Raw genomic sequence first — 72,089 nt, forward strand, 5'->3', positions numbered from 1 at the left:
ACTAGGCTGCAGAACTTTGTTGAACACAAACTCCTTCATGAAACCATGAATTACATCTTCTAACACAACTCATAATTCATGTTTTAAGACTTCTCATCCTGGTGCTTCTCTTCAACCCATCAAACCTGACTTTCTTTAGGGGTTTGGTGAGTATATCGGCTAGCTGCCGTTCGAACTTGCAATGCTCATGTTCAAGCTTTCTTTTATTTACTTGATCCTTGAGAAAATGATATCTCCTCTCTATATGTTTACCTTGACCATGACACATAGGATGATTGGGTAAGTCGATAGTTGACTTGTTATCTATAAACAACTTCATTTTCTTAGATTTCGTGATTTTGAGCTTTTCTAACAACATCTTTGTCCATATTTTTTGACATGTTGCATATGATGCAACCACGTACTCAGCATCACATGATAGCAAAGCTACGATGTTATGCTTCCTTGAACTCCAAGAGATTGGAACACCTCATATCATGAATATGTAGCCTGCAGTACTATTTTTCTCGTCTTGATCTTTACTGAAATTTGAATTGGTGTAACCATGTACCTCTGCATTTGTGTTGGTATTATTCTGTATAGGCATCAGCACACCATGATCAATTGTACCTTTAATGTATCTCAGCACTCTCTTGATTGCAATAAGCTGACATTCTTGGGGTTTCTCCATGAATCTGCTCAATAATTCGATGCTTCGGCAAATGTATGGCCCTGTATTGCATAGATACCTCAAGGATCCAATGATTTGTTTCTATAATGTTGCACTTACGAACTCATAATTTGTGTCCTTCAACTTTGCTCTACTTTCTAATGGCATGGCAGTTGCATTACAAATGCTCAACTTGAACCTTTTCAAGATATCTTGAGCATACTTCTTCTAATGAAAGAACACTCTTTCATTTGTGTCTTTGAACTTCATCCCTAATAAATATGACAAATTTCCTAGGTTGGACATTTCAAACTCCAACATCAGCTTTAACTTTTCTTATTTTTGTTTCATCTGCACGTGTGATCAAGAAATCATCTATATACAAGCATAAAATGATTTGGCTGACCCTGTCTACATCATTAACATATACTCCATGTTCTGAGGCATATTTTATAAAACTTTCTTCGATCAAGAAGTTATCTATTCTCTTATTCCAAGCCCTTTGAGCTAGCTTCAAGCCATATAGAGTCTTCCTCAATTTGTGCTCCTTCTGCTTTTGCCTTTTGATTTTGATTCTTGGTGGTTGAGTGACATAGATCTCTTCTTCCAATGGTCTATTCAGAAATTCTAATTTACATCTAATTAATGCATATTCCATCCTCTATATACAACAATTGACACAACAATTTTGATCATCTCCAGCCTTGCAACAGATGCATAGACTTTTTCAAAATCAATACCAAGATTTTGCATAAAACCTCTTGCTACTAGTATTGCCTTATGTTGGGCAAGTTCATAGTTTGACCTTTATTTCAACTTGTAGACCCACCTCACATCACTAGGCTTCTTGCTAGCTCTTTCGACAAGTTCCCAGGTCTTATTCTTCTTTATTGCCCTAAGTTCTTCTTGCATGGCTTCTAACCAATTTGAATCACTCATGGCTTGATATAAATCTATTGGTTCTAATTCAACCATCACCATCAGTTCTTCTATTAAGTCATCATCTGCGTTGATTACTTGATCTGGAAATCTCTCATATCCAGCTAGCCTTGTCGACTTAAATATCGTTCTAATCGATCTTATGACATTCTGCTCAGGTGGTTCTACATTTCAATTGACTGTCACTTTAGTTTGTTGGTCTTCTTATTCAAGCACGTTTGGGACTGTCTCTTCCATGTATCAATCTGACTCCTGAGTCCAATTCCACCATTTGCTTTCATCCACCAGAACTACTGATCACTATCTTATCATCATTTGATGAATACAACTTGTATGCACCAGTCGAATGATAACTTATGAGCACCATGGTCTGACTTCGATCATCTGGCTTCTTCCTCATTTGTTTAGGTACATGCCTAAAACACATTGATCCAAAAACAATAAGATGACTGACATTTGGCCTATGTCCTTTCCAAGCCTTATAAGGTATTTTCTCGGCTATCTTCTTTGTCAGACATCTATTTAGAATGTATATTATTGTCGAAGTTGCTTAATTCACCCCCAAACTCTTTTTGACATATCTTTAACTTTCAACATTCTCTTATTCATGTTCAATATACTTTTATTTCTCCTCTCAACTATATCATTATACTAAGGTCTATAGGGAACAATGACATCGTGCTATATACCTTCATCGTTGCAAAATTTTGCAAATACTCTAGAGCTGTATTCACCACCACCACCAGCTCTATGTTTCTTTAACTTGCATCCACTTTATATCTCAACGTGAAATTTAAACTTCTTGAACTGTGTGAATACCTCACTCTTTCTTTTAATAAGGTAAATCCACATATATCTAGTGAATTCATCTATGAAAGTTAGGAAATAACAGTTACCTCCATTCAACATTACTTCAAAAGGTCCACACACATTAAAGTGAACAAGCTTAAGCTTTTCTCTCGATTTAATGGATGAGTGATGTTTGAATGTTCTCTTATCCTTCTTTGCTTTACGACATTCCTCACACACCTGACTTGGTTTTTTTACCTGTTGTAAGTCATACACCATCTTTTTCTGGTTGAGCATACTTAGACCTCTGAAGTTTAGGTGTCCATATTTGGGATGCCATATCCAGTTCTTATCTTCGACAATGGTCGAAGCAAGACACTTATGATCTGTCGTGTTGATCTCTACTTTGAAGGTCTTGTTGTCTGCCAATGGTGCTTTCAGAATCAAACTTTCATCACCATCATCTAATTTTTTATAGGTTCATGTTGTACCCTTTAGCAAGTGATTGACATATGCTTATCAAATTACTTTTCATCGAAGGTACATACAACACATCATTTATGTTGGCTTTTCGACCATCCTTTCTAACCATAAATATGTTTCATTTTCCATCTTATCTGACATTCCTGTCATCTGAAAACTTGATCACTTTCTTGACTGATTCATCTAACTTGGTGAACTGGGCTTTATTTTCAGTCATGTGGTTTTTGCATCCTGAATCTAGGTACCACATGTTAGTTTGCTCATTGTTCAACTGGGTATTTTCCATTAGTAACACATCAAAATCATTATCTCCAGCATGTGCATAATGTGCTTCATCATTATCTTTGCTCTTGCTTGTTTCTTTCTTCAATTGTCTCGAACATGATGATAAAATCCTTGATAGTTGTAACGCTGAACCTCTTTCATGTCAACTTTCTTCCTTGAATACTTGTTGCCCATGTCTTACTTGGTTGAATCAAAGTTATTATCTGAACTCTCGCTTGACTTTTCATCATTGAAATAATTATTTTTCTGCTTCGCCTTCTCTTTTCCAGACTCCTTGGTGAATCTTGCTTGGAAATTATGTGCAGACACCTTTTCCCTTTCTGAGTTCCTATGCTTCATCTGCATCTCATGAGCTTCTCTTGAAGCTTGAAATTCTTCCAACTTCATCTCAACTAAGTTCTTGGACTCTTCAATTGACACTACATTGTAATCAAAATTTGCATTCAAAGATCTTAACACTTTCTCAATCTTCTAAAAATCATTGATTGGTTCACCACGCGCCTTCATCTGGTTTGTGAGTAACATTAATCTTGAGAGAAATCAACAATTGATTCACCTTCTTTCATTTGTATTATCTCAAACTATTTCTCAGCGTCTGAAATTTTAGCCTTTTTAGTTTTACATCTTCGTTGTACAAGTTCTTTAACTTATCCCACGCTCATTTGGATGTTTCCTCTTCAATGATATTCTCGAAATACATTAGGATCCACATATTGATGAATCAAGAACAACGATTTTTCAGAATTGTCATATATGAAATACATAAAGATTATACTTATAATCTTCAAAAATATAATATTGTGAAATACATAAATTTAATATAAAATGAGGAAGTATAGAAAAAACGGAAACAAATGATACAAATGAAAATTAAACAATTTGTCTTGACGACTATTAGTTAATAATAATAATCCATGAGATAGAGAGTAGAAAATAAAAAAGCATAAATATATCCTAGCATTAAGAACATCTGGACAGTTTGAAATCTGCTACTTCAAGCTTTCCACTCACCATTTTGCAGCTTTGTTGGTAGAAATGTTTCTACAAACCAACTTTCCTCTGTGGCCAATATGTAAACTTTTTTGTTGGTGGTCAACATAATACCTAACTCCTTCCCCCAAGACGTTTGTTTCGTTACGTAAGTTTTATCCAGCAAATTTTGCACAACTGTCTTTTTGTGTTTGGTCAAGAATTTTGTATATTTGTGGAGGTTGTATGTCTCAATATCTGATGGTCTAACTCTCAACCAATAAAGGTTGAGAGTGGTCATGTTTTCACTGTCGTAAGCACTATTGTCGGCCCCATATTTGTAACAAAGCATTATACCAAAACCAGAAATGTCTCCATCCATTAACGCAAGTACTGGTAATTCAAATGTAAACTTATTTTCTTTACGAATTTTCTTGAGGCCACATCTGGCATACCTGATCCACTTATAATGATACGTTTATATTTTTCATGAAACTTGGCTGAATGAAGAATGGTAAGTATCGCATGACTTTCTATAACAAAATGAAAAGTGCTCCCTTACTATTAATCTTTGTAACTTTATCCATGATCATCTGTATATAGCCCCCGACATATCCGCCTTTTCTCAATCTATGACATACGCCTTTTTGTATTCTAAATTTTTTTCTAAGATAAAAGCATGATATGTAAATTCCAAATCACCAAGAACTTTTCCATAGGTTTCGGAATACACATGTAAGTAATCAAGAGTGCAGTCGAGACACATCGCAATAGTGAGAAGCACCCCATCCGATTTATGATGATAAAAAAAACAAATTATAATTTGCAAAATAAAACATAAAGGTATTATCAATAATAACAAAAAATAATTAAATCACTATTTCATTTCAACCTTTTTACACTTGCTTTTGAGAACCATTAAGCATCATGCAAATCTTTTGGTAATTTAAGATCAAAGTTTGCATCAAATACTGTTGCATGTAAGTCATTTATTTCAGGTAAATATGGAAATAGATGTTTCAAATGCCCAGATTCCCACCATTGTTTTCATCCTTGACTACTTTCATATCCTCGGTAACCGCCTTTGTTTCAGTAGTCATAGGTAAATCTTAATATGTAATTTATTCAACCCGAAAATATGAATTTCTAAGAAGAGTGAAGAAAAATAAAAACTAATAAAAGAGAAATAAGGTGTGCCAATAAATTAACAATATTTTTCATAGACGTAATACTGGAAAACATAAATATATCACCGATTTAATATTGTAAGTTTAAGAGTAAAAACAATGTCAAACACGATACGAATCATGATGCAAATATCAGTAAAATGATTTGAAAAGATCCAACCAGCATAATGATTTAGAAAAATCCAGAAATCATGTGATTGATGAAAAACGGAAAAATGGAAGATGAAAGAAGAAGTATATCCTACGAAGGAAGAAGCAAGAATGAAAAGTGCAGTGTAGAGGAATGAGATGAATAGAGCATAACTTTTATAAATGGCCGTAAAGGAATCTAAAGGGCTGTAAAGGTTTCCAAGATTAAATTCAAATTTTGTAGGGTTTCCCAATCACGTGAATGTTTCCAAAGAATGCAATAAATAGCAAGTATTTAAAAATGGTATAATTGTTAAATAATGATTTGTAATGACATTTAGGTGTATGAAAAACCATATATAAATTGATTTTGTTAGGGCATTTAGGTAATTTTGGTAGTATATTATTTTATTATATTAATAATAGACTTTCCAAACAGGCGGTGACCAAAGTGTCGCCACTGTCGTTCTTCTCAAAGAATTATGGAGGAAACAACAACCATCAAGAACAAGCAATTAACAATCAATTGGTGATTAACATCGAGTGTCATCGTCGCTGTCCACTCTCTCATTTGATCTTGTTGAAGAGATTTTGTGTAGGCTTCCTATGAAATCCCTTGTACAACTATCATTTATCTCCAAAATTACAAATTAGCCAAAGAACTGATGTAGATATAATAATTAAGAGTGGAAATGCATGAATTATGTAATAGATTGATTGATAAATATAGGTTTCTTAGTGTTGCTATCATAATGCCAAACAAAGAAGCATTTCCTTAGAAAATACTAACTACCTTGAAAAAATATTTATTTGTAGAATGAGAATATGAATGATCTAGAACTTTTCAGAAAAAAGAAGCCTTTCTTTAGAAAATACTAACCACCTTTTTCAGAATTGTCATATATGAAATACATAAAGATTATACTTATAATCTTCAAAAATATAATATTGTGAAATACATAAATTTAATATAAAATGAGGAAGTATAGAAAAAACGGAAACAAATGATACAAATGAAAATTAAACTTGACGACTATTAGTTAATAATAATCCATGAGATAGAGAGTAGAAAATAAAAAAGCATAAATATATCCTAGCATTAAGAACATCTAGGACAGTTTGAAATCTACTACATCAAGCTTTCCACTCACCATTTTGCAGCTTTGTTTGTAGAAATGTTTCTACAAACCAATTTCCCTCTGTGGCCAATATGTACACTTTTTGTTGGTGGTCAACTTAACACCTAACTCCTTCCCCCAAGACGTTTGTTTCGTTCATAAGTTTTATCCAGCAAATTCTGCACACCTGTCTTCTTGTGTTCGGTCAAGAATTTTGTATATTTGTGGAGGTTGTATGTCTCAATATCTGATGGTCTAACTCTCAACCGATAAAGGTTGGGAGTGGTCATGTTTTCACTATCGTAATCACTATTGTCGGCCCCATATTTGTAACAAAGCATTATACCAAAACCTGAAATGTCTCCATCCATTAACGCAAGTACTGGTAATTCAAATGTAAACTTATTTTCTTTACGAATTTTCTTGAGGCCACATCCGGCATACCTGATCTAATTATAATGATACGTTTATATTTTTCATGAAACTTGGCTGAATGAAGAATGGTAAGTATCGCATGACTTTCTATAACAAAATGAAAAGTGCTCCCTTACTGTTAATCTTTGTAACTTTATCTACGACCATCTGTATATAGCCCCCGACATATCCGCCTTTTCACAATCTATGACATACGCCTTTTTGTATTCTAAATTTTTTTCTAAGATAGAAGCATGATATGTAAATTTCAAATCACCAAGAACTTTTCCATAGGTTTCGGAATACACGTGTAAGTAATCAAGAGTGCAGTCGAGACACATCGCAATATTGAGAAGCACCCATCCGATTTATGATGTTAAAAAAATAAATTATAATTTGCAAAATAAAACATAAAGGTATTATCAATAATAACAAAAAATAATTAAATCGCTATTTCATTTCAACCTTTTCACACTTGCTTTTGAGAACCATTAAGCATCATGCAGATCTTTTGGTAATTTAAGATCAAAGTTTGCATCAAATACTTTAGCATGTAAGTCATTTATTTCAGGTAAATATGGAAATAGATGTTTCAAATGCCCAGCTACCCACCATTGTTTTCATCCTTGACTACCTTCATATCCTCGGTGACCGCCTTTGTTTCAGTAGTCATAGGTAAATCTTAATCTGTAATTTATTCAACCCGAAAATATGAATTTCTAAAAAGAGTGAAGAAAAAGAAAAACTAATAAAAGGGAAATAAGGTGTGCCGATAAATTAACAATATTTTTCATAGAAGTAGTACTGGAAAACATATATATATCACAGATCGAATATTGTATGTTGAAGAGTAAAAACAATGTCAAACACGATACGAATCATAATGCAAATATCAGTAAAATGATTTGAAAAGATCCAATAAGCAGAATGATATAAAAAATCCAGAAATCATGTGATTGATCAAAAACGGAAAAGTGAAAGATGAAAGAAGAAGTATACCCTACGAAGGAAGAAGCAAGAATGAAAAGTGCAGTGTAGAGGAATTTTAAGGGTTGTAAAGGTTTCCTAGATTAAATTCAAATTTTGTAGGGTTTCGCAATCACGTGAATGTTTCCAAAGAATGCAATAAATAGCAAGTATTTAAAAATGGTATAATTGTTAAATAATAATTATGCATTTGTAATGACATTTAGGTGTATGAAAAACAATATATAAATTGATTTTGTTAGGGCATTTAGGTAATTTTGGTAGTATATTATTTTATTATATTAATAATAGACTTTCCAAACAGACGGTGACCAAAATGCCGCCACTGTCGTTCTTCTAAAAGACTTGCGGAAGAAACAACAACCATCAAGAACAAGCAATTAACAATCAATTGGTGATTAACATCTAGTGTCATCGTCGCTGTCCACTCTCTCATTTTGTCTTGTTGAAGAGATTTTGTGTAGGCTTCCTATGAAATCCATTGTACAACTATCATTAATATCCAAAATTACAAATTTGTCAAAGAACTGATGTAGATATAATAATTAAGAGTGGAAATGCATGCATTATGTAATAGACTTAACTTTCATTGATCGATAAATATAAGTTTCTTGGTGTTGCTATCAAAATGCCAAACAAAGAAGTCTTTCTATTGAAAATACTAACTACCTTGAAAAAATAATTATTTATAGAATGAGAATATGAATGATCTAGAACTTTTCAGAAAAAAGAAGTCTTTCTTTAGAAAATACTAACCATCTTTTTCAGAATTGTCATATATGAAATACATATAAAGTATACTTATAATCTTCAAAAATATAATATTGTGAAATACATAAATTTTATATAAAATGAGGAAGTATAGAAAAATCGGAAACTAATGATACAAATGAAAATTAAACAATTTGTCTTGATGACTATTAGTTAATAATAATCCATGAGATAGAGAGTAGAAAATAAAAAAGCATAAATATGTCCTAGCATTAAGAACATTTAGGATAATTTGAAATTTACTACTTCAAGATTTCCACTCACCATTTTGCAACTTTGTTGGTAGAAATGTTTCTACAAACCAATTTCCCTCTGTGGCCAATATGTAAACTTTTTTGTTGGTGGTCAACATAATACCTAACTCCTTCCCCAAGACGTTTGTTTCGTTACGTAAGGTTTATCCAGCAAATTCTGCACAGCTGTCTTTTCGTGTTCGATCAAGAATTTTGTATATTTGTGGAGGTTGTAGGTGTCAATATATGATGGTCTAACTCCCAACCAATAAAGGTTTAGAGTGGTCATGTTTTCACTGTCGTAAGCACTATTGTCGGCCCCGTATTTGTAACAAAGCATTATACCAAAACCAGAAATGTCTCCATCCATTAGCGCAAGTACTAGTAATTTCAAATGTAAACTTATTTTCTTCACGAAAATTCTTGAGGCCACATCCGGCATAACAAATCCACTTATAATGATACGTTTATATTTTTCATGAAACTTGGCCGAATGAAGAATCGTTAGTATCGCACGACTTTCTATAACAAAATGAAAAATGCTCCCTTACTGTTAATCTCTGTAACTTTATCCACGACCTTCGGTATATAGCCCCCGACATATCCGCCTTTTCACAATCTATGACATACGCCTTTTTGTATTCTAAATCATTTTCTAAGATAGAAGCATGATATGTAAATTTCAAATCACCAAGAACTTTTCCATAGGTTTCAGAATACACGTGTAAGTAATCAAGAGTGCAGTCGAGACACATCGCAATATTGAAAAGCACCCCATCCGATTTATGATGTTAAAATAAATAAATTATAATTTGCAAATTAAAACATAAAGGTATTATCAACAATAACAAAAAATAATTAAATCGCTATTTCATTTAAACCTTTTTACACTTGCTTTTGAAAACCATTAAGCATCATGCAGATCTATTGGTAATTTAAGGTCAAAGTTTGCATCAAATACTTTAGCATGTAAGTCATTTATTTCAGGTAAATATGGAAATAGATGTTTTAAATGTCCAGCTGCCCACCATTGTTTTCATCCTTGACTACCTTCATATCCTCGGTGACCGCCTTTGTTTCAGTAGTCATAGGTAAATCTTAATTTGTAATTAATTCAACCCGAAAATATGAATTTCTAAGAAGAGTGAAGAAAAAGAAAAACTAATGAAAGGGAAATAAGGTGTGCCGATAAATTAACAATATTTTTCATAGAAGTAGTACTGGAAAACATAAATATATCACAGATGGAATATTGTAAGTTGAAGAGTAAAAACAATGTCAAACACGATACGAATCATAATGCAAATATCAGTAAGATGATTCGAAAAGATCCAATCGGCAGAATGATTTAAAAAAATCCAGAAATCATGTGATTGGTGAAAAACGTAAAAATGGAAAACGAAATAAGAAGTATATCGTACAAAGGAAGAAGCAAGAATGAAAAGTGCAGTGTAAGGAATGAGATGAATAGAGTATAACTTTTATAAATGGCCGTAAAGGAATTTGAAGGGTTGTAAAGGTTTCCAAGATTAAATTCAAATTTTGTAGGGTTTCCCGATCACGTGAATGTTTCCAAAGAATGCAATAAATAGCGAGTATTTAAAAAATTTATAATTGTTAAATAATGATTATGCGTTTGTAATGACATTTAGGTGTATGGAAAACCATATATAAATCGATTTTGTTAGGGCATTGAGGTAAGTTTGGTAGTATATTATTATATTATATTAATAATAGACTTTCCAAACAGGCAATGACCAAAATGCCGCCACTGTCGTTCTTCTCAAAGACTTGTGGAGGAAACAACAACCATCAAGAACGAGCAATTAACAATCAATCGGTGATTAACATCGAGCGTCATCGTCGCTGTCCACTCTCTCATTTGATCTTGTTGAAGAGATTTTGTGTAAGCTTCCTATGAAATCACTTGTACAACTATCATAAATCTCCAAAATTACAAATTTGCCAAAGAACTGATGTAGATATAATAATTAAGAGTGGAAATGCATGCATTATGTAATAGACTTAACTTTCATTGATTGATAAATATAAGTTTCTTGGTGTTGCTATCATAATGCCAAACAAAGAAGCCTTTCTTTAGAAAATACTAACTACCTTGAAAAATTATTTATTTGTAGAATGAGAATATGAATCATCTAGAACTTTTCAGAATAAAGAAGACTTTCTTTAGAAAATACTAATCACCTTTTTCAGAATTGTCATATATGAAATACATATAAATTATACTTATAATCTTTAAAAATATCATATTTTGAAATACCTAAATTTATTGGTGGAAATGTTTCTACAAACCAAATTCCCTCTCTGGCCAATATGTAAACTTTTTTATTGGTGGTCAACATAATACCTAACTCCTTCCCCCAAGTCGTTTGTTTCGTCACGTAAGGTTTATCCAGAAAATTCTGCACATCTGTCTTTTCGTGTTCGGTCAAAAACTTTGTATATTTCTGGAGGTTGTATGTCTCAATATCTGATGGTCTAACTCCCAACCAATAAAGGTTGGGAGTGGTCATGTTTTCACTGTCGTAAGCACTATTTCGGCCCCGTTTTTGTAACAAAGCATTATACCAAAACCAGAAATGTCTCCGTCCATTAGCGCAAGTACCGGTAATTTCAAATATAAACTTATTTTCTTCACGAATTTTCTTGAGGCTACATACGGCATAACAGGTCCACTTATAATGATACGTTTATATTTATCATGAAACTTGGCCGAGTGAAGAATGGTAAGTATTGCACGACTTTCTATAACAAAATGAAAAGTGCTCCCTTACTGTTAATCTCGGTAACTTTATCCACGACCATCGGTATATAGCCCCCGAAATATCTGCCTTTTCACAATCTATGACATACGCCTTTTTGTATTCTAAATCATTTTCTAAGATAGAAGCATGATATGTAAATTTCAAATCACCAAGATATTTTTCATAGGTTTCGGAATACACATGTAAGTAATCAAGAGTGCAGTCGAGACACATCGCAATATTGAGAAGCACCCCATCCGATTTATGATGTTAAAAAAAACAAATTATAATTTTCATTATAAAACATAAAGATATTATCAATAATAACAAAAAATAATTAAATCGCTATTTCATTTAAACCTTTTTACACTTGCTTTTGAAAACCATTAAGCATCATGCAGATCTTTTGGTAATTTAAGATCAAAGTTTGCATTAAATACTTTAGCACGTAAATCAACTAAATATGACAATAGATGTTTCAAATTAGGGATGGCAAGCAAACCCAAACCCATGGGGCCCACCCGAACCCGAGTTAATTAGGTTTGGGTGCCACCCGATATTTCGGGTGTGGATTTGGTAGTGTGGAACCCGCACCCAAAACCCGAAATCACATCCGCTTATATATATATATATATATATATATATATATATATATATTGAAAATTTGTAAGAAAATTGTTGTAAATTTTTTTTAATATTTTGCGGCGGGTTTGGGTGAAAAACCCCGAACCCAACAGGTGTAGGCGTGGGTGTTATTTTTCCACCCGAAAAGCTTTTGGGTTTGGGTTCGGGTGCCAATTTCGGGTGCGGGTTTGGGTAGTGTGAAACCCGCACCTGACCCAACCCGTTGGCATCCCTATTTCAAATGCCCAGCTGCCCACCATTGTTTTCATCCTTGACTACCTTCATATCCTCGGTAACCGCCTTTGTTTCAGTAGTCATAGGTATATCTTAATCTGTAATTTATTCAACCCGAAAATATGAATTTCTAAGAAGAGTGAAGAAAAAGAAAAACTAATAAAACGGAAATAAGGTGTGCCGACAAATTAACAATATTTTTCATAGAAGTAGTACTGGAAAACAAAGTTGAAAAGTAAAAACAATGTCAAACACGATACGAATCATAATGCAAATATCAGTAAAATGATTTGAAAAAATCCAATCAGCATAATGGTTTAAAAAAATCCAGAAATCATGTGATTGATGAAAAACGGAAAAGTGGAAGATGAAAGAAGAAGTATACCCTACGAAGGAACAAGCAAGAATGAAAAGTGCAGTGTAGAGGAATGAAATGAATAGAGCATAACTTTTATAAATGGTCGTAGAGGAATTTGAAGGGTTGTAAAGGTTTCCAAAATTAAATTCAAATTTTGTAGGCTTTCCCGATCACGTGAATGTTTCCAAAGAATGCAATAAATAGCGAGTATTTAAGAATGGTATAATTGTTAAATAATGATTATGCATTTATAATGACATTTAGGTGTATGAAAAACCATATATAAATCGATTTTGTTAAGGCATTTAGGTAATTTTGCTAGTATATTATTTTATTATATTAATAATAGACTTTCCAAACAGGTAGTGACCAAAATGCCGCCACTGTCGTTCTTCTCAAAGACTTGCGGAGTAAACAACAACCATCAAGAACAAGCAATTAACAATCAATTGGTGATTAACATCGAGTGTCATCGTCGTTGTCCACTCTCATTTGATCTTGTTGAAGAGATTTTGTGTAGGCTACCTATGAAACCCCTTGTACAACTATCATTAATCTCCAAAATTACAAATTTGCCAAAGAACTGATGTAGATATAATAATTAAGAGTGGAAATGCATGCATTATGTAATAGACTTAACTTTCATTTATTGATAAATATAAGTTTCTTGGTGTTGCTATCAAACTGCCAAACAAAGAAGCCTTTCTTTATAAAATACTAACTACCTTGAAAAAAATAATTATTTGTAGAATGAGAATATGAATGATCTAGAACTTTTCAGAAAAAAGAAGGCTTTATTTAGAAAATACTAACCATTTTTTTCAGAATTGTCATATATGAAATACATATAAAGTATACTTATAATCTTCAAAAATATAATATTGTGAAATACATAAATTTTATATAAAATGAGGAAGTATAGAAAAATCGAAAACTAATGATACAAATGAAAATTAAACAATTTGTCTTGACGACTATTAATTAATAATAATCCATGAGATAGAGAGTAGAAAATAAAAAAGCATAAATATATCCTAGCATTAAGAACATTTAGGATAATTTGAAATCTACTACTTCAAGCTTTCCACTCACCATTTTGCAACTTTGTTGGTAGAAATGTTTCTACAAACCAATTTCTCTCTGTGGCCAATATGTAAACTTTTTTGTTGGTGGTCAACATAATACCTAACCCCTTCCCCTAAGACGTTTGTTTCGTTACGTAAGGTTTATCCAGCAAATTTTGCACAGCTGTCTTTTCGTGTTCGATCAAGAATTTTGTATATTTCTGGAGGTTGTAGGTCTCAATATCTGATGGTCTAACTCCCAACCAATAAAGGTTTGGAGTGGTCATGTTTTCACTGTCGTAAGCACTATTGTCGGCCCCGTATTTGTAAGAAAGCATCATACCAAAACTAGAAATGTCTCCATCCATTAGCGCGAGTACTGGTAATTTCAAATGTAAACTTATTTTCTTTACGAATTTTCTTGAGGCCACATCCGGCATAACAGATCCACTTATAATGATACGTTTATATTTTTCATGAAACTTGGCCGAATGAAGAATGGTAAGTATCGCATGACTTTCTATAACAAAATGAAAAGTGCTCCCTTACTATTAATCTTTGTAACTTTATACACGATCATCGGTATATAGCCCCCCGAGATATCCATCTTTTCACAATCTATGACATACGCCTTTTTGTATTTTAAATCATTTTCTAAGATAGAAGCATGATATGTAAATTTCAAATCACCAAGAATTTTACCATAGATTTCGGAATACACGTGTAAGCAATCAAGAGTTCAATTGAGCCACATCGCAATAGTGAGAAGCACCCCATCCGATTTATGCTGTTAAAATAAATAAATTACAATTTGCAAAATAAAACATAAAGGTATCATCAATAATAACAAAAAATAATTAAATCGCTATTTCATTTCAACCTTTTTACAATTGCTTTTGAAAACCATTAAGCATCATGCAGATCTATTGGTAATTTAAGATCAAAGTTTGCATCAAATACTTTAGCATGTAAGTCATTTATTTCAGGTAAATACGACAATAGATGTTTCAAATACCCAACTGATCACTATTGTTTTCATCCTTGACTACCTTCATATCATCGGTGATCGCCTTTGTTTCAGTAGTCATAGGTAAATCTGAATCTGTAATTAATTCAAACCAGAAATTATGAATTTCTAAGGAGAGTGAAGAAAAAGAAAAATTAATAAAAGGGAAATAAGGTGTGTCGTTAAATTAAAAATATTTTTCATAGAAGTAGTATTGGAAAACAGAAATATATCACAGATGGAATATTGTAAGTTGAAGAGTAAAAACAATATCAAAGTCCATACGAATCATAATGCAAATATCAGTAAAATGATTTTAAAAGATCCAATCAGCAGAATGATTTTTAAAAAAAATCCATAAATCATGTTATTGATGAAAAACGGAAAAGTGGAAGATGAAAGAAGAAGTATACCCGACGAAGGAGGAAGCAAGAATGAAAAGTGCCGTGTAGAGGAATGAGATGAATAAAGCATAACTTTTATAAATGACCGTAGAATATTTTTTTTAAAAAAATCCATAAATCATGTTATTGATGAAAAACGGAAAAGTGGAAGATGAAAGAAGAAGTTTACCCGACGAAGGAGGAAGCAAGAATGAAAAGTGCAGTGTAGAGGAATGAGATGAATAAAGCATAACTTTTATAAATGACCGTAGAATGATTTTTTTTTTAAAAAAATCCATAAATCATGTTATTGATGAAAAACGGAAAAGTGGAAGATGAAAGAAAAAGTATACCCGACGAAGGAGGAAGCAAGAATGAAAAGTGCAGAGGAATGAGATGAATAAAGCATATTTTTTATAAATGAGCGTAGAGGAATTTGAAGGGTTTTACAGGTTTCCAAGATTAAATTCAAATTTTGTAGGGTTTCTCAATCACGTGTTTACCAATGAATGCAATAAATAGTGAATATTTAAAAATGATATAATTGTTAGGTAATGATTATGTATTTGTAATGATATTTAGGTGTATGAAAAACCAATATAAATTGTTTTTTCTTATAAATGATAATCACTTTATTAACAATAGAAATTGATTTATCTAGTTGTAAATGATAGTCACTTTACTATCAATAGAAATTGATTTGTCTAGTTGTAAATTATAGCCATTTTATTCACAATAGAAATTGAGTTGTCTTGTTGTAAATAGTAGTCACTTTACTAACAATAGAAATTAATTTTTCTAATTGTAAATGATAAGTCACTTTATTAACAATAAAAATTGATTTGTTTAATTGTAAAGTGGTTATCATTTAATCTGAAAGGACTTAGGTTTGAGTCCTCATAGGCAAAAACTTGTATACAAAAATTGTTAATATTAATATAAATGATAGAAATTATTTGTCATGAATGTACATTGGCCTAGCAGTTAAGACACAAAGATGTCTTTTAAAGACACTGGATTCAAATCTTTATAAGAAAAAATGAAAAATAAAAAATAAAATCTAATGTGGCAGTACAATCACGGTTTACAAGTATGAAAAAAATTGGTTTAAAAATAGGAACGACCGTATAAGTCTTTTTTATACATCTCAAATATAGAATAAATAAAGAAAGTTTCTCATCCAACCCCGTAGATCTCTTATACACCATGCAAAATTCCAATTTTGTCCCCTTGCTTCCGTAGATGCACATCCGGAAGCACCCCATATTTTGAAATTTTTTGATTCCTTGACGCATCTACGAAAGCATATAAAACAAAAGAAAACACAATTAATTTCACCTTATTTTCAGTTTAGCAAAACTTCTGTATATGCATCTACGAAATATGGTGAAAATAGAGTGTTCCGTAGGTGCATCTACGGAACAGTCTGTTATTTTTTGAATTCATGTCATTTTCATTCAGAAACTCCATTTTTAAAGACATACATTTTCAGATCCAGTAATGCATTTTAAAGAAAACAGTAGGTAGACCAATAAAAATACAATATATAACTAATGTCGGTTAAAGTGTCGAGTACATCATCAAATACATACAAAAATGAAATATAAATACATCATCAAATATAACTACTGAGTATGCCGGGTATCATCCTGCGTACCATCCTGCCCATCTCCTCTACCACCGCCTCTGCGTCCACCAAGGGCTCTGCTGGCCCTACCCCTAGCGTCAAGTGTCCCACGAGTCCTGGCACGATGTCGACAGTACATAAATGCACTCTGCCAGCCTGATCATATCATCTAGCACACATCAGGTAGGCAACGTCTGTGTACGACGAACTCGTGTCCACAAAGAGCTGAGTGCCTATAAAAAAGGAAATAGCATCTCAGCGCCCACTCTCTGTATGTAGCCTACTCCAACTCGTCCCCCTCAGGCTGCTGTGTCGCAGTGAGCTCCGCATCATATTATCTTTGCAGGAAGCTAAACCTGACATGGGCCCCTCGTGTCCTCTCCATCTACTCAAGGGCGTCATCAGGATCAACCCCCAGCTCAGCAATTAGCATCTCCCGAGCTTCCGCCTTCGTCATCCTACCGTGACGAAGGAGGGTACCCTAGATAGGTAGATGAAGTAGGCATGCCACATCATCTAGGGTGATGGTAATCTCACTGTGGGGTAGATGAAATGAGGAGGTCTCAGGATGTCATCTCTCCACAAAGGCCGCAAGCATACCATTATGTATAGTATGGTAGCCGAGCATACAGAGGTCCCTCATGTCTGAAGCTTTCAGTACCTCTTGAAACCACTGCTCGTCAGGCTGCGCGAGATTCTTAATCTTCCGCACATGGTTGTAGAACCTTTATGGATCTCTACTCTGAAATTTTTAAAAATTTCAAATGGTTAGTAATAAGCAAGGTCAGAACTGAAGAAAATAAATAAATAAGTAATTATCAAATAAAACTTACATCTCCATCCCATATACGTCTGGCTGCATGATCTGCATATCTAGTCAGAAGAGAAACGTCTACAGGCCCCCGGGGTACCATACAAGCTCTGGCACAAGTATAGGCTCCGGTACCAGATCATCCTCGTGCAGCTCCGGAGGTGGCAAGGCAGAAGAAGAACCGCCCCGACGAAGTCCTTGGGAGGATGGCAACTGTGAGGAACCCTCGGGATCATCCCGAGGCCTCCGTGGAGCGGGTGTATGAACTGGAACAGCAGCTGAGAGCCCCTTAACTAGGACAGATGTAGCAGGCCCGGCTGTAGTGGGTGTATGAACTGGAACAACAGCTTAGAGCCCCTCAACTGGGACAGATGTAGCAGGCCCGACTAGAGCGAGTGTAGCACGTGGAACAACAACTCCATCGGTCACCTGAGATACTACATGCGCCCGTTCACGACGTACATATGTGTGTTGCGTAGTCCTCCCATGTATATCTATATCTGGCCCGTGAGTCATAATATCTGCATTATGAAAACATCTACTAATAGGTATCTATACATAAAAATTGATTTATAAATAAACAAGAAATTTTAAAAAAAATACTCTTTCCGTAGATGCACCTACGGAAGCATCTTAGTTTCAAAAACATTGGGTGTTTCTGTAGATGGATCTATGAAATGCCATAACGTACATCTCTTCCGTAGATGGATCTACGGAAGCAACTGAAACTCAGAAACGCAACAATGGCATATAAGTACTGTTCCAGCCACTACAAACTCTATTTTTGTGGCTTGATCGTCTATTTAAAACCTCAAACAACCCATACATTGTCTCTAAACACTATTGTTAAACCTATCAATTCATTTCTACACCTAAATATCAAATTATAATTGGATTTTACAAATACTCTAAAATTAATCAAAATGTCGAAAACTTACCAGTTAAATAAATATACAAACTAGATGGAAGCTGATACTTGAGTTGACAACGTCTTCCGAACTCGGGATAAAGAAATACGTCAATTTAAAATTTGAAGTTTGAGAGTTTGAGTTTGAAAATGTGAAGAATGAGGGAGGGGGAAGGTCTGACGCGAGTTATAACGTCAAACCCTTTCGTAGATGCATTTACGGAAGACTTCCGTAAGTATATCTACGAAACAAAACAATGAAGGTAATTTTGTCAATTCGATGGTGTGCCTCGTACCTATGGGATGAGTTAAGAAATTCTCTAAATAAAAGTCTTTCAAAATATCATATTTTGTTAAAATTTCATTTTATTAAAAAACATTAACAAGAGGATGTCAACCTACCATTTTAAAACTAGAAAAACAAACCAACTTATTAGCCAATCCGTGATAACTTAAATATTTTTAACTAAAAAATACTCCGGTCACAATTATATAAAAAAAAACCTAAACTTTAATCACTTTTATAAATAAAAGTAATTAATATTTTAGACTAATAAATGTTTGTAATACTGTTTTACCGATATTTTTTTTTTTGAAATTATGATATGCGGTCTTACGATCGAATAATTCAAAAGGAATCAATCCAACCGTCTACTTGCAGCGCGCGGAGATCTCATTTAAAGTTAAATTAGAGTTATGTATAGAATGATCCAACACAAAAATTATTGTAGGATTCGAACTCAAGACCTCGAAAAAAATACACTCTAAAAAAGTTAATATTAAAAGTTTACTCATCAAATATAACTTTATTTATAAATTATAAATAATTTTATAAAATATTTTTTTATTTATAAATTATAAATAATTTTATAAAATATTTTTTTTACTTTGAATGTGAATGAAATAAAAAAAACTAATTCCACTTAATTAAGTTTCATTATTTGTTTATGGGAAATGCTAACAAGTGCCCCAGGGCCACTCTTTAATAGCTTTAAAAAGTAAGTTTTTATTGGAAATATGCGTAATTAATGCATCGAAAATTGAAATGGTAAACTTTTGAAAGAATATTTTCTTTATTTAGAATGCTTAAAGAGTGCCCCTGGGGCACTCGTTAGCATGACCCTTTGTTTATTGTACATGCCCAATCAATATTTACATAGTTCCATTTAATTGGGCATTGCTGTCTTCGCTGAGTTCTAAGTATCCACTCGCATTCTTAAGTGTGGTTATTTAACCGCACGCGGCAGTTGCAAATCACGTGCGAAGCTCATCCCTGTCCTTGAAGTTGGAAGCAGAACAAAGCCGCACAAGTTGGAAAGTTCAATTCCAAACTCAACTCCGATACAATCCATAAACAATACTTCACAGAATCCATTTCTTCGTATAGACCATCATGTATTTGTTAACTGCGAAACCCTCATTCAGACCTCAATTGACACTATCTTCTTCTTCTTCTTCAACTTCCACTTCGTTATCTTCAATTTCTCGATTTTCCTTCCCAACTCGTTCACCTTCATCAATCACCTTTCCGAGAAATTCAAACCATAAAGGAAGACTCAGTTTCAGAGTTCAATCATCCAATAATGACGCTCCCAATTCTGCTAGTTCCGGCGACTCCAAATCCCCTAACGGCACTCTGGTACTGATTCCTCTCTCTTCTTTATCTGAAAATTAACCTAATTAATATTATCTCTGTTCATGAATGTACTTCGTTATTGAACTGTTACTTGGAATTTCTATTGATGCATAATGTATGAAATCATAAGTTTTTGTCTATCTATATGACTGTGTTCCTAATTAGTGTTTAATTTTGAAATTACCAGTCAAAGAGCAGGAGAGAAATTTTACTGGAATATGTCAAGAACGTGCAGCCGGAATTTATGGAATTGTTTGTGAAAAGAGCGCCTCAACCGGTAATCTGTTGTGTTATTATGAACAGTAGTGAAACTGTTAATTGATTGTTGTGTACAAATGGCTATTGGTTTCGTAGTGCAATATTTAATGGGATTTGTTTGGTGGTTAGGTTGTGGATGCAATGCGACAAACCGTGACAAATATGATTGGAACACTGCCTCCTCAATTTTTTTCTATAACAATCTCCACTGTAAGATTATGAGTTTTTTTCTCCCTTCTTCACTGGCTGTTACCGTCATTTTATGATTTAGTGATATGCAGTTTCTAGAAGGCGGTTATTTTTGGAGCTGGGTCTTAGGGTGTGGGTCCATTTGTTAGGCATGGTTTTAAGTTTTCTCAACCAGACTATGATACCATGTTGAGAGAAAACAAAGGCATGATATTGTGAAACTGCATGTTTTAACTACACTGCAGAGTCAAATTTATATAGTCTCAAAGAAATAAATATGAGCGATATTATTCTTATTACATGATATGATATGATATGATATGATATGATATGATATGATATGCCTATATACAATAAAAGTCATAAAAACAATCATAATATATTTTTAACAGATGCTAATGACTTTTCTGCCTGTAGATGAGTAACAGTTTTAGCAGTAGATGGTATAATTGGTAAAGCAACATTAAACCATGTAGCTGGGTTGAATTGCAGTTCTTCTGTTTTGTTTTATATTTTCTCCATGCTTTTTACTTATTTCAGTGGGAACCATTTGTTTTTTTGTTCAGGTAGCTGAGAACCTTGCACAGCTTATGTACAGTGTCATGATGACTGGATACATGTTTAGAAATGCACAATACCGTTTGGAACTGCAAGAAAGTTTGGAACAAGTTGCCCTTCCTGATGTGCAAGATAAAAAGGTACACCACTTATCTTCCTTGTCTTTTTGGGATTATATGATGCAGAAGTTAGCGACGTGTTTGGATAACTCTAAGGGTGTGTGACACTAATTCTTATGGTCTGATGAGTTATTCGTACGGCGTCGGCTAGCAGCCTAGCAGAAAAGAAAAATAATTGTCATAAAGTAGTAGATCAGTTCAGGCCTAAGAATTAAGAGTATTTAAGTCTTGAAATTTTGGTTTTCAAAAACTTCTTCGGTGGCTAAAGGATCTTGACATTTTCTTTGGAGAATTACTACTTGATTTAAGACACCAAGTAAATGCTGTAGTCTGTGCATTCTCTAATTTATACTCATAAAATGTTGCAGGATATTCCAGACTATGCTCCTGGAACTCAAAAGAATGTTTCAGGTGAAGTCATTCGGTGGAACAACATTTCGGGGCCTGAAAAAATGGATGCTAAAAAGTACATTGAAATACTTGAAGCAGAGATTGAGGAGCTAAATCGTCAAGTAGGAAGACAGTCGAATAATGCACAAAATGAACTGTTGGAATTCCTAAAATCTCTTGAGCCTCGAAATTTGAAGGTTGATTCTACTTTTCTTTATCGTTATACAATACTTTTTTGCCTCTTTCCAGCTGATGTGTGCTGTCTGTTTAACATACATTTCTCTACGCTGACCTGTACTGTATCTTTTATTGGGGTTATGATGTGTGCTGTCTGTTTAACATACACTTCTCTATGCTGACCTATACTGTATCTTTTATTGGGGTTAATTCTGAAAATATGGGCTAAAGCAAAATTTAATATCTAATGAGTATTGATTTTTGGAATTGACGAACTTGAACCAGTATTTTGAATATTTGGAATTGCATTTCTTCCTCAAGTCACACGAATTAAATATCTTGGGTCTGTAATACAAAATGATGGAGAAATAGAAAGGGATATAAACCATCGAATTCAAGTTGGGTTGCTGAAATGGAGAAGGGCTTCAGGGGTTCTATGTGATGCAAAGGTACCGCTTAAGCTGAAGGGAAAATTTTATCAGACTGCGGTAAAACCTGCGATGTTGTACGAGACAAAATGTTGGACGTTTAAGAATCAACACAAGAATAAAGTAAGTGTAGCAGAGAAAAGGATGTTGCGTTTGCGTTGGATGTGTGGTAAGACTAGAAATGATGGGATTATAAATGAAAATATTAGAGAGGGTTGGGGTAACACCTATAGTAGAGAAGATGGTAGAAAATAGACTTAGGTGGTTTGGGTACATAGAGAGAAGGCATGTAGATTCTGTGATAAGGAGAGTAGATCAGATAGAGAGAAGTCAAACAACTAGAGGAAGAGGAAGACCTAGAAAGACTATAAGACTAAGAGAAGTTATTAAGAAAGATCTCGAGTTTAACAATTTGGATAAAAGTAAGGTTCTGGATAGAACATTATGGCGAAAGTTGATCCATGTAGCCTACCCCACTCAGTGGGATAAGACTTGGTTGTTATTTTTGGAGTTGCATTTCTGTTCAGCTCTGGGTATTAGTATGGCGTTACTGTACTCACTCACCACAATTATGCATCTGCTGCTGTTGTTAATTTACTAGCATAGGCACTCTACAGTCTGTATGGTACATTCTTCTATAACTTTGATTTAACATCAGATCCAAATAATTAAACTAAATCACTTCAGTTTTCAAGTTTTACTCATTCTGTCTATTAGAATCAATTATGTGCCATATTAAGTAACCCTTCTTTTTCATGTAGGATTTAACGAGTAGTGCTGGGGAGGACGTTGTGTTTGCAATGAATACGTTTATAAAGCGCCTGCTGGCTGTTGCAGATCCTAGTCAAATGAAGGTTTGTCTCAATATCTCTAATTCCTTTTATGTTTTTTTCCAGGTCCTATTAAATAAAGGTTTTTTTGTACCTTTTTTAGTTCCGACTTTGAATAACTGAACTTGTAACTTGTGGTCTTTAACTATGTGAACTATGTTTAAAGCATACATTACTACAGAGGTAAGATTTTTTGTGTCTTGCCTGATAAATTTGTTGTGAGATACTCTCGAGGGTTTGCAGCAGTCTGCACCTTCCAATGCTCAATTGCCCTTACTATCTCAATTGACAAGACCCTCTCTCGAATTCTTTCCTCTTATTAATATAATCTTAGTAACTCTCTAACTTACTAAAAAGCTTATCTCATATAGACATTATAGGTAAATTAGATCTGTATTTATGTGAATTAAGGCAATCACTACTACTAGTTGTTTTTCAAATTGATTCACGATTGAGGTGGTTAACAGCCTTCTCATTTTGCTTGCTATTACTGTAACTATCATTTCTGATATTTGTTCAACTTTTGTTTCAATTCTGATTTTTATAGACTAGTGTGACTGAGACTAGTGCACCTGAACTCGCCAAACTGCTTTATTGGTTGATGGTGGTTGGGTACAGCATTCGCAACATTGAAGTTCGTTATGACATGGAAAGAGTACTTGGAACTCCTCCAAAGCTGGCTGAGTTGCCGCCGGGTGAAATTATTTAAGCAGACCTAATGAAGTCAGTCATCAAATTACTGTTTTTCCCCAAGTTGGAACCAAGTGCCTTAATTTAATTAGATTTTGCTCTTTTTTATTGATTGGCTGAAGGCTTGGCCATGACATAAAGGACAAGGCTGCATTTTTAGAGTTCCGGAACTATTGGTCTCCTAATAGTTCATGAGATGGATCATCTTTTTTTCTTCCTCTTGGTAGAATGGAACTTTTCTTAAGTTATACTGACATGATGTCGAAATTTATAATATCCTTTGATTTATATATGTAACTTCTTTGACAACCTAAAACTATGGTGAATTATTTAAATACAGAAAAAAAATTGTTGGTTCTTTTATAGCAGATCTGTTTCATGGTTGGGAAATTCATATAGTAAATCGTTCTTCCACAAAAAGCGCATATTCCACTTACTTTGTTCGGGAAAAGTATGGTATGGAACATATTTTTCCTCCTTTCTTTTGGGATAAAGAATGTCTCTAATTTCCCAAATGGGTAATGCAATGCAAAAGATTAGAGACTGACGGTGTAAAAGAAAATGAAAGAGAAAGGAGTGAGAAAGAAGTAATTGTTTATGTTGCTCTAAAATCATGAATAGACCCGGGGTGGTGTTCACTACACCTGTAACACTTCATAGAAACCCCAAAATGTTCTTTCTACACTCCGGATTTCAAATTCCCAACACACTTATTCTTCAATTAAATCACTTCATGATTGAGGCACTTCGTATTTGTCACAAAATTAGTCAAGATTCCAGTTTTAGGGTTTACAAGTGTATTTCACGCATGTTCTTCAATTAAATCACTTCATGATTGAGGCACTTCGTATTTGTCACAAAATTAGTCCCGGATTCAGTTTTAGGATTTACAAGTGTATTTCATCCTTTGACACTAAATTAGATGAAATTTGATATATTTTTTTAAATTTGAATTATAAGTAATTCATAACTCAATCCAAGTAAGATAGATCAAAATAGAAGAGCTATCGCGCGCGCGCACGCACACAAATTCATTAGATTCCTGAGTGATTCCTCTCAATTATTGATCGTGAAGCTGGTTATGAAAACCCTAGCTATGTCGCTTAGGATAAACAAGATGCTCCTCTCGCGATTTATTTTACTTCGCAATTCGTGATAAGTTTGGAAGGGGATTCGCTCGTACTGTCACACACATATGAAAATGTATTCCAGACATTTAAGGTCTGAGTTGCGATCGTTGTCCAAGGATACGCGATCTATTTCTGAATTTCTCGCTTGAGTTCACACAATTATTGACACCTTGATGTCTATTGGTGATCTAGTGTTATATTATGATCAAATTGAACTGATTCTTGAAGCCTTGTCTACTGAATTTGATTCAGTTGTTGTTGTTAATTCAAGACCTAATTCCATCTGGTCCTCCTCTCCTAGGCTTGGAACTTCGTCTATGCAATCTCAATATGCAGCAACAAGACCTGAAGCTCTAATGATGGCACAAAGTACTCTCCCTTTTACAACCAAGCTTAATTCCCTGACTCTAAAGCAACTCACCATGTCACCCCTGATGCCTCCAATCTTATGGAGTCTATCTCTCTCTGGTTCTGATCAAGTCCATGTGTGAAATGTACAAGGTTTGGCTATTACCTTAGCTTTGTGCAATTTTCTTCTAATATATGCCCTAATACATCTCTTAAACTCATGAATCTACCTTACCTCATGAATCTACCTCCACTGCCACATCTTCATCCTCTTATGTCCTTTTAACATCCTCGGAATGTTTATCATATGGTAACTAGGGCCAAATATAGCATTATCCAACCTCACCTACATCCCAAGCTACTTTTAACTCATGTTGAACTAGCCATTTACAAACAGACCCTGGTAATTCCTGAGGGGTATGTTGTTATGCAGTTAGAATTCGAGGCTTTGCTGGAAAAAACCTGGACCTTGGTTCCCCTTCCCTCTCACAGTAATCATGTTGGTTGTAAATGGGTGTGTTCTGAGTTAAAGAAAACCCAAATGGATTGATTATTAAGTACAAGGTCATGTTGGTGGCCAAAGGGTTTCATCAAGTGGAAGGTTTTGACTACATTGAAACTTTTTCACCAATGGTAAAACATATCATTGTCAGGGTTGTGTTGATACTAGCTATTTCTCAAAAGTGGACAATTCAACAGTTAGATGTTAACAATGCCTTCCTATGGGGTTCTAAATGGGGAAGTATATATGGTTCAACCTCCAGGTGTTGAACAATGTGACTCAATCTTAGCTTGCAAGCTTCATAAGGTTTTATATGGACTTAAGCAGACCCTGAGAGCCTTGTTTGATAGGCTCAAAGGTGCCCTTGTCTCACTTGGGTTCACAGCTAACAAGTGTGACCCATCTCTTTTCATTCTGCATTCATCCTCATGCTATACACTTGTCCTAGTGTATGTTGATGATATCATCATCACTGACTCATCATAACAATTTATTCACTCATTGGTGACCAAGCTAAATCTTTCTTTCTCTCAAAAAGATTTTGGACAACTGGACTATTTTCTTGAAATAGAGGTTCACCATCATACTAATGGGTCCCTCATAGTGTCTTAAAGAAAATACATCAGAGATTTAACTAACCATAACAAATATGCTAGCAGCAAAGAGTATTGGTCCACCTATGGCTTTAGTACAAAGCTCTCTAAAGTGGGCTCAACTCAAGTCAGTGACCCTACTTATTTCAGGTCTGTTATGGGGGCCTTGCAATATCCTACTATGACCAGACCTGAAATCTCCTATGTTATTAACAAAGTTCGCCAAGTTCTATCTAATCTTTTAGAAGATCACTAGAAGGCAGTCAAGAGGATATTGAGATACCTACAGGGTACATCTAACCATGGGCTCTTGCACCAGCAAATCTACGTGCTCTTATTACCATCACAGGGCAATGTGATGCAGATTGAGCATTAAACCCTGATAACATAAGATCAATATTTGGAGTCTGCATCTTATTGGGGTTAAACCTTGTATCTTGGTGGACTAAGAAGCAAACTCTGGTTGCCAGGTCCAGTGCTGAGGCAGAATACATAAGCCTTGATCATGCCACAATTGAAATTTTATGGCTTCAATGGCTTCTACTTGAACTGAAAGTCAGGCATCAAGTCCCTAGGATTATATGTGACAATCTCGGTGTTATATCTTTGGCTCAAAATCCAGTCATGCACCCCAGAACAAAGCACATGGATGGAGTTGGAGATAATCTTTTAAGTTATAAATAAAAAGTTGACTGTGACACACATTCCTGCCTTTGACCAAATGGGCAGATGTTCTTACTAAAACTTTATCAACTAATAGGTATCTATTTCTTAAAGACAAACTTAGAGTTGTTAACAAGTTAAAAATTGATCAAACACTTAGTTTGAGAGGATATATTAGAGTTGTTAACAAGTTAAAAATTGATCAAACACCCGTCTGCCCGCTTTTTTAATGTGCACGGCAAAGAAAAATAAATGTCTGTACATTTTTTAAAGAGGTATTTATATTGTACGACACATTTAAAAAAAATTAATAGTTAGACATAACATAAATGGCTTTGTATAAAAGTGTGTTATGAGCCCTATCTTCTTCCTACATGACCTTGGGACACTAATTCAATAACACATATGTCTCTTCTGAAGTTTTAGTTATACGTCATGCTAAAAATAATTCATATATAGACAATATTAGTAGAAGTAAACAAATTTAAGATACCATTGAATGTATGATCTCTACATATGCTAATAATATTATGACACTTTGAAAATGGGAAACAAACACATGCATTAAATTGTATTCAAAGACCCGTGCATATAATGCACAATTTATCGTGTGTAATCAATGACGCTCTTTATGAGGAAGGCCGAACATGAAATCTTTGTAGCAAGAATTATCTTTTTCCCTACAATTGATTTCCACAGTAATGAGTAAAAATGTAAGACTTTCACATTATAATCTTTTAGAAAAAAAAGATAGTGTAATATTAATAGTAATTAGTGTAATATAAAAATTTTTATACCTTGAAAATAGTCGAATCAATTCTTCATACACCCCTTTATCAATAAAGTCTTGAGTTTTAAAAAACTACAAATACATCGTAAATATGTGATCAAGAAACAAATACATTTAAAACGTGTTACTCGTAAAATATAATTTGGTTTAATATATAACTATATATAATGTAATACCTGAAGAATAGAGATAGATTGTTTTAGTGTAGATTTGGTAGAACAACAACTCTTTTCTATGCTTGAATTACATGGATTCCTGCCAAAAAAAAGTTAAACAATTAACTTAAATAATATACATGGTTTTATATCCAGAGATGAACAAATAAATATAAACAGTAAATCAATGCCTCCAAAAATATGTTAGGACTAAAAAGTTGTAAACGAATAATATAAATACCTCTCCATCCTTTGAGATAGTATTTCTCTTTTCACTATTTTCCAAAGTTGTGTTTTATCTGTTATGACGGTGGAGCTCCAACCAAGAGAGTAAATCTGCAGATGTTTTACCTATTTTAATAAGGATGACAAAAGTATTAGTGAAATGGTGATGAAAAATGCAACAAATAGTTTTTTCACATTTACTTTGCATAAACATGTGAATACACCTTATTGTCGGGTTTGTCGATGGAAGAAATAGTTTGTTCGTCCTTCCATGTGTTCCATTTATCTTCAAAGTGTCCCATCTAAAATTTATTGCACAAAAATAGTGAGAGGAGCAATGACCCAACTGACATAACACAATGACATTAGAAAAATGTTTCGGTATAACACACTTTTGTGTTGCAGTGAGGTTCAACATTCTTCTGTCTCAACTCCTTACATAATTGGAAGATTTCGCTGTATTTTAGCTTGCTTGTATAGTAAATCAAAGGATAATTTTAGAGTTAGTCATTAGCAAAAAAATACTAAATGTTCAATCGTATTTACTATAACAAATATATTTATTAATGTGCGATGAAACCGTATTTTGTAGTTAGTGAATACCTGCGGATGCGATAAAAGAATTTGTTTAAAGACTACATTTTTTGTATATTCACCATCATCTCCCTGTAATTTTCCCTCCCTGATCAAAACTCTTGTCGTAGTCTGTGAGACACCTCTGGATAAAGCCACATATAACTGTCCATGACTGAAAACATGTCGTGGAAGATATATTCCAACATTTGGAATGGTTTGTCCTTTTGCATTATTTATTGTAATTGCAAAACTTAGTCGCACAGGAAACTGCTTTCTACTTAGTATAAAAGGCAACCCATCACTTGTAGACGTTTTTATTTTAATTCATGGCAAGAAAGCTCGTTTTCCTGCGTTGCTTCCTGTCAAGATTTCCACATCCAACATGTTCATAAATAAACCTAGGTCCAATCCTCTCCCCTCCCCTTATGTAGATACACCTCCGAAAAAACTCAAAGACAATTTTAGGTTTTCAAATGTGCAAACCCCGTCATAAAGGTGGGCCCATACGTCACTTTTTGGATTAACATAGAAAGTAAAAAAATATCTAAATAAACTGCATTAATTCCAAAGCAAATTGTATTAAGATTAATCATAATTGAATCAAAATAATTTGTATCTCAAATAAAATCAATCCAAACAATTTGTATCTCAAATAAAATCATGATGTTTTGAACTACTTTTCATAAAAACCCAATATAAAACAATTCATATTAAAGTAGTTTTGTTTTATTTATCTCTAGTTATAGAAATATACAAAAACAATTAAACAATAAGCAAACATGCCATAATGACACAAGCACTTGGTTAAATTACTTGTTTAACTATTCTTAACCGTTATTCATCCTGTAAAATTTCATAAATAAATGATGCTTAAAGCCATTGATTAAAAGTCCAAACCAATCAACAGCTACAATACAAAACAAACAAAACAATGTGTGTTCATGCATAAGTAGCTTAGCTGAAATGAAGTTCATCTTACAATGATAGGATACATATGAATCAATAATACAAAAGTACACGATAGTATTTCTGTAGGCAAATATCATCAAAAAAATTAAATACAAAATTTGAACTCTCATAATTTATCTTCTCAGATGAGCACAAACCGACTGGGGGTTCTGGCTATCATTTCATTAAGTTAATAAAGAGCCACAAAACTGTATCCTCCGCTCGAGGAAAGTCAATCTGAACCAAAGCTTCACTCCCAATCAATATACAATTGGCTTTCTACTGAATTCCTTGATCAATAACAGAATTCAACTGCCATCTCATCAATAATCTAATCTAATAAAGGAAAATGACGGGTTGGCCACTTAGGGTATGAACGTTTGAATAAATTCAAACATACAGTATCACTCTGTGAAAGCACCCCATTGAGAAGACATTTCATTGCTCCTGAACAATAAACAGAACACAATCAATAGGTATCCCACATTCATTTGAAGGTTAGTGATGATTACAAGCTGAAATATGAATCAAGAAACTTACACAGGGAATTTATGTTAGTCTACAAAACAATAAACTGAGTAACTGATTATCATTAGTCTGTAAGATTAATTTTTATATATTTATTAACCCGGAGAATCCAACAGAAATCATTTCTCGGCCTTTTCTGTTTTCTTTCTTGGTTCCTCGCTCATCTAACACTCATCTTATCCACCCTTTTCATTAATACCATTCCCCAACATATAGTAAACGAGACACTACTTCCGGCCAGAACTGTCACATGAGTATGATAAATCCTCAAGAAGCTATGGAGCTGAGCATCAAAATATCATAAATGGGTACAATTGATTTTACCAATAGTGAAGTAAGAATTCCCTTTGGAAACACAACCATTGCAATCCATATTCAATAAAGGGGCCGATCTAATAGTTGTAATGTATCTGACTAGTTCATAATGTCCCATAAGTTTCTATATACTACTTGTCTAAGAAACATTTTCCCATAAAATGAAGCAATAAATAATCAGTCTCTTACTAAAATGAGTAGCTGCCTGCAGGTTTATAGTAAGATTAGCAGTAAGGTGTGGAACAGAACATACCGTGTGTACCAACTGGTTCTTTAATTCGGCCACGAAGACCACGTTTGGTATATATCTCTACAGGCTGCAATCACCATCCATATTAAGAAATCACGTTAGGGTGGTATAGTTGAGGACAATTTCTAGAGAATAAGTTCTTCCAATGCTCTACAAATCCTCAATTAAATCTAATGATTTCAGAAAACGGGCAACAATTGTTTCTTACCTTGAACCATTTAACATCCTCTGGATTATAGAACATATGTCTTACGGAAGCTTTACGTTTTGATACTCTTTGAGGGTAGCTGCATCACAAAATGTTCAAAAAGTTCTAATTACCATAAGTTCATAACAGTATTTTTATTGTTGATTATCATCATAAATGTCACAATTCTAAAATGAAAATAATCACATTTTCCCAAGTTTTGGTATGCAAAGACTTCAACCAAAAAAATACAATAGATCATATAAATAATATGCAATGTTTTTGTTGAGATTATAGGGTTTCAGAAAAGAACAGAGAAAAAGATTAAATGGGGAAACAAATCACGACTATAATCTATCACTAATAGATATGGAAATTAACGCCAACAGATAAACTAAGATGCTCTTAGATAATATCAAGATATAATGAAATAATTTAATATTATATAAAAGTTTTCAAGTTATGGATTTTGGCAAAAAAATAAAATAAACATACCCTGTCAAAATAAGACGCTTAAGGATAATCCTATCTGGATCAACAGTTTTCAGTGAGCCAACAGCAGCCACTACTGGTGCGGCCCCATCTGCAACTGTCTTTAGGACTATAGTAGGAAGAGGAGGAAATGAAATTGGCGCATAAATTGAAGCAATTGAAAAACGTCCAGCATGGAGAAACCTCTCCATCTTGTTCTTGTCCGTGTTTATGAACTCACTGGAGAAAGTTGGTCGGCCAACAAATTGTCGAAACCCAACATGAAATATTAATTCTTCCTTGGATTTGATGGGTGCATCATATGTTTCGTGCTTCTTCACACTACAAAACACAAGTGATTTAGTTCATGACACATCTATTGAATACTCAGAGAACCACTTTTGATGAGAGGACGCTGAAATGAACCAACAACAAATGATATAGCATATACTCACCTGAAATGAAGAACAGATACTTTTGACTCGTGCTTCAACAGGCCACATGTTGTAACTGGGGTTGTCTGTGCAAGCAAACGTAGCTTTGAAACCACAATACAGGGCACTTCTTTGATATACAGCCTAGCATATGAACCAACTAGAATATTGTCCTCTCTGTTTTCATCTTCCAATTCTAAAGCTTTAGCATGAACATGCTTTTGTGTTCTTTTAAAATTATCAAACTCAAAAATTTTGGCATAATCTTGGGGTAGAGACTCCTGATAATATCAGAAATGTCAGATTACATTTTATTTTAAGTAGCAATGTCTCATTGTAAAGAATCTCCCCAAAAGACAAACATACTTTAGGATCCCATGAAGAAGTCCTGAATGACTTGAGTCCCCTATATTTTGCAAACCGCTTTCTAGCCGGAACATCTAATGGTGTATCAACTTCATCCGGATACTCTACAACAACAAACAAATGGCAAGCAATAAACAAAAAAGAATAATATATGAGCAACAAAACAGAAAACTATCTATAAATGTCATTTTTGCTTATCTAAGGCAAATTTTCAAACAATGCAAAAGGTAGGAACCAGAAAGTGGAAACAATAAAATAAGGTATCTAAGGCAAAATTCACAACAAAGTGCAAAAGGCAGGACATGAAATATAAAGTGGAAACCAAAAAAGTTTACACTCAACGTGCATTCCAAATTCTCATGCCTTCTAGGAAAAAGGGGAATGAGACACACACAGCATACAATTATAGTAATAAAACTGAGAAGAACATAAATGAAAAAAAAAAAATACCCTCATCTGCAGCATGTGCTTCTTTAAGTTCCTTAAGTTCATCTTGTATCTTCTCTGTAGTCATGTTGTCAACTTCCTGTAATACCAAAATAGTAATCGTGCAATTTAAGATATAAATCATGATCCACCGACGCCAAGGGAATTAAATTTAATCTGGCAAAAAACTAATCCAACATTCTTTACTAAGAGAGAAGAGTCTTAATATTAATGAATATTATACTTTTAAAGTAAACAGAAATAGCCATAATTTGAAAAAGTTATTGTGTAATAATAGAGCATATTTTCACAAGCCCATTATGTACGCAGACAATAAAACTGTATTAACCCCAAAATACATAAATCCGAGGATGCAACGTAAGATCTAAATAACTACGTAGTATTAGTTAAAAAATGAACATTTGGATTTGTCATAGTCATGTTTTCTACTATATTAAGTCTTGCATCAGCACCAATTAATCCCAAACACATACATGCACACAAACATGCATTTAAAAGAAGGAATGCCTTTCAAAAATTTAGAAAAAAGTAATCAGATACCCAGCTATGGACCAGGATTATCATAATGCAAGTCCTGAACATATTTGAAATACTATAAACGCAAAAATCCCAAATATAACTGAATATCCATAATACCACATACACATGATTCATTGATAAAGCAGCACTGTCCAATACATAGTGTTCAAATACCAGGAACAAAATCGATGTTGTCAATAGCACGCTATAGCGATGCTATATCGAAATAACGGAGTGGTGGGAGAGTACGCCGCGGCGCTTTTGGCCTGCGGGTTGCTGTCAATAGCACACAAACAGAACGGCATAGCAGAGGTAGAATTTTGGGGATACATTCCTCAAATTCTTTTCTTTTTAACTGTCGCCTTTTTTAACAGTATAAATCCAATCCCTTTGAAGAGTAATGTTACGTTCTTGCTCACAAATAGTCTTTTTGTTCTTCCTACTTTTAGTTCAGTTCTGTTTTATTCTCTCTCTGCTTTAAGTATTACTACTCTATGCTTTAGGTTATTTAATAGGTAATATAACTATTAAGTATGATGATCTCTTTAAATTTGTAAATTAGTCTATTTTGAGTATTTATGTTTACTTTGTACACTGGTTTTTAGTCTTTGCAATAACCACTATCCCCTATATTGCTATAGCATTTTAGAGGGTCGGTGCTACGCATTGCTATCCTAGATTAACAACATAGAACAACAAACTAAAGGACAAGAGACCATCCAGGGAGGCCAAAGGTCTAAGGATAAATATTTTAGTATTGCAAAAGTATTAGCAAGCTCACCATCATCACAGAATCATTGTCAGTTTCGTCATCAGAATCTCCAAGTCTTAGTGAAGCTCCATCACCATCAGGATCTACATACTTATTTCCCTCTTGACCTGGAAACTCATTAACTTCATCCAACATCATACCATCCTCATCTTCATTGTCACAGTCCGACTGCTCTTCATCAGAGTCATCAACAATCCATGCAGCCTGAAAATAAATAAGAAATATTAGATACATATAATTTCTATACTAAATACTTGGTGAGCAAAAAAAAGTGTGAATCAGAAGAGAATCGAGTACATACCTGGTATTCTGAAGTGCCAGCAGGAAGCTTCCTCTTTCTTAACTTTTTTTGCTTCCGATCTTCATCAGCCTGTGCCATTTCAGCCTCCGTTGGCCATGTCTGTCAACAAGTAATAATGTCATACCAAAACAAGACTAAACAAAACAATCTTGCAAATAAATAAACACGTGCTATTAAGATTATGCCCCCACAAACTTATTAAAGCACTTTGTTTAGGGAAACGGAACTGATTCTATGCTAAAAAGAGTGAACTTGGATAACAGACTACAACTGATTGAATTACAAAATAACCATAAGAGTATGTTCTGTCATATTATACTATAAAAATTAAAATTAGAAAATACTCTAATCATCCACTAAAATGATGTCAATCAAGAAATTAGGAATATGGAAGCTCATAAATCAAATATTACAGTTTACAAATGAAATTTTAATATCTACCTGCTCTCCAGCAATAAGATCGGGAGTATTCTCGACAACTAAATATTCTTGAGTTTCAGGATCTGGAACTAGAGAACGAATGACCTACAACATTAAAAGGTGGGGGGAAATGAGAAAAAAGTAAATGTGCAAATATAAATAAATGGTTCAAGATTAAATGAGTAAATAAGATCATAATGTCCAAGTCTGGCAAAAAAAGAAGATTTTGAATTTCAGTATATCAAAATTAAGATGGAATAGTGTTGGTGTTTCCAGATTGACAAAGCCAGTCTTTGCCAATTTAAATTGTTTTAGTTCAATATTAATTTACAATATTTTACTTACCTTCCGAACATGTGCATATTATACTTCAAAACATACTAACCGTTATATTTCAATGTTAATTTACAATATTTTATTTACCTTCTGAACATGTCTATTTTATACATTTCAACATACTGGTATATATTTATATTAACTACCTTACCTTCTGAACATGTGCATATTATACTTCAAAACATACTGACTGTTATATTTCGTTGTTAATTTACAATATTTTATTTACCTTCTGAACATGTCTATTTTATACATTTCGACATACTGGTATATATTTATATAATTACCTAACCTTTTGAACATGTGCATATTATTTTATTTTTTTTGACACCGCTATATGTTTACATAATATATGGGCAAAACCAGATTGAAACTCAAAATCTTAAAGGGTACTTCCTTTAAGAGTTCCTAACCAATAGTTTTGAAAATTAGGTAAAAATCTGTACCTCCCCGTCATGCATTTCGTCAGAATCCATCAAGTCTTGTTTTTTCTTTGAATTCAAAGCAAAGGGATCCTTAAGAACCTCAATTTTGCACAGTTGGAAATCTCCTGCACCTGATACATGAACCTGAACAAACAAAATGTGAGACAACAAACAACTAAATGCAACTAAATTTTATTGAATGAATCGCCGATTACCAGTTGATTCACAGAGAGGTTACGAGAACGAAGGTAACCGCTGAGGACAAGGGTGCATTTGTCAGAATTGCCATCATATACTGCGTCGACCTGTAATATATGGTGGTAAACATGATAAGCTTGATATGAGAATATGTAAATTGATTGAGTCAAACATCTGGATCAAACTAATGAATCCAAACCTTGTTAGTCGTGAGGTAAGGTCGTTGAGTCCTCCAATGAGGAGTTTTAAGTCTCTGCTCTTTAAAGAGTGACAGGAACTGCAATTTCAGAGATGAGAGAAGTGGAAGGCTTAAGCAATCAAAATGATCATACAATGGGTGATAAATTCAGAAGGTGCAATCAAAATTTTCAGTCACCAATGGATGAAATAAATACCTTGTGAAGATCATCCTTTGTATCAGCTGGATAAAATTTACAGTCCTCGGGAAATTCAGAGGCAAGACTAGATGTACAAACCTTCTTTAGTTCATTTCGTTGTTTTAGCTCGGTTGGCAAATCCTGAAAGCATTACAGGGAAATTCCCCGAAAATGGTTAAAACTCAATGTCTTCATGAAATGACTGTAAGCTCGTGTAAGTTAATCCATAAGTTCCAAAAATAAGAACCACCATAACTTACCCGAACAAAGACTGCAGTGCTTGGTAAACCAAGTGATTTAAATATAGAAAGGCAATGCTTTCCAAATGAATCAATAAAGTAAGAATCAGTTACTTCACACAAAGACCTTGCAGTGACAGAGGCGACAAAAACCAGTAGATCAGCAACCTACAACACAAACAGTGTTGAACACTTGAACAGTAATCACAACCAACATTCTCCACATCTGCACACTAAAATCCTTGAGAAACGAAGAATAAAAACAAAAGATAATACCTTAGCCATTTCCAGACAGGACTGTAAGTCACCATGAGGTGCTTTTAGTACCTGCAGCATATATTACATTGGTGTAAAATCACATAATCATCATTAAATACCCATCGAACAGACATCTAAATTACCACTGAATCCTTATTTCTCGACTAACCAGGTGAATGTCTATATTTAACTTTTAACAATAGATTTTTAAATTCATTATTCAATATATTTACAGTTTATTATTAAATATTAATTATAAAAGAATTTCTTATCAACATCAATTAACAGCTTAACACAATCCATGTTGCATATACAAACCCAACGAAATAACTAATTTACAGAGAATCAAGGAGCAAACAGATGTACCGTTACTCTGGTCCTATATTCAGAAGAAGCAACTGTCCCTGACAGCACCGCAGAAGAATCATTGGATAACAATGACAAAAGATCGTTTGCAACAGGTTCTAAATCCACAGTATCACGGAGGGCAAAAAGAACCTAGGAGGAACAAAAAGTTAATAGGGGTGTGAGGGCACAATAAAGTGAAATCAAATATGCAATAAATAACAGTTTGTTCAAATTGACATATTTGAGCTTAACTACTATCATAAAGTATACACACTTGTTAGACTACTTTGGATAACTTATGCAAACAGCTTATAACATTTTTACATCTTATTTGCACATGCTCGCAACACATATGCTTGTAACGGCTATAAGCGCTAAATTAAGTTGTTTATCCAAGCAGTGCATAAATATAATATCCAAATCAGTTCCAAAAAAATGCAGAATAAATTCACTCACAATTACACGCGGAGGACATTTCGATCCACTCAATTCTCTTTTTTCTTTCAAAACCGCAGCCTTCTTTTGTTCCCGAAGCTGTATATTTTTACAAATCAGTAACTTGAAACTAGATACAAGTTACAACACAACACACAAGGAACAATAGGAACATATAAACAGATTCAAATCAAAATACCATTTTATTTCTCTGAAGTCGAGTTGCACGAGCACCTTTGCCGACATTGCGCGACGATTTTACGATCGCAAGTCTATCTAAACAATTAAATTGAAAAACCTAACATTACTAATCGATGTAAAAACAAACTTCAGGCATTCATAGCTTGAATATACGAACCTTTGACTGAGGTTTTGTGAATGTTGCGAGAAGATTTTGAAGAGAAACGTGACTTGTGAGGCTTGTTGACTTGATGTGTAGCTCCCATCGTGCTCAGGTTTTCAGCCTCTATGCTTAGTTGCTGTGGCGATGTGATTTGTAATTTGCAAAACCCTATTCTGGAGACCAGAGTTAACTCAACTAAACCCTTTTATCCAACAATTCTTTCGGGTTTATATAGTAGTTGTGTAGTGAACTTTCGGGTTTATATAGTAGTTGTGTAGTGTCACTTAAAACCGGAGTTTTAACCAATTTAAACCCGGTCCGGACCAACATTCCAATTTAGAACTAACCTATTTTAAATTTAAATTTACATTTAAAAAACACATTTTTCTTAGCATTTAAACAACACTTTAAACTAATGAGTTCTTTGTTTTTTTTTTCAATTTGTTCCAAAATTGAATTTGTTCCTCTACCATCTCTACGTTTGACTCACAACTAATGAGTTCTTTGTTTTTTTTTCAATTTTAATCTATTGGTTATTTTGGAATGGTTTTACAATTTTTTTTCTAACACGGGTTCGTAGCAAAGATTTATTAGGATTGTTTTTTTGGAATATTTAGTTTTAATTATTGTCTTAAAACTAGGTTGAACTAGGTTGAAAACATTTTGAGGTTTATGATATTATAATTTTTTTTATTTGTTTAGGTTGAGGTTTATGAAATTATAATTTTTGATTTGTTTTTTTGGCATTTAGTTGTTGATTTGAAGGAATAAATGCATTTGTAGATAATATCATAATATATCACTATATTGTCTCCTCGAATGCAGTGTTAATCATTTTATTTTATTTTATTTTATTTTATTTCTCATTAATGAATTGTGGTAGTAATAAATACATAAAATCAAAATTAATAAATATAGTTTACATAGATAATAGTTTACTAAATATAACTTTTATTGAGACAAATAAGTAGTATAATAAATATAATTTTGATATATGTTATTAAATTAGATAATAATATAATATTCAATTAGATGTCTTTATTTCGTTTCAAATAAATAAAAATTATAATAACTAACGAATTGAAAATATGTTTAACATAAATATGTGATGGAGATAGAAACTAAATTGAATGTGTCTAATGTGTCCACTTTCATTCATAACTATTGTATTTAATTTTTGTTGTATTTAATATTTAAATGTTTTCGATTTTTAATTATTCTGTTTAATGGTAAAAAAATGTTAATGGTAAATTTTAAAATTTATTTTTTAAATTGAAAAATATATGGAGCATTTAATTAAAAAAAATATTACCCAACAAAAAAATATTGCATTAATTTGATAAAACAAAATCTGAAACGTTTAGATATATAGATTATTATTTATAACAAATAGTGAAAAATGATATTTCAAATTTGGTAATATAAAACTAATTTTAAGGTAATAATATAAATCGATAAATAAAATGACATAAATAAAACAATTGTAACTTATATATTGTGTCTCTTTTTAAAAAAATTGTATTAAATCATTATTATTGAATTGGAAACTAAATCATATTATGACAATTTCATACGTTATTTTTTTTTATGCAAATCAATTAGTATATGATGTTTGTACATAGACTTTATTAATAAAATAAATATTTTTAGTCATTTACTATAAAAACATTTATAAGTATTTGTATATAATAAAAGAACATGCGACAATTATGATAGAAACATACATTAATTTTTTATGAAAAATATAAATTTATCATTCTTTTTTATATTTTTACAATTATATATTATCATTTTAGTTAATTAATACACATAATATAAAGTTTTATCACCGTGTTAGTAAGTTTTGCCTCTTTATAAAAACGTAAAAAATAAAATACAATAATGTAATAATTTTAAGTATTATAATAATAATAATATATTAAATGTAGAAACTTTTAAGTATTTGGCGGGAGCTGTCATACATTTTAGGTTTAGAAAAATGAGCTAATATCTCAAATAGGTTTAATAAAAAAAATTTCTTTAACTATATTTAATTTCTTAATTAAAATTATATTTTTATATTATAATAATATACATTAAATGTAGAAACTTTTAAGCATTTGACGGGAATTGTCATACATTTTAGGTTTAGAAAAATGAGCTAATATCTCAAATAGGTTTAATAATTGTTATTCTCTAACTATATTTAAATTCTTAATTAAAATTATATTTTTTTTAACTTATAAAATTATATTTTTTTTAACTTATAAAATTATATTTTTTATATTATAATAATATACATGTAGAAACTTTTAAGCATTTACATTTTAGGTTTGGGAAAATGGGCTAATATCTCAAATATTGTGTTTACTTATTAAAATCTTATAATTGAATAATACATTAATTTAATTTTAAAACCTTCCAATTATTGTGTTTAATCGTAAAAGATGTTGATAGTAAATTTACATTTAATTAGAAAGAGTATTATCCAACAACAAAATATTGTGAAATTCCAATCATGATTAATTTAATTTTTTTTATGCTTTATTACTAAAATATATATTTTAGTCATTTACTAAAGTTTTATTTAAGTTTTTCTTTATAAAATTTAGTAATACATTAACTATAATTAAAACTACTATTAAAATATAATAAATTATATTAAAATCTCAATTTATTAAAAAATGTTAGTTTTTCCTATGATAAAATTATCATTTATACTAAAAAGTGATATAAATATTTGTATATGATAAAAGAACATGAGACAATTATGATAGAAACATACATAAATTTATTATGAAAAATAGAAAATTGTCATTCTTTTTACATTTCTACAATTATATATTATCATTTTATTTAATTAGTACACATAATATAAAGTTTTATCACCGCATCAAAAATAAGTTTTGACTCTTTATAAAAATGTAAAAAATAAAATACATTAATTATGATCATTTTAATTATTATAATAATACATTAAACATAGAAATTTTTAAGCATTTGACAGGAGCTGTCATACATTTTAGGTTTAAAAAAATTAGCTAATATCTCAAATAGGCTTAATAAATTTTATTCTCAAACTATGTTTAATTTCTTAATTAAAATTATATTTTTTTTAAACTTATATATAATATTTTTGATATTATAATAATATACATTAAATGTAGAAATTTTTAAACATTTGACGGGAGCTGTCATGCATTTTATATTTGGGAAAATGGGCTAATATCTTAAATAGGTTTAAATTTTTTTTTAGAATTAACTCATTTGGATTCAACTGGGGTTTCTTAACTCATCTGAATTGACGGGTAGATGTGAAAGTATCTATGAGATACAGTTATTGACAGATCATTTTGACGGGAGCTGTCATACATTTTAGGTTTGAAAAAATGAACTTTGTTACTGATTGATTATGATAATTTAAGAATATAGCATTTGAAGATTGTACCATCCATATGTTTTATTGTTTTTATTTAAAGAGCTAAAAGTTTAGATGTATTATTAGCACTTTGTTTTTAACTATTAAGTTTTTGGGATTAAGATGACTAAGTTTGGGTTGCATTTTGGTTAAATATATATGTTTGGTATATATAAAAGAACTTTTCAAGTCATAATTAGATACATGTAATGTGAAGTCCTGTCAGACCCGTGCGATAGCACGGGTTTCCTACTAGTTTATCCAACAATTCTTTCGGGTTTATATAGTAGTTGTGTAGTGTCACTTAAAACCGGAGTTTTAACCAATTTAAACCCGGTCCGGACCAACATTCCAATTTAGAACTAACCTAATTTAAATTTAAATTTACATTTAAAAAACACATTTTTCTTAGCATTTAAACAACACTTTAAACTAAACTAGTTTTTTTCAATTGAAAATGAGTTCAGTTGTGTCAAATTCGTCTTAGTCGTGTTTGGGATATTCTCACTGAAGGTTAAGGAGTCACTAGTGTGAAGGAGATAGTGACCAGGTTGAAAACGGGCTTATGAAAGTCTCTCTTGAATGAGAAAATTGATTGCTACCAAAGGTCACGATGGATGAGAAGCTTTTTCAGGAATTGTGCAATCTTTAGAAGGAGGCGCTGGTCATCAAACCTCTTGGAAGAATGTGGTTTATCATTTGATGAAGGACGGGTTGAAGAAGATGTGGAAACTTACCTGAGACTTTGGGATCATTGACGTTGACAATGGGTTCTTTATGGTCAAGTGGAACTGCTAGATGATAGAGAGAAAATTATGTCACAAGGCTCGTTGGTGTTGTTTGACCATTATTTGGCAATGGCTTGATGGACTTTAGACTTTGCATATCCTCCCACTGAGTTGGAGAAGACTTTGATTTGGATTCTATTTTCATGGCTTAACTTATTATATTATGATGAAAGTTTCATTTTTGGTTTGGCATTTACTGTGGGTACTCTGATTGAGGTAGATACTGATTCCATAAAATATAAAGAGGGGAAGGTTTGCGAGAATTCGCGTGGAGATTGATTTGAGCTTGTCAGTTGTCAAAAAGGTTATTAATAATGGTCATTGGTACAACGAGTAGTATGAAATTCTTTACATTATTTGCTCTTGTTGTGACCATTATGGACATCACACCCGTGACTGCAAAAAAAACACCAGATAATCTGATGCAGTCAGTCGTTCCTAAGGTGGTGCAACCAATAGGTTCGCCAGAAAACAATGTTGTTCACATGCAAAGACTAACAGAACTACGTCATAAAGTGGGAGAAGATAGCGCCAAAATGTAGCAAAAGAATTTGGATAAATAAATGGAGTTTATGATGATTGGGCAGTAGTGCAGAGGAAAAATACAACAAAAGAGTCAATTATGGTCAAAGGAAATATTTATCTAACTTATATCATATGTTGAATATATGTTTGCTTCTAAACCGCCAACTTCTCAAGTGATTATAACTTTTTAACCACTAGCTTCTGATGATCTGGTAGTAGTTAAACCATCAGCTTCTAAAGTGTCTTCAAATACATGAATTCCTGCAAAACTTGTAACTAACTCTAGCATTTTATTATCAGGCTATTTATTGTCAAATTTAATGTGTATTGACTCTTCGACCATTTTTGTTTCATAGTTTTATACCATGTATGCATTTGAGCAGTCAGAGTATCCTAAGAAGACACCCTTCTGAGCTTTAGCATCAAATTTCTTTAGATAAACCTTATTGTTTAAGACGTAACTTGTACATTCAAACTGGTGAAAATAAGATATATTAGGTTTTCTTCTCTTTAACGGTTCGTATGAAGTTTTGTTAATAATATATTTGGTGTAGAGTATAGTTTGAACATATTTACAAAAAAATTCAAATTGCTCACTTTCAAGTTCTCCTTCATGATCACTTATGACTTTTCATTTTTTATTCTTTTTCATCTTGTACTTGTATGCAGAAGCTATTAAACACATCATATGATTCATATTTAGTCAATGTGAAGCAGTTCTAAGAGTCTGGAGGTTGAGACAATGTTCTTAGTTTTAAAAGTGGTTTTAATAATTTTTCCTACTTGGCTTGCTCCACAAAGACCATCTGAGTGATAATTAAGTTATGGCAAACCCTTAACAAGTTGTAGCTTGCTAAGTTTAGTGATTAATCTCCAGTTAGCATGACCTAAACTTTTATGCCAAATCCATTTTTCATCACTCACTGATAGAAGGCAGAGTACCTTCTGATTAACCAATTTAGAGAAATTAATTTTATAAACATTGTCTTTTCTCCTACCTTTGAATATTATGGACTTGTCAGATACATTTATGACTATACAATTATTTTTAGTAAACACTACTTCATAACCATTATCACAAGATTAATTGATGCTCAATAGGTCATGTTTTAGCCTACATACTAACCAAACATTATTAATAGAAGTAAGGGAATTGCTAATAGTGCATGCACAAATGATCTTTCCTTTCTGGTTTCCTCCAAACCCCATATTTCATCCCTATTTTAGAGTTAGGATTTGGAACATATGTTTTTCTCCAGTCATATGTCGTGATCACTAGACCAAAATATGACAAATTGACCTCAGAATCTGATAGTGACGTGTCAAGATTTTCTCAATTCCTAAGCTTTAACTGGGTTTAGGTTATGGTCCTTTAGAGTATAAGTATTGCCTTTTGATCCTTCATACTTTGATTCTTCAAAGGCTGGCTTGTTCAGAGTCTAGAGACATTAGATTCTGATCATCTTGATCAGAAGTTAATTCTTCAGAATATAGTCTTCAAAATTTGCCTATTAACAACGTCTATACTAATATTTAGTGAAGTTTCAAAACTGACTTTTAATCAGTATATTGATTTTTGTACCTGCACACTTGAACACACATTAGACTACCCAATTGTTCTTCAAATACTTTGTTATTATCAAAATACAAGGGATATGGTGTAAACCAATTTTGTTCCAACCATCCCCCCTTTTTGATGATGACAAACATAAGTATCTAAAAACAATGGTTGTTGATTTAATTTAACATTACGACTTTAACGTTTGAGGTTTGTAAGTTCCCCCTGATTCTGATAGTCCTAAGAGTAAGATTTGTAAGCTCTTCCTAAGTCAGAAAATCCTAAGGGCGGGATTTGTAAGCTCACCCTAAGTCTTAGCCCGTATAATTAAATTTTGTATTGAATCACAATAAAACATATATTCAGAGTTAAGTATAAACAGATGTAGATTAATCAGGTTCAGATGCTTAAATACTTATCCTTCTTCTCCCTCTTTTGTTATCGACAAAAATATAGAAAATGGATAAAATGCATTTTATTTAAGTATTAATGCATTTTATTGTGTTGGCTGTTGGTTACCTTGCGTCATGACCTATTTGATCATAGGTCTCATTAATATCAAAGACTTTGGGTGTTGTGATTCAATTTCGTTTCTCTCTCCATCTTCGTCTCTTCTTCTTCTTCTTCTTTTCCTTTTTTATCAATTAGATGATTAGAAGTTCATCTTGTTCAAGAAGTTTGAGTTGATGATTGATGAACTTTCATCACTTCAAATCTATCTTCCATTGATCATCGGATCATTTGGGATACTTTGGATTGGTGATAAGTTTGTCTTAAGTCATCATGAATAATGATTGAAGTAATAGACCAATCTCTTTGCCTTTTCACAATAAACCTTGACTTTGTCAAGTGATCGTCAAAATCTTTTCTTAATTAATGCTAAACCACTTAAACATGGTCAAAACTCTTTCAAAAACCTAAAAGATACAAACATCATCAAATTTCTTTTTGTGCCTTTGGGAATTTTTTCTTTTAAAACATTTTCTCAAAGAATTAGATGTTAGACTTGTTTTAAAAGTGATTGCAAACCCTCTTACTTCCACAAATATGGAAAAGTGATTGACATTTTCCACTTATATGTTAAGATATGTATGTAGATGTTATCCGAGCTATTAATTCTCCATATTAAAGATGATGCAAAATGCTCACTTTCCTATAATTGTAGAGAGTACGTTATGTTTTCCACTTAAATAAGACTACATATCTCTTCATTAAAATCAATCAACAAACTTCCATTATTTCTTTTTAAGCGGGACTACAAATGCTGAAATTTCTAGTACAGGAAAAACATAATAATACTGATGTATTTACATCAAAACAATGTCAAGACAGATTTACGACACCTGTCTCTAAACTAAACAGATTCATTAGACTGAATTTGATACTGAAATAAAATTGAAGAATGATAAATAACACAGAAAGTTGTTAACTCAATTTAGTGCAACAAATACCTAATATGGGGGCTACCAAGTCATAAAGGAAGTTAACTATCAACAATATTAGTTCAAAACTAAATTATCCCAATTTAAAACTTCTCGCCTAATCACTACCCAACGCTACTTCTGCCTAGAAGCCGACATCTAGACCCGAGAAATCTCCATCCCACTTCCAATCACCACAGTGATAAAATAGTCACACACCAAGTGACCAAGGGAATCCAAGTAGAAAAAGCACACTTTCCAATCAAAGAACTTAGTCAAGAATCTTAACTAAGAACAAAACTTGATTTTCCTTAAAAGCTTTGATCAAGAATAAAACTTAACTCTCATGCTTAAAAGGTTAAAGGGTGAGAACACACACTCGATTCATTTCCTAAAGGTTTATGTGTAACAGCAAAACGTCTACCACGAGTATCCAAAGATACAAGGGTGACAAAACACCTACACGAGAGGCTCTCAAACCTGCAACTTTTTACTTCCCCTAATTTACAAATTATAAAAAGTTCAAATTACATTAGGCCAGGTCTTCTCTTTAAATACATCTCTACAATTCATGAGCTTCGAAATCTGCATCCAGATATTTCTTAATCCATAAGTTGATTGATGCACCAAATGTGTAGATAAATATCCTTAAATTTTGGAACACAAGTATCAAGTTTCTTAAATTGTCTTAGCATCCAATTTTGGCAACTTGTACATTTGGAGATACAAAAATTTGTTCCAGATTGAATATTTTTTACCTGTAAAAAAAATTGAGATATATCCAAAAGAAATATCAAAGAATCAAATCAAATATGTCAATATTTAAAAATAGCTTGTGTTAATGTTCTGCTATAACATGTCACAACATTTGTCAAAACATCTTTTATGAGTAATATGTTTGAACATCTTCCATAACATATGCAGCAAACCATGTTTTAGCAAAATTGTGCCAATCCTAAAATCATGATACTAACAAATGCTCTGACTTCTCTATTACAAAAAAGATGTATATACACACAAGATGCGGTGTCTTGCAGAGCATTAATAAAAATATTTTTTTTCTCATCCCATTAATCTTTTTGCAAACTTTAATTCTTTAGTCTAAAAACACAAATTTTCGAAAGATTCTCATGGATTACCATGGATGTGAGAGGTGTTAACACCTTTCCCTACACAACCAACTCCCGTACCCTTTTTTATCTTTGTTTTAAAACTTTTGTGGGTTTTAATCGTTTTTCCCATTCATTTAGAAACAATAAAGTTCAGTGGTGACTTTTTGCTTTTCGAGTTAAATTAATCAAGAGCTTAATCTCAATTTTTTGCCACAACACATATTCCACATGCTATGGTTGAATACATTGAATTATGAACACTAAATAACTCCTAACTACCAGTTTCCATTAAGGGAAATTTTACAAAACAAGTAACTAACTAAATTATTGTATTAAGAAAGTTCTCATAACAAGTTAGTTTTGATCTTTCTAACCTGTAACTTCATTCCCATATTCATCGTGTGTTACGTATCAAAGTAATTAAGAGTTAGACTCTCGGATATTGCAAATCAAAGTTTTAACTCTCACATAAAAGGTCAATATTTTTTCAAAACCATACGAAAATTCAAAAATGCTCTTTTGTCACGTCCGAAAATTATCTTCCAAACGCATCCTAAAATTCTCCACAACAAATTTCACAGGTTTTGTTAATATTCAAAATTTCCTGTTGATATACATGTGGTATTTTTCGCATGTAATGGTAGTAAAAGTTCAAAATAAATGAATGCCCATGTGAGTTAACTTTTGAACGTTAAAATTTTCTATGATATCTCCTACGAATTTTAATTTGGAATTACTTGTGACTTGTTGTTTCATAATAAATTTTGCAAAAATTTCATAAACTTACTATTTTCTATCAATATACATGCGTTTTTCTACAGGTAATAATATTCAAATTTTAACTTTAGAACAAAACCGTTTATTTATGTTTTAAGTAAAATCGTATTAACAACATAATATATATTTCACTTGAAAATTAATTTTAAAACAAGCAATGGCGAAGCCAAAAAAATTATAAAGCCTGAACAAAATTTTAAAGACCGCAAATTCATTGTATATAATATATAAATAGTCATCAATCAAAATAAAAGAGACTTGTCATTTTGTCAACAAAAGTATAGTTTAAAACAAAAGAGAAGAAACATAACCTTACAATAGTGTGTTAAATAAAATCACGAGGCAAATGTCTTTTTCGATATTTTTTTGCGGTGAATGTCCGAATAATATCAATATCATCAAGTGACTTAAATATGTCCCGCTTAGTGTAACATACAATCAAGCAATCAAGGATAATGTTACTTCCTTCACTAAAGCGGTGATCCATCTCTACACAAATTTTGTCAATAGCAACATAAAAAACCTCTGCACGTTAATGATGAAGATTAATGATAATCATTCCTTCTACCCTTGAACGATCCCGAACCAGTATTTTGTCATTCATATTTGACTCTAGTAAACCTTTAGCAACACAAAAATTTTGGACATCAACAATCAAATTATCCCAAGTCCAAACCACCCTCTCTCATTGTGGCCAAGCGAGCTTTGACAACATCACTTAATTTCATAGCATTCACTTTGTCTTTGATTACTATAATCATCATAGACACATGAGTTGTGCAAACTACCAACGTGACCTGTTAAACCTTTAGACGCGTGTTTACAATTTTTATATCCACTTTTATGAAGACTTAAATACCAAAGTGCTCGGCCAGTGGCGGATCTTGGAAGAAATTTTGAGGGGTGCCAAAAATGAAAAAATATATAAAAATTATTTTAGAAAATTACTATTTGTTATTAGTTTATGTGGCAATTATTTTATGTTTAAATTTTTATAAACACGAAGGTTCTTCTACTTTTTTTTGGAAAAAATATTACAAAATTGGTGCTAGCAAGAGTTGAACTCTTCACCTTTGGTAGAAAAGAGATAACCTTTCCCACTTGGCCATAGAAAGTTGAGGGGTGCCATGGTCCCCTCCAGCTCCCATATAGATTCGCCATTGTGCTCGGCCCCTTATAGGTTTTTTAAAGACTTTAATACTTCACTTTTTTAACCAATTAAGAGTAGGTGTTGAAAATATTTTAATTGCTAGTATTTAACTTCTCTTCAAAATGTGTTTGATTTGCTAAAAAAGAATGATTTGACCGAATAACTTTTTTGTACTCTGTTTGTTGTAGATTGAACTATACAAAATATATGGCAAAAGACATAACAAAAACATAAATTATTGCCCCTCAATAAATCACAGGACAACTTTTTGTCTCAAAAACAAATTATCAAAGAATATCAAAATACCATTTTTAATCTCTATCTTTAATATTTTAATTTATCAATAAAGAATATTTTAATAAAATTATATTATTTTTGTCTGATGCATATACATATCAAACAAGTTAGAGTATATTTTTTTTTCTTTTAATCATTTTATTTCTCCTTCTCGTTATTTAATATTTTGACTAATGAATATCAATATTTTATACATAAATAAAAAATGTTATAATAAAAATTAGGGTTAAATGGCTTCCACCCCCCTCGAATAGTAGCGAAATTTGGTTTTCCCCCCTATTAATTTTTTTTTTGTCCTGACCCCTTAACAAAAAATGATTCTAAAATGAAAAACCTTATGGAGCCAGATTCTCTCAATTTAGCATACGTGGACAGAATGTTCATGTTGATGTGGCATGGGGTGACACGCTGGCACTTTGCATTTTATAATTAGGGCCAATTGCAAATCCCCCCTTAGAAAGTTAGGGTTTTCCATTCTGAAAAAATTGCAATGGGGAAGAAGAAGCGTGCTTCTAAGAATGTGTCGCCACCGTCAAAGCCGTCGGAGAAGTTGTCAAAGACGAAGCTAGGGAGGAAAACAAAGAAGGAGAAGGATGCAGAGAAGCAAACAGAAGATGGAACATCCGTTCACATTGCTCAGGTATGATTAGTTAGGTTATGGTACCTCCCCTGATGATTAGGTTTAAAGACTTGGTTTTTAATGTGTTTTCATATGATTTCAGTAAAATGATATGTTCAATGTTGTATTCTAATATGGTGGTGAGTTTGTGCTTCTGAATAACGGTGATACGATTTACAGAGGGGGTGTGTCGTCGTTAGTTTCTGAACTTATTTTAGAAGAGTTTACAATGGATAGTGTACATAGGTTGGTGATGGGTTGGGGGTACCGCGAAGGGACTTATAGAATCTGGACTCTAATTCGTGAAATATGTGAAGATTATTTTCAACTTAAAAAGGATGACGATTGTTATGACTTTGCTGCATATAGTTGTGTTAATCGAATAGATGGAGAACTTTTCATAGAGCATGATGTTGATTATTCTGTAGCATCAGTCTGGTCGCCTAGGTGTGTCAATGAGGTTGTTGAGATGGAAGGAAGTGATGAAGATGATGTTGAAGGTTTAGGTGACAGTGAAGATGAGAGGGCCACTACAAACTAAACATGTACAAGACCCTGTAGATAATGGCTCAACACAAGTCAACACTGATTTTTTTGGAGACATCACTGATGAACTGCTATCAAGCCTTCCTGTCATACCCCAAAATTTGCCCATACCATTTCTCACATGCAAGTTCAAATCAAAACACAATGCCCCTACACATATTCTCCTACACAAAGCTCTGAAACTAGGGTTTGGATTATTCAAAGGGAAATCAGTGAATCAATGGTTCCAAAGCATCTCATATGGCTAAATACACTCCACACTATCTCTATGACAAGTATCAAGGCTTATCTCCAAGTTCTGGTCATTCAAAAGTTCAAAAGGTCAACAGTCGACTGGGTGACCTATAAAGTCAACTGTGGTCAAAGAAGGATCAAAACTCCTGACTTTTTGTCAAAATCCTCATATTGAAGTATCATTCACCATTTGATCAAGAATTGATCATGGTTCATCAAGGAAGGATCAAAAATCAACAAATCAAAAAGTTTCTAAATTAGGGTTTTGTATAGGAAAAGTCAACTGAACTTTGACCAGCCATAACTCTCACATGGAACATCAGAAATTTTCCATTCAAAGCTCATTTTGAAGGAAATTTGATTCTCTACGAATTGGTGTCTCACATACCAAGTCTAAAAATGCTTCATTTAAGAGATATGGACCAAAACTTTATAGGTCCTTTTCAAAAGTCAACAAAAAGACACTTTTTTCAAAAGGTCATAAAATGAAAATGGAAAATGATTTTGATATGGGACCAAAGACACTGGTTAGAGGACTCTCTAAGGTTTCTAAAAAGTCTTAGAACACATCCATACCTCAAAAATTGAGAAAGATAGACCTTGTTAAAGTTAGGTTATTTTGGAGGGAGAAATGTGAAGGAATTCAAATATTTTTGCAAATGGGCCCAAGTTCTTTTGATCCAATCTTGCTATACAAGTCATCTAGAAGCTCTAATCCAATTTCCACGAATTTATGAGATTTATTTGATTTTTTATGAATTTTTATTCATTTAAAATTGACATAATTCAAGTAATTTAAACAAAAATCAAAAGATTTGATTGGAAAGATTGAAATTGGAAAGAAAAGATCAAAATTAGGCCAATTTTAGAAGGGAAAAATCAAGTTTCAATCAAAATTCCAATTATTGGATTCAAAGAGATTTGATCAGTTTTTGTTAACCTAAATCCATCACATATATATAGAAGCAACTCAGACCTAAAGAGGGAGAAATCTGTAACGTCCGTATAATTTTAATATTAATTTAATTTTATTATTGAATTAATAATTACAATTATTAAAGAAATTGTGGAAATAATGAATAAATAAGGTTTTTGGCTTTTGGGCCATATGTGGAAATAGTAAAAGAGGGGGGGGGTGATTCTGTAAACCCTTTTACTAACTTTATTATTATTTCACAAATATTTGGAATTGGGGAAAAGAAAGAGCGTGAAAGAGCAGAAGTCTGAGGAACGAGGAACGAGGAACGTGAAGGAGAACGGTAGAGGGAGAGACCAAGAATCCAGAAATTTCCTAAGGTAAGGGGGGACTTGTCTGATTATCATCTATTATCGGGTTAGGGGTTGATAATGCTGAATAGATGTAGAATTCGGATCGATTGAGTCATATGATAGGTTTAGGGATTGAGTCAATTGTATGATGTTTGATCTCTATGTGTGAATCTGTGATGTCTGCGTTGTTATAGTCTCATTTGATGTGTAATTGGTGCATTATGAGATGTAATTTGTGTTGTTTGTGCATTCTATTTCTCTATGTTCGCACTGGTATGTATTGGGGGTGTTTGGAATACATAGAATGCTGTTTTTCTGCAGATTGGGGTTTCTGGAATCGCGGTTCGCGCCGCGTACATAGGGTTGGCGCCGCGAACCTGAAGGCAGAATGCCAGGATTTTGTGATACGCACAGGTCGCGCCGCGTACCTGTGTTCGCGCCGCGAAGGCGTATTTCTTTCTCGTTCCGCGCCGCGTGTGGATGTTTGCGCCGCGTGCTGTTGGTGTTTTGAGATATTCTTTTAAAGTTCAAAGAGGCATAACTTTTTAACCGTTGGTCCATTTGATGCGCCGTTTCGGGCTAAATGAACCTTATAGAATAATCTATATGATGATGATTGATTGGTTTTAGAATGATGATAAATTCATGTATGCTATTCCTTATTGATGATGATGATTGGTGCAGATACATGTATATTTTCTATGTGATGATGATAGAATTGTGATTGAATGATGGTAATATATATGAACATACTTGATGATGATGATGATATTGATGATGATGGTATAAGTATGTTATATATGTTGCATTCATTCACATTCATTGAGGATACTGTATCCATAAGGGTGTGTTGGATCAGTGAAGGGCATGATTCCCATTGTGTGGAATCTGTGCTGGCAGGGCCGTATCTGGATGATGATGGATCGGTCATGGGTTATTCCCATTGGATGATGTTGGTACCACATGCATAGTGTCAGTTCATTCATATGCATAATTTATAACATGATTGGATGTATTCCGGTGTTGTAAATGTTGATGATGTGTTGGTTGTTGTTTGACTTGTTTGAATGTCTGTTTATGAAACAATTGGGTGAATGATGCAACTGTGATGTGTTATTGCTTTATAACCTTATAACATTTGTTAATTATGATGAGACTCACCCTTACATGTTGTCATTTTCAGATTGAGGATAGCGACTGTTAGACTCGGTGAGGATTAGCTCATGAGTCAATGTTTTAGTTAGCGTCAGGTGTCATGCTCTGGTAGTTGTAACACTGGGAACGTTTGTTTGTAGTTTGATTGTAACTCTACACTTATTGGTTTTGGTTGAAGTCTGATACATTAGTGATAACGTTGACTTGATGAAATATTTCCGCTGCGTAGAACATGGTTTTGAATGATGAGTTATGATTTCCAGGTGTTTCGATAATGCATGACTTATATTGACGTGTGTTTTTAATTATTATGAATTGTGATGTCTCTCTACATGTTACTCTGATTTAATAATTGCTTATTTGCCGCGGGTTATTAGAGGGGTGTTACAAAATCGGCAGCCAAAGAACATCCAACCCGAGCTCAAAAACTCAAGGAAATTCCAAAGATCGAATTTGCAATACAAGCCAATTCAAAGTGTGTTATTGTCTCCAACACGTTCCCTGAAGATCACTGAGTGATTCCCAATCACTTTCAAGTCACAAAGCGCCAAGAACAAAGCACTGTAAGTCATTCATGGCTGTTTCTTAAACTGACTCGATCCTATGTGTTCATACATCCATTCGTAAATCTAATTGCATATTCATGTTTAGAATGTTTGGTTCATCGTTTCTGGATAATTTGACGTGTTATTATGGTGTTTCGAGCAAGATACCATGTTAGGGTTCGTACCCTCGAATTAGGGTTTTCTTCTACAGGTGAAATTATTACCAATTGAAACCATGGTTGAATTCGCAAGGTTCATACGAACTTAATGGACCTGGTGCGAAGAATTTCTGTATCGTTTTGCCCCTATTCGTTATTTTTCAGGAATAGAGAAGACCTATCATAGCGCATCTGAAAAGGAGCGGTGTTAAAAGTGGAGGCTGAGGGAAGAAGACGATGAGGTGTCGTCTCCTGGTTGGGTGGTTTGAAGTTTGTGATGTTCCCAGCTGGATCACATGCGATAAGAAACACGCCCTAACGTGCTCCCTCACCATCCGGGCCGTCCCTTCCATCACCAGATCAATCCAACGCGCTCTAAGCTGCCAGTCCATCATGGATCTCCACACATGCGCAACATAGGATCAAAAGTTAAGATTTTTGTAATTTTTTTTATATTTTTAATTGCATAACCTAGTTTTATTATATATATATATATATATATATATATATATATATATATATATATATATATATATATATATATATATATATATATATATATATATATATATATATATATATATATATATATATATATATATATTCAATCTCAATATTTTTTATTTATAATACATTATTTATTTTGATTCATTATAAACTTTTTTTTATATATATCTATTTATTTATTTATTTATTTATTTCATTCATATACTTATATTTTTTTATTATATTATTCATATTATTTATATTAATTTGTATATTTCAATTTATATATTTATTTATTATGTATTTATTATTTATTTTCTTATTTAAAATTATATATTTAATTATTTATATATATTCAAAAATTCATATTTATTTTGTTTTCATCCTAAAAAATTCCTAAAAAATATATTTCATATTCAATTTTATTTTTTCAATTCGATTTAATTAATTAGGTCGTCAGACCGATAATTAATTAAATGATTTTCTTATTTAATTCGTACCCTAATCAGGGTTTACGAAGATCATACCCTGCACTGATTATTTCTTTTCTGTGCCTTTTCAGGGTTAGAAATATGATTAATCCCGACTACGCGCCTGATCCAAAATACGAAGTTAAGTACTCTATTTAATTTAATTTAAATTCTATTTGGTTTATTTTTAGAATTAGGGTTTGTTCCGCCTTCATTTTTCTCTGCCTTGCCTCTTTTCAGGGTTAACCTTAAGGCATCCTCCGACTATCAACCACGTCAGATCAAATGCAAAAAGCTAAGTGCCCTTCATTTAATTGCTTATTTCAAATTATTGTCTCGACCTTCTTATTTTAGGGTTAGAGATGTTCGCCTCTGAATTAGCCATACACTCACCCTATTTTTATTTGCCTTTTCAGAGTTTGTTGATTGCCAAAGCTACGAGTTTGGTAACCCTAAACTCTACCCTTTTATTTTTCTGTTTAATTATTACTTGTTTTTTCTGTTTAATTATTACTTGTCTTTTCTGTTTAATTATTACTTGTGTCAAACCCTGTTAAGGGATCCGCTGGTTACAATTTCCCTCCCCCATATCTGTTTTAATCTGCGTGGTTAGTAAAATAGGGAGTGACAACTGTGAATTGAATTTAGAATCACTAATTTACAAGATAAATACTTGAATATAATCACGTGATTGTGCACACACGCACGCTTTTGGGTAACCCTCTCTGTTGCCTTGTTGCCTGTTGCCTTGTTGCCTTGTGTTTTTTGCAGAATAGCCAGTCCCTCGAATACGAGGATACCTCAGCCATGTTGCCTCGATTAAAGGTCATGGTCCCTAATGATGCTGCCTTCGATACATTAACATGACCTCGACCCTCGGAAGTTGCCTACGAATAAGGCTGAGGTATCTTCTGGCTGCCTACGAAAAAGACTATTCTGATCCTTCCCCTTAGACTACCTGCCCTTCTATTGCATGGGTCAGTCTTTGGACGAACGTAACTCGATGACCCTTCAACCTCCAAACGAAAGGCTTCCTGCCCTCTTATGGCAAGGATAGACCCTTCCATTCTGAAAGGCTAAAAAGAGACCTATCATCTAAGTTTAAGGTAATTGCCCCTAATTGCCTTGCCATGCTCTATTTTCTATATTCTTTCTCAAAATTCTTCAAAAAAACTGGCTACGCTCATTTACGAGCTAAAGTCCATTTTTTCTCTTTCATCTATATTTTCTGAAAACGAGCAAGCAAAGCAATTAAGAGCCCATGGAAAACCATGGATGCAAAGGGTGCCTTACACATTCCCTTTGCATAAATTACCCCCTGAACTTAGATTTCTTTAAAAGGTTTTTTCTGTTTCTTTTAGCCTTTCTGAATTTGTTTGGATAAAATAAAAGTCGGTGGCGACTCTTGCTTTACCGCATATTTCGATTCAATAAAGTCAGTTCACCGTATTACACTTCCAGAGATTAACTCTACCCAATGTTCTTCTATGAATGGCAATGCACAAAGGAAAGGTAAGGCAAAGATGTCACCTAAGAAGCATATCAAAAGGAGGACAAGTGAAATACAAAAATTGTTCTGGTTTAAGAAACCAATCATAGGGCCAGGTGCTAATCCAGATCAGCCAATGACTATAACTGATGAAGACAAAAACGATGATGACTCAAAGCGTGGAAAGAAGAAATTAAAGAAGAAGTGTTAAGTTTTTAGATGCTGATATGTCCTAGTTATGTAATTAGTTAGTGAACATTTGTTTTTTACTTATGTTTTGTGTTGGTACAATGGTTATGTTTTATGTTGGTACAATGATTAAGTTTTTTGGTTGTACTGAATTATGAATTTGGTTGATGTTGGAACAATGGTTATTTTGATATGTAAGACCTGTTAAACTAAATCTTGTTAACAAATTTCTGTTATTTTGGAACAATGGAACAATGGTTATGTCTCCTATGTTATACTGAAATATGGCAGACACATTTTAAACCAAACTTTTCACCAAAATATAAGACCTTTTATCATTGATTACGCAAACACATCAGTACACATCATTACAAATCATTACAAATCATTGCACATAATTTGGAACAACACACATTACACACATTACATTACATATAAGTGTACAATACACCCATTACAATCCAAGACATCACCAACATCACTTTCAGTTGGGAAATTCTTCTCTTCAAATGAGCCTGCTTCACCTTGGATTTTTCCAGCATTGCTTCTACTAACTCATTCTTCATTTTTGCCAACTCACAATGTTTACATACTTGTTCTGAAGGTGTGATTTCATCATCCCAAGCAAAAAGGTCACAACTATTGTCCATCTGCAACGACAATACAATACGATTACGACTTAAATAACAAAAAAATTCTTCTCTCCAAATTACGACTTAAACCCAGCAAATACAATAGATACGATTTATACATTACGACTTACCCCTGCATTTCTGCACTTCCAGAATTTCCGGTTGCGATTTTTGACGGTGTTAGCTACCCACATCTTCATAGGACGACTACATCCACATGTAGGACATTCGAATGGTAGGAGTTGCAGCTAACAACACTTTTGCTAGAAGACATTTGGTACGAAGAAGACGATGCAATAGAGGAAGAAGTTTGAAGAAGATGATGCAACAGATGAAGAAGCGTGAAGAAGATGGTGATATGGAGGCAGTGTTTTAAAAATCGGACCGGACATTAAACCGGTGAGGGTATTGGGTCACTGGTTTATTGATCGAACCACTGGGTCACTGGTCGAACCGCATGACTAAACCGGATTAAACCGGATAACTTGGTTGAATAGACCGGTCGTTATAACAAAATTATATAGGTATAAAATCTATCGAACCAAATGATTCAGTCCCTACAAAATATAACTAGTACTTAATTTTTTTTGAAAACATCATATTATAAAAAAATTCACAAGTTCACAATTTAAATTCAAGTTTTACACATGGGTATCACACACAATCAAATAGTACATAATTATAAAATATAAACAAAAATTTAATCACAACATAATTTAATTGAATAATTTATAACAAAATAATTCCTAAATTTAATTTTAATAAAAAAGAATTATTTCAATGTTGGGATCTCCTTTTTCAATATCAAAATTATCTATAACAAAATCAACTGCATCTACAAACATTTATTTATTTATTTATTTTATTTTTAATTAAAATAGTTAAAATGACATTGTTTTAATTTTTTAAAATAAAAATAAATAAAAAAAATTGAAAAATGCATTTAAACCACCGGTTCACAAAAACCGCCGGTTTTCCCGGTTTTGGCGATTTACACCGATTTTGACCGGTTCACACCGGTTCAATGACATTCCCGATCCAGCTATTGAACCAGACCGGTTACCTGACCGGTTCCCGGTTCGACCGGTCGGTCCGGTTTTTAAAACTATGTATGGAGGTACAAATCTGGAAGAATCGTGATTTGGGGATATAGTGATATGGAGGTACCTTATGAAGAAGACGGTGATTTGGGGATTTCCTGCAAATTGCCTTAATTATAAAATGCAAAGTGCCAGCGTGTCACCCCATGCCACATTAACATGAACATTCTGTCCACGTATGCTAAATTGAGAGAATCTGGCTCCATAAGGTTTTTCATTTTGGAATCTTTTTTTGTTAAGGGGCCAGGACAATTTTTTTTTTTTAATAGGGGGAAAAACAAATATCGCTAATATTGCAGGGGGTGGAAGTCATTTAACCCTAAAAATTATATTATTTAGTACAATAGATATATCAAACAAAATAGACAAAAAATTATCCAGTGCATCGATCACCTGCATTGTCTAATACTATTATGTCTAATATTTCTTATTTTGCAACTAGGATTGTAAACAAGTCGAGTCAAAATTGCTTCGTTAAAAATTGGTTCAACTTAAATATTGGTTCAAGTTCGACACAAAATTTTTTTAAGCTTAAATTCGGCTCGTTATAAATTCACAAACAACTCGATTCAACTCATTAGGTTCATCTCGCTTACTTCACAAATTTAAAATAAATTCTAAAAATAAAATAAAAGATATATGTTACAAATTTTTAAAAAGCATTATTTTTAAAAAGTAGTTTAAAACAAATTAAAAGATATATGTTTTTTTTAATTTAAAGATATTTTTAGATTATGTAGATTATCTTAAAAGATATTTAGAAGATATTTTTATTAAATTTAATTTTTTTTAGAAGTTATATTTAATTTTCTTAAAGTTAGAGAAGTTTATAAGATATATATTGATTTTAGTAACTTAGAAATTATGTTGGTTTTTAAATTATTTTATAAAAATTTATATGATGTTGATTTTATTTGTGTAATCGTTTTTAGAGATATTTTGGTTATTTGAGAATATAAATTATAAATTAAAACGGATAGATTAATAAAAATATAGGATTAAGAGTAAAACTTTAAACCAACTCTTAAAAAAAAATTTTTTATATTTAATTGAATTGAGTGATTAACTTAATGATTCGAGATATGTATAATTCACTAATTTAATTATTGTACTTAATTTTTTGCTCATATTTATCTCATTTTATTTATAAATTTAATTCACTAATTTAAATGTCGAACTAAGTTCTAAACTATTTTCGAATTGTTTCCCTAGAAACTATTAAGTCATTGTTTGATTTTGATTAGGATCTATTAATTCATACCAAATCATATTGAAGTACAATTTGGTAAGTATTTTTTCATGTTGTAAATAAACTAAAAACAATTTGGTGAGTATATCTACAATATAAGAAAGTTAGATGTTCTGGAAAAGACCTAACTGCCCATTTGCTTTCTTAGAGAGCCACGTGGCTACTTCCTTTGCATTTCTTTGCTTTTGCTTTTGCTGTCTACTACCAACACTAGGGTTGCTTCTATTTTGAAAAAACCACGTTCTCCCTCTTCCTCTACCTCTCTCTTCCTCTTTCTCTTTCTTTTGTCTCTCTTTCTCTGATATTGTTCTCTTCTGATTTCTGTGCAGATGAATATGATGTTGATGGAGACGGTGAACACGTTGCTGATGATATCGTGATGTTGATGGTTTGTTTGCTCAAGCTATGGAATTTGTGGTCGGAGTTGAATCGTATACGACGAAGAAGACGCCGATTCTCCTCAGATTTTAGAGGTTTGATTTTTACTTTATTGTTTTACATTCATTTCAAAATCTTCATATCCTTCAGTTTTACCCTTTTCAGATCTGTAACCGTTCAATCACAGCAATCCAGAGCGATTCGTTTTACCGAACCTTTTCAGATCCCCTTTTCATATCGTCACTACTATCCATACCGTTGGTAAGATTTTGTTACTATGCTTTTATTGAATGTGTCTGATTGTATAGTTATCGTGATGTGCGTTAGATATGTGGCGTTCAGTTTCACGGTGGTCGATCTGCGGTGGCAACAACATGTTTCCGTCAGTGACTGTGGTGGTAATATTCAGAATGAACTGTGTCTGAAATTTTCAGTTTAGGTTTTGTTATTAACTTACCCTCCCTTAAACCCTAATTTTAGGTTGATTTAATAATGTTTTGTATAAGTAAATGATATTTGTTCTGCAAAATTTGTAATGAGTTGCTTTGTTTCAGGGATTTATGGTGCCATGGCTGTTGCGGGGAGTTTTATATGTTCGATTACCATAATTGACTCTGTTGGAGGTTTTCATCTTTTAATAGTTGTTGTTCTTTAAGAACTTGATATGTCTTTCCTCCAGTTATGTACAAGTTTGTTTCGATTTCAAATCGATTTTTGGTTTCTATAACACCGATTTATTGTAGAAATTGAATCTTTAAAAAGTGTACTGATAATTCTATAATTTCTCTTTCAATTTCCAAATGCTGGTCTCAAGGATACTTTTTTCTTGCATACATGATTTGTTTGGTCTGCATAGCTAGGCACAAGCATATCATTCTATCCTTTGATAATTTGTAATGGAAGGTTGGGATTGATTTCCTAGGTAACTTTTTGTTATATTCAAATACAAAAGTGTGTTTGTTGTTTGAAATTGTAAGCTGAAAATTTGAGTTTGGAAGGACTTTTTGTTAGAATTAGTGTGATTATATTTTGTAGAAATCTTGCCTTTTGATAATTTCAAAAGTGTGGTGAGGATTGAGATGGATTCTGACTGAAATTGGTTAGAGTTTGATTTTGTTTGTAATTGTAATTTGGATGTTTGAATCAAAATGAAATTTCAATTGTGATTTTTGAAATGTTGAAACTGAAAATGTTGTTTTACTGTACTCGTGTAAAACGTGATCTGATGCAAATGTGGTCCTGAGAAATTAGTTTCGTCAAATGTTATCTGTTACATGAACCTTTCAATTATTGATTCTGAAATAGTCTCTTGAATCGGTTGAAAGGAAAAATCTATATGGAGTTTCAACATGAGGTGTTTTATGCAGGTTTAGAATGTGGCGAATTTCGGAATTAACTCGGTGAACATATGGATGCATGAAGTCACCCATCTTTGTATAACGGGATACCGGCTCTGCGTCAAAGTAGCCAGAGGCGAACATAACGGCTCTCACAAAGTAATATAAAAAGGATTAAATCAACTTCCGAGGGAGATATTTTGCTTACTAATTTGCATTTATCTCATATACTTCTTCTTATTTAGTGTTATATAATTCGATGGTTTTAGACATGAATTTACTGTTATGTAATTTTACTGTTATGAAATTATCTGCAGGTGTTTATCTGTCAAAATGCAGTTGAAGGCCTTCTGCCAGTGCCTGAAACTTGCAATGACTTGCGTAAGCTTTGAGCTTTTCCTGTGGATGCGAGGGAGGAAGCTATACATTCGTTGCATATGCCTGTTGTATTCCAACACCTACACATTCTAATGCATATGCCTCGGGAAATATTGCAGAGGCTTATGATCGAACAATGAAGGAGGCTATACAGTTGACAAAGTATGTTTTTCCTGATACTGCATATGCCTGTTGTAATTTCATCGTAAAACACACCATGACTTTCCAACATGACTATAAATTCCCTGTTGTAATATATATTTTCATCTTTGATCAACTTGAATTTTCTACCAATGTAAGCATAAAGATCTCACCTTTTCAATTGTTTCATCCCCTCATATTTCTGTTTTAATTTATGTATCTTAAAATCCCTTTTTGATTTCCTATAGTAATGTTTACTTCAACAATTATTTGATTCTGCAGATGAAAGTAGCTTTTATAGACAAAAACAATTTTGTAATTTGTCCATCCTTCAACGTTTATTTTGGTATCGTACTGAACCGAATTTTATGCGGCATACTGCAGGTTTTCATGTGGAAAGCAGTTGATTTGGTGCAGGTCTTTCCCATTGTCCTTAGTTGCACCCAATGGTGATAAATAAACATGATTGCACCTATCCAAGATAATAAGAGCTTCTCTTTTGTCTCCATTGTTTTGTTATTGGTATGCAATTTTTTCTTCTCATATTTTTTGTTACATCCCTCCTGATATTCTCTTATCTACCTTTCTGTTACAGCTTTTATTATCCCCTTTCTCCGTTAAGGCTTTTATGCTGAATCCGGTTTTATTGAGTTATGCAGGTTCAGTTTAGTAAGCAGCTTGGATCGGTTTATTTTGAAATCATGTGTAGCTGCTGGGCTTATTCTTGGTTTTGCACTGCTGTCTAATTGTTGCAGGTGCAGGGTGTTTGGTTTTCGCATTGTGTCGAGTGCAAGGCTGATTCAGTTTGTCTTTGGTTTGATGGCATGCCTTCAAGTTTCTTATGTTCTTTGATTGCCAGTTCTATTCCATCATTTGTATAGCAGGCTCCAAGGGGCGGCCGCGGTAAATTATAGAATGTTGTTGTAATGAGTAGAAAATCATGGGAGGCTCTCCCTCCTGAGAGCAAGCCTCTCAGTGGACGACTTAATGTTGTTCTGACTCGCTTGGGTAGTTTTGATATAACAACTGCATAGAATGTTCTTATATGTGGAACTGTATCGTCATAATGGAACTGTTGGTTACTTCTCCTTACTGTCGTTCAATTGAGAAAGTATTTCTTATTGGCAACAATGAGATATTTAGGTATATATTATTTATTATTTGATCTTCATAATCACATTAAGCTCTTTCTTTGTTGTATCTGATATTTTCATGTACAAAGAGGCGCATCATGGACTTGGATGTGAAGCCATCCATATTACATAAATTGAAGTGAGCATTGAGTGTGATACTTTTATGGCTCAATTTGATTGCTCTTTATTTCATCTGTGGTACTTGTCTGTCCCTTTGGTGGAAAATGGCATCTGCTATTCTTTTAACACTTATGTGCGTTTAACGTGTTCAACAAAAGAGTCCCAGGGTCTGAATATTGATCCAATTCTTTGTGATAGTTCAAACTCTCTAAATATTCAAAATTTGATGTTTATAAAGGATCTCATTTCATAGTTTTCATGCTAACATATTTGGTTTTACTTATCAAATGGTTAGAGTTAACTGTGTGGTCTAAATGGGTACATGATAGAGTTGAATTGTCGTCCTGATGTTGCCATACTGAACCGATATGTTTGCTTCTGTTTTAAACTGCTTGAATGAATTCTCCATTTGGGTAATGATGATGAAGTTAGATTGGTGATAATTGCGGCATGAACATGTTAGTCTCTATAACTGTGACTTCTGTGTCGAACACGGGGGAATTTGAAAGCATGATTGTGTTATATAACATTCGCAAACTGAATCGGATATTTCTGTTCGAATTTTATTGTGATGATGGTGACCTATACTAATGTTATGCAGGTGTTGGTAGTGACACGATATTTGCTTGCAGCAGGTCCTTTGGGACTGGTGTGAAGAGCTTCGGATACGGCAGGTTATGTTATTTAGACACCGGTTAGCTTCATGTATATGGCTGCTGAGATAATGTGACGGTCATTGAATCCGAATGGAATCGTCCATATTTCGAATAATGTCTGAACTGAGTGTATGTGTTTATGAGTTTTTCCTTCGGAATGTATCTGTATGTTTTTGACTCTGCACTGATTTTGGACACCTTAGTATATTTGGATATTTTCGAGAATGAATGGAGCTGCTTTAGGCTTCAATTGGTGAAATAAGTTTAATGTTTTGTTTTGTTATAAATGAGTGAATAGGTGTAGATGCACTAGAGACTGAAGTTGACATACAACATGTTGTGTCGGCTTGGACTGGTATCCCTGTGGACAACGTCTCGGTTGAAAAATCTGGCCGCCTTCTCAAAATGGAAGAGACCCTACACAAACGTATTATTGGTCAACACGAACCAGTAGAAGCCATTAGTCGGGCTATCCTTCGAACTCGTGTTGGATCAGAAGAAGCCATGATTCGACTTGACATGAGTGAATTCATGGAAAGGCACACAGTCTCCAAGCTCATTGGTTAACCTCCGGGATGTGTTGGTTACACCGAGGGTGGTCAACTGACCGAGGCAGTTCGGCGTCCTCCCTACACTGTTGTACTCTTTGATGAAATTGAGAAAGCCCACCCTGATGTATTCAACATGATGCTTCAAATCCTGGAAGATGGGAGGTTAACAGACAGTAAAAGAAGAATTGTTGACTTCAAGAACACACTTCTTAGAATGACATCAAACAGCCTTTGGAATTCTTTGTTCATATTGTAACTTCATGTGTCTTTCTTATATTTGCTTGTATGTCTTTAGAGAATGTTAAAAGTATTTCTCTTTTTTATAGTTTTCTTGTGGTACCTATCATTAGTATAATTTATTATAAAATACAGCAGAGCTGCAAATCATGTACTCCCAATATGTTTTTTGATTTATCAACTTTAAGTTAAAACTTCTAATGCATGACAGTCTTTTACCTGGTGATGAAAACTCGAGAACCTCCTTTCTGGCGTAGTGAACAAGCAGCAGTGAGATGCTCCAAACTTCTGGCAACTAAGTTTGGGTGTCTACAGGAGTCACATGTTTTTCTATAGTGATGTTGTTACCGACGACAATGGTTTATTCGGAAAGGTTAACGAGGTATCGTCGTGGTGCTTTAGGAGGAAAGATGAAGAGAGAGATAATGGGATGAGGCATAGCTTATCTGGAATGTTTGCTACTGTTTCTTTGTTTAGGGAGTATCAAAATGTAGCTATGGCCATAAATACTCTCATTCATTGGCTTTCATTGGCTTTGCAGTGGACTCAAATTTTTGAAGTAAACATGATATTTGATTTTGATATCATATAACAGATTAATTTTTCTTCTCTCAATTAGTTAGGATATGGAATTAATCTATTTGTTAATCTTAAACTATGATAAATATTCTAAATAACAGCCGCGTTGCAGTCCTATAAATAGTTTTGCGATTTTGACGTACATGTGTTACGATACCCTTTCGAGAAAGAGAAAGGCATCGGTCTTTGGTCAATGATCAACGATAATATAGCGAAAGATCTAACAAAAGTTTGCCTGTCTGTTTACTTTAGTGAGCATCTCTCCTCCATGCAAAAGTGTTTTTGAAGAAATGGAGTATTCATATTTGCTGGACCAAGCATATGAATGGGGAACAAGAGTCTGGATTTGGCAGATAGATTTATATTGCTTTGCCATATTAAGGAAAATATTAGCACTTCAATATGATATAAGAAAAAAATTTCATGATTTTTATAGTTTTTTTACACCTCTTAACCCTTTCAATAATATCATATTAGCGTGTTCTTCCCTATCTTCTAAACAATTGGAGGTGCCATGCACGGGTACCAGCCTCATGGGAATTCTCTACTTCGCTGCTGCTTTTGTTGTATCTGCCTATGCTTCAACAGTCAAGTTTAAATCATATACATTCTTTAAAAAAATATACAACTTTATTCAGGAAAAGATAAATAAGGAAATGTCTTTTATATAAAAGTTAATAATAATCAAATCTATTTATGTCTTTTATATTTTAAAAAAGAAAATCACTACATCCGAGATATTGGATTCATGGGGTTAGCAAGTTAGAAAATTATTAATTTTTTGTTAAATTAACTATAAATAATTTCCAAATTTATTCATCATATTTTATTAATTATTATTTTTTAATTAAATTTAATTTTTTAAAATACATGTCTAATTTATTTAGTAGGTTAATAAATTAGTTATTATTGTGTCTAATATATATTTATCTCTCTCTCTCTCTCTCTATATATATATATATATATATATATATATATATATATATATATATATATATATATATATATAATATATATATATATATATATATATATATAATATAAAATATTTGAAATCTTAAAATTAAAATTTTAATGGGTCAATTCCATCCAAATACGAAATAATAACAACAATAACTTTATAAATATATTCATAAAAATATTTATAAAAATATTCATAAATTTTTTGAAATATTACCACACTGGTAATATTTTTAGTTTCTTTGAATTTTGGTGCACAATTGAGCTATAGACACCATTTCACAATATTCCAGATTTGGATGGAAATATTCCTCTATGCAAAAAATTTGAAATTTATTGACCATTTTTAAAAGTATTTGAAAATATAAAAGTCATGATAGGAAAAAAAATATAATGTTTAATTAAAATTTATGATTTTATTAATAGTGAATCTCAGTATTTATGATTTTTTTTTTTAGTTAGTTTTTATATCACTAATACTAAAAAAATCTAAAAATAATTTTTTAATGTATTAAAAAATAAAATAAATGATTTTAACAGGAGAACATTCATATCTTATTCATGTTGAACTATATATTATTCATATAAAACCATTTTGATAATAAATAGAAAATATCTTGATTTTAGTTTATAAATTCTAAGGCATGACATTATATGAAAAGAGAAAATATCTTGATCTAAATGTTTTTACGGGTACTAGATATTTTTTTATACATTTAATTATTATTTTTTAAGGTACCAGACATTTTTCTATGCATTCAATTATTATTTTTTTTACGGGTACCAGACATTTTTTTTATACATTTAATTATTATTTTTTCACGGATACTAGACATTTTTTTATACATTCAATTATTATTTTTTTTACGGGTACCAGACATTTTTTTATACATTTAATTATTATTTTTTCACGGATACTAGACATTTTTTTATACATTCAATTATTATTTGTTCACGGGTACCAGACATTTTTCTATACATTTAATTATTATTTTTTCACGGGTACCAGACACTTTTCTATACATTCAATTATTATTTTTTCACGGGTACCAGACATATTTCTATACATTCAATTATTATTTTTTAACGAGTATCAGACATTTTTCTATTAAAAAATGTATATCTGAAACAAATGCGCGTCACATACCAGAACCCGTGCACACGCACGGGTTAGTTACTAGTTTGTGTGAAGAAAACAGCTATTTTTATGGACAACAAAGCGTTTGCATTCAGATCTTTTGATTAAATTGGAAGAGATAGCTTACTATCTAATCCAAATTTTTTTAGAATCAAATCCTACTCTTACCAAGCTTGATGCGTGTGTGGTGACTGGTGAGGTGATAAAGGCTTCATCCACTAGGAGCCCTTTTCTTTTCTCTCCTTCATCTGCCTCATTTCTTTATGATAACATTAACACTTTAATTAACATGTTGCTTTCGCAACCACAACTAACTTCTATTCCGTTACCGTTCAATGCAACCCGCGTTAACTTTTTCCCAATCCACCGCCACCACCACCACCATGTCATCTCTCAACCACCTCCATCCGCCGCCACATCCTCCTCATCCCCCAGACTAATAATCAAAGACGACGGTCCCAACGACATTCTCTCCCTCCAAAACCGCCGTTACGACTTCGCTCCCCTCCTCCAGTTCCTCTCCAACGATTCCACCTCCACTGATTCCAACTCCAACAACAACAACACAGACTCGCTCTCTCCCACCGAGTTCCAACTCGCCGAGTCATACCGAGCCGTTCCCGCTCCACTCTGGCACGCGCTTCTCAAATCCCTCTGTTCTTCTTCTACCTCCATTAACCTAGCATACGCCGTCGTTACATGGCTCCAGAAACACAACCTCTGTTTCTCCTACGAGCTTCTCTACTCAATCCTCATCCACGCGCTCGGACGAAACGAAAAGCTCTACGAAGCTTTCTTACTCTCTCAACGACAGGTTCTAACTCCGTTAACCTATAACGCTTTAATCGGTGCTTGTGCTCGTAACGGTGACCTTGAAAAAGCGCTAAACCTAATGTCTAGAATGCGCCGTGACGGTTTTCAACCTGATTTCGTTAATTATAGTTCAATTATCAAATCGTTAACTCGTTCGAATAGAATCGATTCTCCGATTCTTCAAAAGCTTTATGCCGAACTCGAATCGGATAAAATCGAAGCTGACGGTCACCTATTGAATGATATAATCCTCGGTTTTTCGAAAGCCGGTGATGCGACGCGAGCAATGCATTTTCTTGCAGTTGCTCAGGGTAAAGGTTTGAGTCCTAAATCAGGAACTCTTGTTGCGGTTATATTAGCTTTGGGAAATTCGGGTAGAACGGTTGAGGCAGAGGCGTTGTTTGAGGAGATTAAAGAAAATGGTTCGGAGCCGAGGACTAGGGCTTATAATGCATTGCTTAAAGGTTATGTGAAAACTGGTTCTCTTAAAGATGCAGAGTTTGTTGTTTCTGAAATGGAGAAGAGTGGTGTTTTACCTGACGAACAGACTTATAGTTTGTTGGTTGATGCATATTCTCACGCTGGAAGATGGGAGAGTGCGAGGATTATGTTGAAAGAAATGGAAGCGAGTAATTTGCAGCCGAATTCGTTTATTTATAGTCGAATATTGGCGAGTTATAGGGATAAAGGGGAGTGGCAGAAATCGTTTCAGGTTTTGAAGGAGATGAAGAGTTGTGGTGTGCAGCCTGATAGACATTTTTATAATGTGATGATTGATACTTTTGGAAAGTATAATTGTATTGATCAAGCGATTGCAACATTTGAACGAATGATGTCTGAGGGGATTCGACCGGACACAGTTACATGGAATACGCTGATTGATTGTCATTGTAAGTCCGGGCGACATAATAGGGCAGAGGAATTGTTTGAGGAAATGCAGCAGAGTGGGTATTCGCCTTGTGTTATGACTTATAACATTATGATTAATTCTATGGGTGCGCAGGAGAGATGGGAACGAGTGAGTGATTTGTTGAGCAGAATGCAGAGTCAAGGATTGTTGCCCAATGCTGTTACCTATACCACTCTCGTCGATATTTATGGAAAGTCTGGAAGGTTTAATGATGCCATTGAGTGCCTTGAGGTCTTGAAATCTATGGGATTCAAGGCAACTGCGACCATGTATAATGCTCTAATTAATGCTTATGCACAAAGGGTATGTTATTATGCATGTTATTATCTGAATTGTTAATGTTATTCTTGAATTGAAAAACACGCTGAGGCATTGGCTTTGGACTGGGTGAGGAATGTACCATATTTGTATCTAGAATATCTCATCTTAGCTTATTTAATAAGTGGACTAGTTAGTTAGTAATTTTGGTGATATTTTGCATGAATTTGGGCAGGGTCTGTCCGATCAAGCAGTAAATGCATTTAGGATGATGGCAGCTGAGGGTCTTACTCCCAGTCTTTTAGCTCTCAATTCCTTAATCAATGCTTTTGGTGAAGATAGAAGAGACGCTGAAGCATTTGCTGTACTGCAGTACATGAAAGACAATGTATGCTTTTTACTATTCCCCTCCCCCCTTCTTTTTTGGGCCAAAGACCTTAAATTATATGTTATTTATTTGTTTGTGTACTACAGGGTGTCGAACCTGATGTAATTACTTATACTACGCTCATGAAAGGCTTAATTCGTGTTGAAAAGTTCAACAAGGTATGTATAATATACCATAATTGCAATCAATATGTGTTGTCTATTTTTTTATAATTCTTCACTCTTGCTTCTGGTCAATGAAATGAAATTTATCATATAGTTAAACAAGGTATGTAATATGCCATAATTGCAATCAATATGTGTTATCTATAATTTTATAATTCTTCACTCTTGCATCTGGTCAATGAAATTTATCATATAGGTTTTTAGCTCCGATGTTCTTAGAACTCGTACTCTATTTTTTATTTCGTAGTTGTTGTTTATATTGGTTTTGCAGCCCCTAAGCCATGGTGGTTCACAGTAATTAATAATTAAGGAAAAATAACGGATAAATTGGTTTGAGTCCATTCTCTTGCAATGTTTTTGATATGTTAAGCACAGTCCACATTCTTCCTCTTCTCTAATATAGATAGATGGTAGTGTGATTTTTCATAGAAGAAAAACAATTGGGTAAAAGTTGTAGATCCTGTTTTTCCAACTTATTTGTCTCTTACAATCAGTCAACTTCATTGCACGAATTATGCTGCATCATTTGCGTTTCAGGTTCCAGCTGTGTATGAAGAAATGGTTAGGTCCGGATGCACTCCAGATAGAAAAGCTAGAGCAATGCTGCGGTCTGCTCTTAGATACATGAAACAAACACTAAGATCAACAGACACTAAGATCAGGAATTATTAAGCACATTAATAAAGCCTATACCGAGTTGTAAGCGGTAAAATAAAGTCAAGTTTGGTCACCTGGTATATGTGGTTCTAATTCTGAAGGTTAGTGCTAACTTGCTACCTCCCTGCTTACAATTGCATAACATGATTCAACTTTTAAAAGAATAATATTTACTCTGCAATTATACGACGGTTTGGCTGAAATCAGTCTGTACTTTATGTTAAATTGGTCTTTTGCCTTCTTAATTTACAAGTATATTTGCCCTTGGAAAAGACAATTTAAGAGGGTTTCATGTTTATTTTAATATTTACCGTATTACTTATCTGTAGCAATTCAAATTATGATTATACTTATTAGTTAATCTAATAATGACATATGATTGCAGCTGTGGCTTTAGTATAGATGGTGCCACAGAAATATCTGCAGTGTAACCATCCTGGAAATGTACGCTCCTGCTGTAACAGAACAACAAACAAAGTTACGGAAATCACATGGAACCCTCTCCAAACTCAAAAAAATGAAAAAACATGCAGAGACACTGTTGGCTTCTCGAAATGTTGTACCATCTAGTATCAGTCTTGGGGATTAATGTATTATACTGTATATTCTTTTCACATTGTATTGTATGTTTACACGTTAAAGTGCATAAGTGGGAGTCCATGTAAATTTGAAAAAGGAATAGTGAGTATGCATTCATTTTCAATCTCATCTTCAATGCCTGCACTCGAGAACATTTCAAAACTTTTACTTACAATTTATTTAGGTTTATCTTCTATCATTCTGTCAGATTTTTTTTTCCATCGGTGTGTGAAAGCATTACTGCAGGCCGTTTGAAATAGTTATTTACAGTTTGGTTAGGTTTATCTTATTGCATTGTCAAAAATGAGAGTTTATATTATTATAAAATATCTGTTTGTTTTTTAATTTCTATGAAATAGCTTACAACATATTCACATATTATTTTCAATTTGTTTCATTTGATAACATAAAAACAAATATACTATATTGTTCATACGATAAATTTTGTAATCTAAGAGGCAATAGAATCAAATGGTGCCATTTCTTCATCCAAAATTAGACGAATATATTTCATGTAACATAACAAATGAAGACAGCTCTTAGCGTCACATGAATGCATTACTAAGTTGTACCACGGGTAGAGCCACCTGAGCGGATAGGTAGCACAACATTTCATTTTTTTTATAATACAATAATCTATCATTCCCCGAGGTCGGCACAATAAAGGATTAGAATATATAACCTGGGATGAAGGGGGCATTACAGAGTAGTAGAGAGAACAATAATAAATTAACAATTTTTTCTCAAAATTGGATATACAGTTTCTGCTACGACCTAATTTTAAAGGGGAATAGCAGAAACAATTGGTCTACTCCCCTTAGTTTTAGTTTTTGAAATTCTAGAACAGAACATGCACAATAGTAAAACTGACGATAGTAAAAAGAGCCTATAATATGTTCTTATTTCTTGCATTCCAAGCTCAAGTACCTCCATCTTTTTTCCATATCTATTCCTTCTCTCCATCAAATACCCATCTAGATATTCATCTATTGATACTAACTTATCCAACTTAACGACAGATGCTTTTGATTGGATCTCACCAAGCTGGTGCGGCCCCAATTTAAAAATTGTAAAGAAAGCTGCAGACCAGTCCTCGAGAACAGTCTGAAAAAGATAATGCAAGATGTTAGGATCTTCGTTGTTCTACTTTTTCTAAATGTCATATCCATCTCCTTAATTGAAAGGTTAAAAAATCAATTTATTTGTAGTTAAGGAATTACTCGAAAGGAATACGAAACAACTCTCAAATAAACTTAGAAGGAACTAAGTGATAATTGCAGTGAAGTTTTCAAGTAACATACATTGTAGCTAGCACGGTCAGTGGGATTAAACATTTTAAAACAGTCATTTGAGGCAGCCGTTGCATCCCCATATATCTGTCGGTCAATACAAGACATTAGGACACCACAACCAAATCTGCTAGTACAAAATGGGAAGAGGTCTAGTAAACATGCATACCTCAAAGGTGAAGGCCAAGGGAACCCTCGCAACATCATACATGAAATCGGTTGCTGTCCCGTGTGCAAAATACCTGGAGAATCAAGTTCTTATTTGAGGATGAATTGACATATAAACTATGGACAGCAATATAAAGCCATCTGTCTACCTCAAGACTAGTAATTCTGAAGCACTAAAACAGA

The 72,089-nt window shown here is 33.1% G+C and overlaps 5 protein-coding genes across 5 annotated transcripts in view; 2 read left to right on the top strand and 3 right to left on the bottom strand.

Moving 5' to 3' along the window:
- Positions 1–6,673: 6,673 nt before the first annotated feature.
- On the bottom strand, positions 6,674–7,303 carry LOC131657556 (DNA topoisomerase 6 subunit A-like). The gene is made up of 2 exons (XM_058926941.1): positions 7,128–7,303; positions 6,674–6,992 (listed from the first exon to the last, which is right to left on the bottom strand). Exons 1-2 carry the CDS (start codon positions 7,301–7,303, stop codon positions 6,674–6,676), a joined length of 495 nt encoding a protein of 164 aa, XP_058782924.1.
- Positions 7,304–19,911: 12,608 nt separating this feature from the next.
- Positions 19,912–24,375, top strand: LOC131660323 (uncharacterized). Its single transcript, XM_058929543.1, has 7 exons — positions 19,912–20,371; positions 20,556–20,645; positions 20,756–20,836; positions 21,382–21,513; positions 21,861–22,079; positions 23,249–23,341; positions 23,865–24,375. The coding sequence occupies exons 1-7, from the start codon at positions 20,126–20,128 to the stop codon at positions 24,024–24,026; spliced, it is 1,023 nt and encodes a 340-aa protein (XP_058785526.1). The 5' UTR covers positions 19,912–20,125; the 3' UTR covers positions 24,027–24,375.
- Positions 24,376–29,911: 5,536 nt separating this feature from the next.
- Positions 29,912–38,121, bottom strand: LOC131660324 (uncharacterized). Its single transcript, XM_058929544.1, has 20 exons — positions 37,922–38,121; positions 37,763–37,839; positions 37,585–37,662; positions 37,147–37,278; positions 36,799–36,849; positions 36,544–36,690; positions 36,302–36,424; positions 36,106–36,183; positions 35,924–36,013; positions 35,730–35,852; positions 34,969–35,052; positions 34,528–34,626; positions 34,236–34,430; positions 32,939–33,014; positions 32,489–32,592; positions 32,144–32,403; positions 31,713–32,030; positions 31,239–31,317; positions 31,034–31,097; positions 29,912–30,384 (listed from the first exon to the last, which is right to left on the bottom strand). Exons 1-20 carry the CDS (start codon positions 38,007–38,009, stop codon positions 30,269–30,271), a joined length of 2,382 nt encoding a protein of 793 aa, XP_058785527.1. The 5' UTR covers positions 38,010–38,121; the 3' UTR covers positions 29,912–30,268.
- A 28,664-nt stretch (positions 38,122–66,785) lies between these two features.
- LOC131660325 (pentatricopeptide repeat-containing protein At5g42310, chloroplastic) lies at positions 66,786–70,585 on the top strand. The gene is made up of 5 exons (XM_058929545.1): positions 66,786–68,706; positions 68,897–69,049; positions 69,136–69,207; positions 69,751–69,971; positions 70,256–70,585. Exons 1-4 carry the CDS (start codon positions 66,970–66,972, stop codon positions 69,883–69,885), a joined length of 2,097 nt encoding a protein of 698 aa, XP_058785528.1. The 5' UTR covers positions 66,786–66,969; the 3' UTR covers positions 69,886–69,971; positions 70,256–70,585.
- Positions 70,586–71,171: 586 nt separating this feature from the next.
- Positions 71,172–72,089, bottom strand: part of LOC131660326 (uncharacterized) — a 5,576-nt gene continuing 4,658 nt past the window's right edge. The window contains exons 9-11 of the mRNA XM_058929546.1: positions 71,908–71,980; positions 71,751–71,825; positions 71,172–71,553 (exon numbers count right to left, since the gene is read on the bottom strand). Of these exons, the coding sequence (XP_058785529.1) occupies positions 71,230–71,553; positions 71,751–71,825; positions 71,908–71,980 (472 nt within the window). The 3' untranslated portion in view covers positions 71,172–71,229. The remainder of the gene's footprint in view (positions 71,554–71,750; positions 71,826–71,907; positions 71,981–72,089) is intronic.

The sequence above is a fragment of the Vicia villosa genome, linkage group LG3, assembly GCF_029867415.1.
Source record: "Vicia villosa cultivar HV-30 ecotype Madison, WI linkage group LG3, Vvil1.0, whole genome shotgun sequence".
Taxonomy (NCBI): domain Eukaryota; kingdom Viridiplantae; phylum Streptophyta; class Magnoliopsida; order Fabales; family Fabaceae; genus Vicia; species Vicia villosa.

Coding starts and splice junctions, on each gene's coding strand:
- LOC131657556 (XM_058926941.1), bottom strand. CDS start 7,303: ATGTGTCTCGACTGCACTCTTGATTACTTACACGTGTATTCCGAAACC. Junction 6,993..7,127: donor TCGGGGGCTATATACAGATG/GTCGTAGATAAA, acceptor TAATTAGATCAG/GTATGCCGGATGTGGCCTCA.
- LOC131660323 (XM_058929543.1), top strand. CDS start 20,126: ATGTATTTGTTAACTGCGAAACCCTCATTCAGACCTCAATTGACACTA. Junction 21,514..21,860: donor CTGATGTGCAAGATAAAAAG/GTACACCACTTA, acceptor AAAATGTTGCAG/GATATTCCAGACTATGCTCC. Junction 22,080..23,248: donor TTGAGCCTCGAAATTTGAAG/GTTGATTCTACT, acceptor TTTTTCATGTAG/GATTTAACGAGTAGTGCTGG.
- LOC131660324 (XM_058929544.1), bottom strand. CDS start 38,009: ATGGGAGCTACACATCAAGTCAACAAGCCTCACAAGTCACGTTTCTCT. Junction 35,053..35,729: donor ACGAAATGCATGACGGGGAG/GTACAGATTTTT, acceptor TTAATGTTGTAG/GTCATTCGTTCTCTAGTTCC. Junction 31,318..31,712: donor AAGCGTCTTATTTTGACAGG/GTATGTTTATTT, acceptor TTTGTGATGCAG/CTACCCTCAAAGAGTATCAA.
- LOC131660325 (XM_058929545.1), top strand. CDS start 66,970: ATGTTGCTTTCGCAACCACAACTAACTTCTATTCCGTTACCGTTCAAT. Junction 68,707..68,896: donor TTAATGCTTATGCACAAAGG/GTATGTTATTAT, acceptor GAATTTGGGCAG/GGTCTGTCCGATCAAGCAGT. Junction 69,208..69,750: donor GTGTTGAAAAGTTCAACAAG/GTATGTATAATA, acceptor TTTGCGTTTCAG/GTTCCAGCTGTGTATGAAGA.